Raw genomic sequence first — 60,948 nt, forward strand, 5'->3', positions numbered from 1 at the left:
TCAAGGAGAAAGGAGACTAAACAGTGATAAAAAGTAGAAAATCATGTTTATTGGTAAGTGGGTACAAAGATAGAAATTCTCAATAACCAGACACAGATAGGTATAAGTGATGCATTTTGTGTGCATGCTCATTTGCTCAGTCTTGTCCTACTCTTTGTGACCCCTTGGACTGTATAGCCTTCCAGGCTCCTCCATCCATGGAATTTTCCAGGCAAGAATACCAGAGCGAGTTGCCATTCCCTTCTCCAGGGGATCTTTCCAACCCAGTGATGGAACCAGCATCTCTTATGTCTCCTGCATTGGCAGGTGGGTTCTTTACCATTGGTACCACCTGGGAAGTGATGCATTAGAAAATAAGATACTAGAGATATTTGAGCAAGGGAGCGCCAGGCCAAAACCATAAAGCTATACGTTTTCTGGAATCAATAAAGCCGGTAAAGCTGCTGATGAAGTAACTGGGAGCGAGTTGTTGAAAGTACAAAGACAGTAACTGTGAAAAAGTTGAGAAAAAGACAAAAATGAGGATCATTTTGTAGTTTTTTTAAAAAGTGTTATACTACTAATTAGGGATGAAATAAAAAGATGAATCAGTGATTCCAGTCTTATTAGAATATTTGGAGGAAAAAATTTTATTCATAAAATATAGAAATGAAAGGAAGAACATTTCAGCAATTGGGGAAGAACACATATGACCCTCTCCGTTCTTCACTATTGATTAATTAATTTATTATTCATCTTGTGACAAACACTGTTTCATGGATGCTGACACTGGGGACACAAGGGAGAAGAAAACCAGATACAGTTTTTGTCTTAATGCACTATATGGCCCTGTGAAAGAGTCCAACACTAACTAAATATCTTAAATAAATATTGTAACAAAATAAATATGAACAACATTGTCCATATGACACCTTTAGCAATTCTATGAAGGTGCTACCTGTGGTAGCATATGAGAAGTAGGTTTGACTCAATCAAAGAGGTAAGGGAAATTTTTCCTAAGAAAGTCACTAATTGATCTGAGACTATGAAAGGATGAACAGGAGTTGACTCAGAATGAAGCAAAGGGACATAGTGCACAGGAAGAAATGCAAGGCAGCCAGAGTGGCTAGCGAGCAAAGAATGAGGGGACTGTAGTGTAAGGTGAAGCTGCTGAGACATCACGAGGTCAAGACAGATTGAGCTTTGTTAGATAGGGTGGGGATTTTTGTTCCTTCACAGGCCCAAAGGTTCTCCGGACATCTGATTTTAAGCAAATAACAGACATGATCAGAATTTCTTTTTTGAAAAGATCACTCTGGTGGCAGTGTGGAGAATATATTGAATGAGGCAAGAGTGGGACTATTCAAGCAGCTCAGAAGTTAGCAGGACTCAAGTCAGTAACAATAACTTAAACTAGAGTAGTGACTGTGTAGATGGGTAGGAGTGTTCACCAAGCTCCTATGATGTGCCAAGTACTAAGCTAAGTACTGAGATGCAGTCTTTGCCTTAGTAGCCTTATGTTCTTGTAATAAAAACGGATTCATAAACAAGTACCTATGCCATCCAATAATACGAAGACTAAGAGAACTCTTTCACCCTAAAAAGACTCCAGGAAGCTCCGGGTGTTCCCTTCATTCCCTCATCTTTGTGCCTCCTCACTTAGATCATCCTTCAGAAAGTGCAAATTCTGACCCTCTCATTGCTGATTGAGTTTCTTTTCTTCATTCCTCATATTTGTGGTATAAGGAAACCAACTGATAAGAGAACCATCGAGGTTAGCTACAATACATTTCAGTAGCTAACTGTAGTGAATCCTCTTCATGCTGATTCTTTTCCTGTAACCCATCAAGATCTGAAATGAACTGCAGCAAAAACCCTGACTTTGTCCTCTCAGGACTGTCCCGTGACCCAGACAAATCACAGCTCCTCTTTGGTCTCTTCCTGGCCCTCTACTTGCTGAGTCTCTTAGGAAACTCACTACTGCTGCTGGCTATTGGCGCTGACATCCACCTCCACAGCCCCATGTACTTCTTCCTCAGCCAGCTCTCCCTGGTCGACCTCTGCTCCACTACCACCACAGCCACCAAAATGCTGGAGACTTTGTGGACCAGTAATGGACTGATCTCTGAGTGCCTGGCCCAGTTATATTTCTTCCCAGTTTTGCTGATATGGACAACCTACTTTTGACGGCCACGGCTATCGACCATTACGCTGCCATCTGCCATCCCCTGCACTATGCACTCCTAATGACTCCTTGCAGATGTGCACTGCTGGTGGGTGGGTCATGGGGAGTGGCCCACTCTGTCTCTCTTGTCCATGCCCTGATGCTACCCCAGCTCTCATTCTATACTAATCAAGAAATTCCCCACTTTTTCTGTGATTTTGGACCACTCGTTAGACTTTCCTGCTCTGATATCCACCTCAATGAGGACCTGATGATGGTTCTGACAGGACTCTTAGGAATCAGCCCTCTCCTCTGCATCATAACCTCCTATGCCCATATTTTCCTTGCTGTATCTCAGGTCCCATCAGCACAAGGGAAAAACAAAGCCCTGGCCACATGCAGCTCCCACCTCTCCACGGTCATCCTCTTCTACAGCTCGGTCTTTGCCACCTACCTGAAGTCCCCGTCAGCTCCTCATGCCTCTGGGGAGCTGGGTGCTGCTGTCATGTATGCCCTAGTAACCCCCAGTCTCAATCCTTTCATTTATAGTCTAAGAAATAAGGAAGTGAAGAGATCCCTGAAAAGGATTCTAGGCATAGAGAGTTCATGGCATTAGGAATAATTCCAAAAAACAAGTGTTTGAGGAAAAAAAAAAAAATCACACTCTTCACCACCACACTGATAAAGTGAGTCAGTTAACACCAAGGATTTCACATGTCACACTGTATGATAAGGTATATTGGATATAACACTACATAGAAATTTGGAGAACTAACTTCCAGGTCCCAGTCTAGGCGCAAGCTTGTATATGTATTCCAGCTATAGGTATATATATTATCTATATTATTATCTCAAAACATTATATCAGTAATATGTCAAAGTGAAAGTGAAAGTGAAGTCATGTCCAACTCTTTGCGACCCCATGGACTGTAGCATACCAGGCTTCTCCGTCCATGGGATTTTCCAGGCAAAAATACTGGAGTGGGTTGCCATTTCCTTCTCCAGGAGATCTTCCTGACCCAGGGATTGAAACTGGATCTCCTGAATTGTAGGCAGACACTTTAACATCTGAGCCACCAGGGAAGTCAAAGGAAGTATAATACACATTACATTATATTATATAATTAAGTGTATTATATATATATAATATTCTTTAGAGTTGATTGGACGAGCTGCTCTTTAAGTTTCCTTGTAAAGATAATACTATTGAGACATGATCATCTATTCCCATCATTACCAACATTTTGATCACTACTGCCATTTCTATCACCAGTTTAATAATGAAGATCATCACCATCAGCTTTAGTCAATATCATCTTTTTGTCAGCAGAGTCACCTTACTAATTACCTTCTTCAGTTCTCTCCCCATCAGTAACACCAGTATCATCATCATAAGTAAGAGAATAGAAACTGGTCCTATGCACTTATTCCCCTTTTAATGCCTTATTTTTCAGAATGTTCTATTAATTTGTGTTTTTGTGCTATCTTGATAATTGTGGGAAATATCATCATGGCATGGTGGATAAAAATGTCTTCATAAATTTGAAAGCATAATAAATATTTGCCCTGGGAATACAAGATTACATAACTTACACAGCACAATATATATGGGCTCCCTAGGTGGTGCAGTAGTAAAGAATCTGGCTGCACAAAATATACACAATATCTAAAATTTTCTTTAAAATTTTCCAGGAAAAAAAAAAAGGAATGGCAGATAGTAGGCACAATACTGGCAAAACGTTGACGTCAAAGCTGGATGACAGGTACATAAGGGTCTATTACACTACCAACTCTACTTCTCTGAATGTTTGACATTTTCTACAATAAAAAGTTAAAATGACAATCCCAAGCTGCCCATCTATTCCCTTACTTTCCCCCTCTGATAACCATAAATTCATTCTCTAAGTCTGTGAGTTTCTTTCTGTTTTGTAAATAAGTTCATTAGCATCCTTTTTAGGCTGTATGTGATACTATATGATATTTGTCTTTGCTGACTTACTTCACTCAGGATGATAATCCCCAGATCCATCCATTTTGCTGCAAATGGCATTATTTCATTCTTTTGAATGGCTGCTAATATTCCATTGAATGTATGTTCCACTTCACCTTTATCCATTCACCAGTCAATGGACAGATGGGATTGACATTTACACACCGCTATATTTAAAATAGACAACCAACAAAGACCTACAGTAAAAAGATAAAACTAAAGCAAAAAGTTAAAATGAATAAGTGAAGTGCATTCAGCTTTAAATATTCTTAAAGTATCTGTATACTTAGACATTGCAATCAGACCATGAAGAGTACATTAAAGTAAATTCTGGAAATAAACAATGCTAGTGAAAGAATGGAATGCAGCTAGTGGAATACAACAGTGAAAGAATGAAATACAACTAAAAAACCCAATGGCAAAAGAATATTTAAGAATGTCATGTTTAGCCATATTATAAAGCCCCAAAGAATAAAACATTGAATTGGCCACAAAGTTCATTCAGTTTTTTCCTGCCAAACCAGTATGTATTTGTTGATCTTGAGAAAGAATTGTCCTAAAAGTTTTCACTGGAACATCGGATTATAAACTTAATGATCCAACTGCTGTTATTTATACATATGCATAGAATGCAATTCTGATGTCATAAAACAATGCTATAAATAAACAGTATTTCTAGGTTTCTTTTAGTGATACTATTTGTCATTGTTTTTCTATATAAAATATTCATGACCTATTTAATAGAGAAATAATAGAATTTAAAATAAAAAAATTTAATCTAACACAAAAATTACCATACTTGCCTCACTCTTAGAGGAACTATAGAAAGACTAGAGGGGAACAAGAAAATAGACAAAGATATGTTTTTTCAAACATTCTTGGAAGTCTTCTCAGTGGAAAAATCTTCACTCCCCCAAAAAAATATCAACACCCTCCTTTGTAAGTCAAGTGTGTGTGTTTCCTTATGAGAGCTGCCTCCTCAGTGCTCCAAATAGGGTAGATCAGAGGATTCAAGATGGTGGTGACCATCAAATAGAGCAGGGTAATACGGTTTTTCCAGTGGTCATGTGAGCTGGACTGTGAAGAAAGCTGAGCGCTGAAGAATTGACGCTTTTGAACTGTGGTGTTGGAGAAGACTCTTGAGAGTCCCTTGGACTGCAAGGAGATCCAACCAGTCCATTCTGAAGATCATCCCTGGGATTTCTTTGGAAGGAATGATGCTAAAGCTGAAACTCCAGTACTTTGGCCACCTCATGCAAAGAGTTGACTCATTGGAAAAGACTCTGATGCTAGGAGGGATTGGGGGCAGGAGGAGAAGGGGATGACCGAGGATGAGATGGCTGGATGGCATCACTGACTCGATGGACGTGAGTCTGAGTGAACTCTGGGAGTTGGTGATGGACAGGGAGGCCTGGCGTGCTGTGATTCATGTGGTCTCAAAGAGTCGGACACGACTGAGCCGCTGAACTGAACTGAACTGAAAAACTTGAATGGGGACTGAGCAGCAGAGACTGTAGTGTAAACAACCATGAGAATTTCACAGCATGTGAACATTATAGCCAGGTAGGAGGACCATGAAGGTGAGCCTTTCTCTTGCTGACCACAGCAAGAACTGCCAATACAATCACTACAATCCAGGCATAAGATATCAGAATCAGTCCAAAAGGAATAATGAGATAACCACACAATGAATGAATGAATGTTGTCACCTGGATCACTCACTCTAGGATCTGAGCAGGCCAGTCTTAACAAAGGCGTGAAGTCACAGTAAAATTGGCTAATGTGATTGGGCCACTGGACCTCTGCTAGGCCATCAGGCCCACAACCTAGCCATATACCATGAAGCCAAAGAGCCAGGCTATGCCCACCAGCCCCAAGTACTGTCTGGGAGTGAATGGCAGCAAGGGTAACAATTATTCAGTAGTGATTATATACCTTGACCACTAGTCAGGAGCATCCAGTTGTCCCTAGAGAGCCAAAGATAAAGAACTGGGTCAAGCAACCAATCATAGTGATGAATGCCTTCTGCAGGAAGTCCTCCAGCACTTTTGACATCACTTTACACATTTAGAAGGAAAGATGGAAATACAAATACATAGACTCAGAAACATCACTTACACAATGAGCACACAATCATTGCTATTCACTTGTATTATATTCATAGCATATACTAGAACAAGAAATTATTAATGTGATGAATATACAATGAACTTCTGCATAGCAAAAAAAAAATGTGATTTGCAATAGAAAGATGGACAAAGGACATGGCATTTACAATTGGAATTAAAGCTTGGATAGATGTCAGAACACATATAGATATCCTTTGGATGAGGCAGATAGAATATTTTTACCTAAAGGGTATAGCAAGAAGTAAAGATACACAATGAGAGACCAGCTTCATTCTCCTAGAGGGAAATGTGAGCTTGGGAATTCCAAAATTAAAGGAAATAATTTAGTGTTAATACCAACAGTGAAAAGTCAGATTGAAAAGAAGCAAAGCACTACTACTTTTCCTTATTCCTCTATTTTCCATAGAGCCACAGTAATAAATGAGGGGAATATTTAAAGATAATCATCTTTAAGTATGGATTAAAGAAATATGACTGACCCTCATGCCTTAAATGTCATAGCCCAATTTCCTTCCATTTTATAGTTTTTCCAAGGAAGGTCCCAAGATGAGAAAGTATATCCATACCTCTGTCCCAGGAAATGAAAGATAATTTAAGAAAATTTGAGGCCACTGAGAATTGTACTGCCTGTGGTTCTGAAACTAAGAAAGAAACAGGAAAGAAAAGAGGAAAAATGAGAAAAATGGAACTCGAGATAGGAATTCCCCAAGGAGAATTCTCTTAAATTGCAGGTATAGAAAGGTAACTTGTTTATTCTTACAACACTCCTCTCAAACCCAGGGGACACCCTCTCTCAGAGTTTATGTATCTAAAGAACCATGGATCAAAAACAAAAGGAAAAATTTCAGAGAGAAGAGGTTTTGGAATATGAAGAGCTTATACTATAATCCCAATATAAACCATCACTTCAACATTTTTATATTCTTTATTTTTCATAGCTTTCTAATGTTTATTTTTCAGAAGTGAACCTTCTGAAAAAGGTAAGAAGTAAAAAGGTAAGAAGTAAACCTGGTCAACTTTCTTAACTATAGTTTTGAACACTGAATCAGGTAGGAGAATGAAACAGGCTCAAAGTTGCCCATAGTCTCCGATTTCTTGTTAGGTTTAAATTTACATACCAAGGACTTAGAGTTGGTTTCTTATTTAATGATGGACATTGTATTGGTGGATTTGAAGGCAATCTACTGCCTACATTTTAGTGGCATACCTCTAAATATTCATCAAAGTAAATGAGTAATCTCTAAAAGATGCAGTGAAATAAATTACTTGGTACAGAAAGTCTGATTACTGTTTTGTTTAAAGGTTAGGAAAAGATTTTTTTCCCCCAAATGAATTTTTGATACAATTTTGTTTTGTGGGTAGAGAACCAAAAATAACCTTTGGCATATCATGTGTATCTTAAGCAGGAGTGATAACGTTTAACAATATACAAAATACACATGGTTATTAAGGAAAGCTACTCTGAATTCTTTGGTGCCAGCCTTCAGTAAAGGTGTAATAAAGGTGAGATAATTACTCAAAATAGTCTCTAACTATAAAGATGAATGTCCCATGGGATCCCTAGAAATGTTTCCTAGTTAATTCACTTTTTTACTGAGGTCACATCAAATCTTTTTCTTCTCCACTCATGGATTTCCCAGACTTTGTGTATGTGCTCAGTTATGTCCAACTCTTTGCAACCCCATAGACTGTAGCCCACTAGACTCCCCTGTTCACAGGATTTTCCAGGCAAGAATACTGGAGAGAGTTGCCATTTCCTCCTCCAGGGATTCTTCCTGACCCAGGAGTTGAATCCATGTCCCTTGCATTTATAGGTTGCTTCTTTACCATTGAGCCACCAGGTAAGCCCCAAAACAACAATGCTCTCCCTCAAAATATTGTTGTCTAGATGGGAAGTCCTCAGCTGCAGGATTCTGGGTCCCTTGAGAGATATCATTTCATGTCTTATTTTGTCTTTTCTTTCAAGTGATGCTGAATCAAACCTCAGTCACCGAATTTCTCCTCCTAGGAGTGACAGACATCCAAGTACTGCAGCCTGTTCTCTTTGGGGTTTTCCTTGCAATTTACATTGTCATTGTGGCTGGGAATGGAGTCATCCTGATGGTTGTCATCTCTGATTCAAGACTCCATTCTCCTATCTATTTTTTCCTGGGAAACCTGTCATGTCTAGATATCTGCTACTCCACGGTGACTCTGCCAAAGATGCTGGAGAACTTCCTCTCTACACACAAAGCAATTTCTTTCTTGGGATGCATAAGCCAGCTTCATTTCTTCCACTTCCTAGGCAGCACAGAGGCCATGTTGTTGGCCGTGATGGCATTTGACCGCTTTGTGGCTATCTGCAAACCACTTCATTACACTCTCATCATGAATCATCAGGTCTGTACCCAGATGGCTGTCACTATCTGGATCATTGGGTTTTTCCATGCCCTACTGCACTCAATAATGACCTCTCGCTTAAACTTCTGTGGTTCCAACCACATCCATCACTTCTTCTGTGATGTTAAGCCATTGCTGGAGTTGGCCTGTGGAAACACTGACCTCAATGAATGGCTACTTCATTCTGTGACAGGGACCATTGCCATGGGCCCATTCTCTCTAACCTTTCTCTCCTATTTCTATATCATTATCTATCTTTTCTTCAAGACCCATTCTTGCAGCATGCTCCATAAAGCACTGTCCACGTGTGCCTCCCACTTCATGGTAGTTGTTCTTTTCTATGCTTCTGTTATCTTCACTTACATTCCTCCTGCCACAGGTAGCTCCATGGACCAAGAACGGATCATTGCCATTATGTACAGTGTGGTCACTCCTGTACTAAATCCACTGATCTATACTTTGAGGAACAAGGAAGTAGAGGGGGCTTTAAGGAGGGCGATCAGAAGGAGACTCTGACCCTAAGAAATCTAAGAATTCTTCCAAGGCATCAGTAAAAAAGCTATGAGAGAGTTGGGATGTGAAATTATACTGCTTTTCTAATTATTTACTGTTTGTGAAGCAGAAGGCATTATATAAAGAAAAATAAACGGGAAAGTCCAGTCTGGTTGTGCCAACAGTGTGCGACTAGGTAATGTAAGGGAAACTTGAACAAATAGGACATTATCCACAAAACATTTTTTTCTTTTTTGGCTGTGCTGAGTCTTCATTGCTGTGGCAGCCTTTTCTCTGGTTTTGGCGAGTGGGGGCTTCTCTCTATTCACAGTGCTCAGCTGTCTCTGTGCAGTGGCTTCTCCTGTTGTGGCAAATGGGCTTAACCGCTCCATGGAATGTGGGATCTACCTGGATCAGGGATCAAACTGGTGTCTCCTGCATTGGCAGGCAGATTCTTTACCACTGGCCACTAGGGAATCCCCCTTGAAATTTTAATGTTGAATTTGTGTGGGGGATATAAGTTGATAAAACAATTTGTTTACATATTCTTGTATGTTCTTGAATAAAATCAGATACAGAAATTTGCCTCAAATATGCATAGTTGGATAATACTGAGGCTTGTTAATCTGCATGTTTCCTGTAAATTAACATATTATAAGGTGAAAATAAAGTTATTATGCTGTTTTATTTTAAGAATTTGAGGGTAGGGCTATGGTTACTCAACTAGAAAAACAAAAGTTAACTCATATATGAGTTAAGGGAAATTCTTAAGCAGTATATCATGATTTCTTTTTCTCCAAACAAGGAAGCAAGTAAGTAATTAAAACAATAATACTTTGAGTACAAATTAACAGAGATAAACTGTGAAGTCTGACTCCAAAGATACTTTATAATTCAAATGGACAACCTGTCAAAGATTACCATAAAATATTGCTAAAAATGGAGGCAGTGTGAAAAAAAATCTCAGGAATATCTTTCTTGCTCACTGATATGTTATTTTCCCCTCAATTTCTGGTCATAGAAAATTGAGCTTCAAAATTCTTCCTTATTATTTATTTTGTTTTTGATATCTATACTTATTTTCTCAGATTGTAATGTCATAGAATATGATATGATACCAGTGAAATATGAAGAATTCATCAAGTTTGTTTTCCTTACCTATCACCAAATTTATACTAAGTGAAAGCTATCAAATAGTAATTTAGTTCAATTCAATCGCTTAGTCATATCCAACTCTTTGCGACCCCATGGACTGCAGCAAGCTAGGCTTCCCTGTCCATCACCAGCTCCCGAAGCTTGCTCAAACTCATGTCCATTGAGTCAGTGATGCCATCCAATCATCTCATCCTCTGTTGTCCCCTTCTCCTCCTGCCCTCATTCTTTCCCAGCTTCAGGGTCTTTTCCAATGAGTCAGTTCTTCACATCGGGTAGCCAAAGTATTGGACTTTCAGCTTCAGCATCAGTCCTTCCGATGAATATTCAGGGCTGATTTCCTTTAGGATGGACTAGTTGGATCTCCTTGCAGTCCAAGGGACTCTCAAGAGTCCTCTCCAACACAACAGTTCAAAAGCATCAATTCTTCAGTGCCCAGCTTTCTTTGCTGAAGTATTTTTGGAGCTAATAGACAAGAATTACTATGTTCCTCACTTTCTATGTTCCATGAAGTGTCACTGGACCTGAAACTATAGTGGATACTGGCATTTCCAACTATTTAAAGATATAGGATTCCCAGGTGTCCAGTGGTTAGCATTCTGCACTTTCGCTGCCAAGGGCCTAGGTTCAACCCCTTGTTGAGGAACTAAGATCCCACAAGCCATGCAGTGCAACCAACAAATAAATAAATAAGACTACTAAATAAATAATAGAGGTACAGACTGAAAAGTTATAAAAGAAGATTTTGAGTTCATAAACAGACTATCCAAACTGTTTACATCCACTTTTGTAAAGCAAAGAATTTGATTCTAACTTGGCTCACATAGTTCTTCCATCTCCCTACTCTACTTTCTTTGGTCTCTCTTTTTTTTTTTAATATAAATTTATTTAATTGGAGGTTAATTACTTTACAATATTGTATTGGTTTTGCCACAGTTCCAGTTTTGTTTATAAAAAAATGTGTGGGGAGAAAGCATTTTATACCCTGAACTATCTCAGACTAGAATTACTATTGATCAGAATTTTTTATGTAATCCAACGTACATGGATATTGTCACCCTGCCTATTCAACTTATATGCAGAGTACATCATATGAAATGGTGGGCTGGATGAAGCACAAGCTGGAATCAAGATTTCCAGGAGAAATATCAATAACCTCAGATGTGTATATGACACCATCCTTATAGCAGAAAGTGAAGAAGAACTAAAGAGCCTCTTGATGAAAGTGAAAGAGGAGAGCGAGAAACTTGGTTTAAAACTCAACATTCAAAAAACTAAGATCATGGCATCCGGTCCCATTGCTTCATGGCAAATAGATGGGGAAACAATGGAAACAGTAAAAGATTTTATTTTGAGGGCCTCCAAAATCACTGCACATGGTGACTGCAACCATGAAATTAAAAGACAGTTGCTTCTTGCAAGAAAAGCTATGATCAACTTAGGCAGCATATTAAAAATCAGAGACATTACTTTGCCAACAAAGGTCTGTCTAGTCAAAGCTATGATTTTTCGAGTAATCATGTATGGATGTGAGAGTTGGACTATAAAGAAAGCTGAGCACCAAAGAATTGATGCTTTTAAACTGTGGCATTGAAGAAGACCCTTGAGAGTCCCTGTAACTGCAGGGAGATCAAGCTTGTCAATCCTAAAGGAAATCAGTCCTGAATATTCATTGGAAGGACTGATGCTGAAGCTGAAACTCCAATACTTTGGCCACCTGATGCAAAGAACTGAGTCATTGGAAAAGACCCTGATGCTGGGAAAGATTGAAGGCAGGAGGAGAAGGGGACAACAGAGGATGAGATGGCTGGATGGCATCACTGACTCATGTAATTGCTTTACAATGTGTTTTAATTAGAATATCATTGCTTTACAATGGACTTCCTTGGTGGCTCAGAGGGTAAAGCTATCCCAGCTCTTATTCTATACTAATCAAGAAATTCCCCACTTTTCCTGTGATTTTGGACCACTCTTTAGACTTTAACTATATCCAATATATACATGGCTATCAAGGAAAGTTACTCTTAATTCCTTTAAGCCAGCCTTCAATAAACGTGCCTTCAGTTCAGTTCAGTCGCTCAGTCATGTCCGACTCTTTGCGACCCATGAATTGCAGCACACCAGCCCTCCCTGTCCATCACCAACTCCCGGAGTTCACTCAGACTCACCTCCATCGAGTCAGTGATGCCATCCAGCCATCTCATCCTCTGTCGTCCCCTTCTCCTCCTGCCCCCAATCCCTCCCAGCATCAGTCTTTTCCAATGAGTCAACTCTTCGCATGAGGTGGCCAAAGTACTGGAGTTTCAGCTTTAGCATCATTCCTTCCAAAAAAATCCCAGGGCTGATCTCCTTCAGAATGAACTTGTTGGATCTCCTTGCAGTCCAAGGGACTCTCAAGAGTCTTCTCCAACACCATATTAACATTAAATAATTTCTCAAAATCCTCACTACATTTAAAGGTGATAATCTCATGGGATTTCTAGAAATGTTCCCTACTAAATTCACTTTTTTATTCTAGTCACATCATATCTTTGTCTTCTCCTTTCATGGCCTTCCCAAATATTGAATGATTCCTTTTAATAGAAAGCACTCTAATGTTTACATCTCCATTCAGAGTTCTTTATAGCTCTTATTATCCCCTCACAGTCAATTTTTCTTAGGTTAAAAACCCTTCAAATGCTTTTTTACTAAGTCAAGGGACAGTAGTGTGGTGCAGAGCTTAATAATTTACCCTCTGTTATATCTTAGGATGATAAAAGACAAGTCTTTACCAGATAAGATTGGTAAGCTGGCAATTTGCTCTGAATCCCTGGAAAAAAGAAAAAAATTTTCTCTTGAAAGGATGTATATATATATATATATATATATATATATATATATATATATATTTGAAAAGATATGTCAAATAAAAACAAAAGTGTTTGAGTAACAGTCCATAAATGGCATATAATGTTAATATTTAATAATCTAGTGGTCCAAATATTGTATAATCTGTGCTGCTGAGACTATTTAAAGCACCACTGGTCTACCTCAAAATATTATTATCTAGATGGGAAAATCCTCAGTTGTGGGACACTGGTTCCCATCAGAGATAGTATTCCATATGTTATTTTGTCTTTTCTTTCAAGTGATGCTGAAACAAACCTCGGTCACTGAATTTCTCCTGGGAGTGACAGACATGCAAGAACTGAAGCCTGTTCTTTTTGTGATTTTCCTTGCAACTTACATCGTCAGCTTGGCTGGAAAAGGAGCCATCCTGATGGTTGTCATCTCTGATCCAAGACTCCATTCTCCTATGTATTTTTGCCTGGGAAACCTGTCAAGTCTGGATGTCTGTATTCCAGCTGGAGAACTTTCTCTCTACACACAAAGCAATTTCTTTCTTGGTATGCATTAGCCAGCTTCATTTCTCCCATTTCCTGGGCAGCACAGAGTCCGTGTTGCTAGCCATGATGGGCTTTGACCACTTTGTGGCTATCTGCAAACCATTTCATTATATTCTTATCATAAATCATCAAGTCTGTATCCAGATGGCTGTCACTGTCTGGATCATTGGTTTTTTCCATGCCCTGCTGCACTCAGCAATGACCTCTCGCTTAAACTTCTGTGGTTCCAACCGTATTCACCACTTCTTCTGTGATGTTAAGCCATTGCTGGAGTTGGCCTGTGGGGACGTTGAGCTCAATGAGTGGCTGCTCAATACTGTCACAGGCACCATTGCCATGGGCTCATTCTTTCTAACATTCCTGTGCTATTTCTATATTATTATCTATCTTAGTTAAAGACCCATTCTTTTTTGTTGTTGTTGTTCATCACTACCATCTTTCTAGATTCCATATATATGTTAATATATGATATTTGTCTTTCTCTTTATGACTTACTTCACTCTGTATAATAGGCTCTAGGTTCATCCATCTCGTTAGAACTGACTCAAATATGTTCCTTTTTATGGCTGAGTAATATTCCATTGTGTATGTGTACCACAACTTCTTTCTCCATTCATCTGTCAATGGACATCTAGTTGGCTTCTGTGTCCTAGCTATTGTAAATAGTACTGCAATGACCATTGGGGTACATGTGTCTTTTTTTTTTTTAATTTCTAAGAATAGATTGTTTTTATTTTTTAATTTCATTTTATTTTTTTTTTAATTTTTATTTTTACTTTATTTTACTTTACAATACTGTATTGGTTTTGCCATACATTGACATGAATCCACCACAGGTGTACATGCGATCCCAAACATGAACCCCTCTTCCACCTCCCTCCCCATCACATCTCTCTGGTTCATCACCGTGCACCAGCCCCAAGCATGCTGTATCCTGCGTCGGACATAGACTGGCGATTCGATTCTTACATGATAGTATATATGTTACAATGCCATTCTCCCAAATCATCCCACCCTCTCCCTCTCCCTCTGAGTCCAAAAGTCTGTTATACACATCTGTGTCTTGTTTGCTGTCTTGCATACAGGGTCGTCATTGCCATCTTTCTAAATTCTGTATATATGTGTTAGTATACTGTATTGGTGTTTTTCTTTCTGGCTTACTTCACTCTGTATAATTGGCTCGTTTCATCCATCTCATCAGAACTGATTCAAATGAATTCTTTTTAATGGCTGAGTAATACTCCATTGTGTATATGTACCACCGCTTTCTTATCCATTCATCTGCTGATGGACATCTAGGTTGTTTCCATGTCCTGGCTATTATAAACAGCGCTGCGATGAACATTGGGGTACATGTGTCTCTTTCAATTCTGGTTTCCTCGGTGTGTATGCCCAGCAGTGGGACTGCTGGGTCATAAGGCAGTTCTATTTGCAATTTTTTAAGGAATCTCCACACTGTTCTCCATAGTGGCTGTACTAGTTTGCATTCCCACCAACAGTGTAGGAGGGTTCCCTTTTCTCCACACCCTCTCCAGCATTTATTGCTTGCAGATTTTTGGATCGCAGACATTCTGACTGGTGTGAAGTGGTACCTCATTGTGGTTTTGATTTGCATTTCTCTAATAATGAGTGATGTTGAGCATCTGTTCATGTGTTTGTTAGCCATCCGTATGTCTTCTTTGGAGAAATGTCTATTTAGTTCTTTGGCCCATTTTTTGATTGGGTCGTTTATTTTTCTGGAATTGAGCTGCATAAGTTGCTTGCATATTTTTGAGATTAGTTGTTTGTCAGTTGCTTCATTTGCTATTATTTTCTCCCATTCCGAAGGCTGTCTTTTCCCCTTGCTTATATTTTCCTTTGTTGTGCAGAAGCTTTTAATTTTAATTAGATCCCATTTGTTTATTTTTGCTTTTATTTCCAGAATTCTGGGAGGTGGATCATAGAGGATCCTGCTGTGATTTATGTCTGAGAGTGTTTTGCCTATGTTCTCCTCTAGGAGTTTTATAGTTTCTGGTCAAGACCCATTCTTGCAGCATGCTTCATAAAGCACTGTCTGCTTGTGCCTCCCATTTCTTGGTAGTTGTTCTTTTCTGTTGTTTTTGTTTACATTCATCCTGCCTCAAGTAGCTCCATGGACCAGGATCAGATCATTGCCATTATATCAATGTGATCACTCCTATGCTAAATCCACTGATCTATACTTTGAGGAACAAGGAAATAAAAGGGGCCTTGAGGAGGGTGATGTGAAGGAGGCTCTGACTTGAAGATATCTGAAGAACTCTTCAGAGGCATAAATAAATAGGTAATGAAAACTGGAGATAGCAAGTTTATACTGCTTCTCAAATTGTTTACTCTTTGTAAAACAGAGTCCACGTGTGCTAAGTTGCTTCAATCATGTCTGACTCTTTGCGACCCTTGGACTCTAGCTTATCGGGCTCCTTTGTCCATGGGATTCTCCAGGCAAGAATACTGGAGTGGGTAGCCATTTCCTCCTCCGGGGTTCTTCCCGACTCAGGGATTGAACCCACATCTCTTATGTCCCCTGCATTAGCAGGTGGGTTTACCACTAGTCCCACCTGAGAAGCTTATAAAACAGAGAGAATGGTATAAAGAAAAAATAAATGAAAAAGCCCAGAAAGTTGTGTTAAACAGTGCATTTCTAGGGAATATAAAGGAAATTTGAACAAATGTATACTATTCATGGATCTTAAAGTTGAATTTGTTTGGGAGATATTGGTTGATACAACTGATCTGTCATGTTTGTGCTCTTGAATAAAATCAGGTACAGAAATTTGGCTCAGTTACTCATATATTGTATAGCTGGAAAGTGCTTAGGCCAGTTTATCTGTGTGTTTCCTGCAAGTTAACATATTATAATGTGAACAATAAAATTATTATGCCATTATATTTTAAAGATTTGAACTTAGGATCATGGGCACAAATGGAAAAGTAAATATTAACTCACACATGAGTGAAAGGACATTTTTAATCAGTATGTCGTGATTTCTTTTTCTCTCAGCAGGGAGGCAAGAAATTAAAACAAATATTGCCATTAGTTCTAGTTAACAGAGGTACTGTAACCAATGGTTTATCTAAAGAGTTTTGTGAACTCTGACTGCAAAGATGTATTATAAGTCAACTGACAACCTGTTAAAGATTCCTGTAAAATATTGTCAAAAGGATAGTCAGTTTGAAAAAAATCTCAGGAATACATTTTTAGCTTTAGCATGTTATTTTGCCCTCAATTTTTGGTCATGGATATTGAGTTTCTAAACTTTCCCTATCATTTATTTTGTTCTTTGATTTCTATACTTATTTTCACAATTTGTAATGTGATATAATATGATGTAATTCCAGTGAAATATACAGAATTCCTCAAAAATTTGTCTTGCTTTCCTTACCTGTCACCAAGCTATACTAAGTGAAAGTTATTAAATAGTAATTGCTGAAGTATATTTGGAGGCTAACAGAGAAGAATTACTATGTTCTTCACTTTCTAAGTGCCACTGAATCTGAAACCATGGTGGGTGCCAATACTTACAACTATTTAGAGATACAGAATTCCCCGGGGTCCAGTATTTAGGACTCCATATTTTCCCTGCTGAAGGCACAGGTTCAATCCCTGGTTGGGGAACTAATATCCTACAAAACAGGTAACAGTCAATAAATAAAAAGTAGGAATAATAAATAAATAAAAGAGAGATACAGACAGATAAGACAAGACTATAAAAGGATATTTTGAGGTCACAGACGGACTCCTGAAATTTTTTACGTTCACTTTTGTAAACCCAAGAAATTTGGTTCTAACCTTACTCACATGGTTCTTCCATCTTCCAACTCTACCTTCTTTGGTCTCTTGATTCCAATTTTGTTTATAAAAGAATGTGGGTAGGAGAAGGCATCTTACATCCTGCACTATCTCAGACAGAATTTCTATTGAACAGAATTTTTGACATAATCCAAGCTTCGTAGAGGCTGTAAACTGTAGAGGAGCACATGGTTACCTATTGCTTTATGACATGCTGTCACCCTAAACACAGATGGTTAAATTCCTATTTAATTAAACTGCATGGATGCTGATGGCATTGGCGTTAGTAATAGAGGGTAGAGACAGTGAGCCTATTAAGCTGCTGATGAAATTAATAATTAAGAAATTATTAATGTGATGAATATATTATGAACTTCAGCAAAAATGAGACACAATTGAAAGGTGGACAAAGTACATTGCATTTGTAATGGTAATTAGAAAGCTTGGATAGATGTTGGACTGCATATAGATATTCCTTGGATGAAGTAGATACAATACTACTACTAAAGCAGAGAGCAAGAAGTGAAGAAGACACACATTGGAGATATCAGCCTGGGGGGAGAAGTGTGAGGTCTGAGATACCAAAATAAAAGAAAATATTTGAGTGTTAATACCAACAGTAGGAGAGTCCTGGTGGTCCAGTGGTTAAGAATCTGCCTGCCAATGCAGGGGAACACAGGTTTGATTACTGGTCCAGGAAGATCTTATACGCTGCTTAGCAGCTAATCCTGTGCATCACAACTCTTGATCCCAAGCTCTAGAGCCTTCGAACCACAACTACTGAAGCCCCCATCCTCTAGAATCCATGCTCTGCAACCCGAGACACCACCACAATGAGAAGCCCGTGCACCACAATTAGGGAGTAGCCTGGGCTCACCACAGCTGGAGAAAGGCCATGCATAGCAGTGAAGACTCACTGCGGCAAAACATAAACAAATAAAATTTTTTAAAAAAACACCAACAGTGAAGAGTCAGACTCAGAAGGAACAAAAGCAATACCGCTTCTCGTCATTCCTCTCTTTTGTATTCCATAGAACCACAGTAATAAACGAGTAGAATACCTAAATGACAATCATCTTTCTGTGCAGATCAATAGCATGTGACTTGCGCTCATTCCTTAACTGTCATTGCCCAATTTCCTTCCATTTTATACAGAATTTTCAGAGTGCAGTCCCCAAGGTGAGAACTTTGGTATCCATACCTCTGTCCCAGGAAGTGAAAGATAATTTTAGAGAGTACAATACTAAGTGAAGTCAGTCAGAGAAGGAGAAATATCACATGACATCCTTTGTATGTGGACTCTCAAAGGAAATGGTACAAATGAACTTACTTGTGGCACAGAAAAAAGCTCACAGACTTAGAAAAGGAACTTACAGGTGCCAGGGGAAGGGGTAGTTAGGGATTTTGGTATTGCCGTGTACACACTGCTATATTTAAAATGTATAACCAACAAGAACCCATTGTATAGCACATGGAACTCTCTCAGTGTTATGTGCTGGCCAGGATGCAAGGGGAATTTGGAAGGGAAGAATGGATACATTTCCATCTATGACCTGAGTCTCTTCACTCTTCTTGAGAAACTACCACAACATTGTTAATTGGCTATACTCCAATTAAAAATAGGAAGTTTAAAGTTTGGGGGAAAAATAAAAATGTAGGCCATTGAGACCTATACTGTCTGTGATTCTTAAACTAGGAAAGAAGTACAGTAAGGAAAGAAAATAGGAATGATGGGAAAAACAAAAATAGAACTCAAGATAGGACTTCCCCAAGGAGAATTCTGTCATACTGCAGGTATAGAAAGATCCTCCCAAACCCCAGGGACATTCTCTCTCAGGGTTTGTCTGAAGATCTGTGCAACATAAAAGACAGGCAGAATTTCAGAAAGAAGAGGTTTGGGAAGATGAAGAGCTTATATACTCAGTCTCAATATAAGTTGTCACTTCAAATACGTTTTTACTCTTTATTTCTCTTAATGTTTTTCTATTATTTACTTTACAGGAGTGTCAGCCTGGTAAGCTTTCTTAGCAGTGAATTTGAACACTCAAACAGGTATGAGAATGAGCCAGGAGACAAGCTCAAGAGTTGCACTTATTGTCTATCTTCTTGCTAGTATTAAAGTTGAATGCCCAGGATTCAGGGCTAGTTTCCTATCTTATGATAGGAAACACTCCCCATTGTGTTTGTGGATTATGAAGGCTCTTTACTATGTACATTTTTATTGCCTTTCTCTAAGTGTTCTCCAGAGTAAATATGTGATTTTTAAATATTCAGGATGCAGTGAAATAAATCATTTGGTACATAAAGTCTGTTTACTATTATCTTTAGATGTTAGGAAATGGTTCTCTTCCCCAAGGATTTTTTAAACAGTTTTGTTTTGAGGGTAGAGAACCAAAAATGATGTCTGGCATATCATGCCTCTCTTAAGCAGGAGTGATAAAGTTTAATAATATACAAAACATACATGGTTATCCAGGAAAGCTACTTGGAATACCTGGAAGCTAGCCTTCAATAAAGGTGAATTAATGGTTAGATATTTACTCAAAATTTTTTCTAGCTATAAGGGTGAGAATCCCAGGGGACTGCTAGAAATGTTCCCTACGCAATTCACTTTTGAATTCTAGTCACATCAAATCTTTTTCTTCTCCTTTCAAGGATTTCCCAAACTTAAAATGTTTCCTTATTATAGAAAGCATTCCACGGTTTGCATCTCTGTTTCAATTTCCTTAGAGCTCTTACTGTTCTCTCATTGTTGATTGCTCTTAAGTAAATCAAATGAGTTCTTATTTGCTAAGTTAAAGCAGCGAAGTGGAGTATTTAAAAATTTACCCTCTGTTAGATCTTAGGATGATAAAACACAAGTGTTATTAGAGAAGATGGTAGGCTGGCAACATGCTCTGAATTCGTGGAAGAAAGAAAAACATTGATTAATTTTTAAAAAGTGTTTGAGTAACGGTCCACAAACACCATGTAACTTTACTATTTAATAATCTAGTGGTCCAAATATCGTACAACCTGTGATGCTGGGACTATTTAAATAGCAATGCTCTCCCTCAAAATGTTATTGTCTCGGTGAGAAAATTCTCAGCAGGAGGACTCTGGTTCACATCAGAGATCACATTCCACGTTATTTTGTCTTTTCTTTCAAGTGATGCTGAATCGAACCTCAGTCACTGAATTTCTCCTCCTGCCAGTGACAGACATCCAAGTACTGCAGCCTGTTCTCTTTGTGGTTTTCCTTGCAATTTACATTGTCAATCTGACTGCGAATGGAGCCATCCTGAGGGTTGTCATCTCTGATCCAAGACTCCATTCTCCTATGTATTTTTTCCTGGGAAACCTGTCATGTGTGGATATCTGCTTCTCCACAGCGAGTCTGCCAAAGATGATGGAGAACGTCCTCTCTTCACACAGAGCAATTACTTTCTCGGGATGCATAAGCCAGCTTCATTTCTTCCACTTCATGGGCAGCACAGAGGCCATGTTGCTGGCCGTGATGGGCTTTGACCGCTTTGTGGCTATCTGCAAACCACTTCATTATACTCTGATCATGAATCCTCAAGTCTGTATCCAGATGGCTGTCACTGTCTGGATCATTGGTTTTTTCCATGCCCTGCTGCACTCAGTAATGACCTCTCGCTTAAACTTCTGTGGTTCCAACCATATCCATCACTTCATCTGTGATATGAAGCCATTGCTGGAGTTGGCCTGTGGGAACACTGAGCTCAACCAGCGGCTGCTCAATACTGTCACTGGCACCATTGCCACGGGTTCATGCTTTCTAACATTCCTGTCCTATTTCTATATTATTATCTATCTTTTCTTCAAGACCCATTCTTGCAGCACGCTACATAAAGCACTGTCTACGTGTGCCTCCCATTTCTTGGTAGTTGTTCTTTTCCACGTCCCTGGTGTCTTTGTTTACATTCATCCTGCCTCAAGTAGCTCCATGGACCAGGATCAGGTCAGTGCCATAATGTACAATGTGGTCACTCCTATGCTAAATCCACTGATCTATACTTTGAGGAACAAGGAAGTAAAGGGGGCCTTGAGGAGGGTGATTTCAAGGAGTCAGTGACTTGAAGAAGTCTAGCGAACTCTTCTCAGGCATAAATCAACAGGCAATGAGAAACGGGAGATGTGGTTTTATACTGCTTGTCAGAGTATTTACTATCTGTGAAACTAAAGGAACTGTATAAAAGAATAATAAATGGATAAGCCCAGTAAGTCATGTTAAACAATGCATTCTTACATAATATAAGGAAAACTTGAATAAATGGAACACTGTCCATTGAATTTTATTGTTCAATTTGTTTTGGAATATCAGTTGATAAAAATGACTTGTTATCTATTTTTTGTGTTCTTGAATAATATCAGATACAGAAATTTGCCTCAAGTACTCATACACTGTATAGTTGGATAGTACTTAAGTATGTTTACCTATGTGTTCCCTGCAAGTTAACATATCATAATGTGAATAATATAATTATACTGTTTTAGGGACTTCCCTAGTGGCCCAGTGGTTAAGACTCCAAGCTTCTAGTGCAGAAGATACAGGTTCAGTCCCTAGTCAGGAAAATATGATCCCACATGTTGCATGGCACAGCCAAAAAACAAATAATTTTTTAAAATTATTACACTTTAAATTAAACTGTTTTCTTAAACTGCTACCCTTTAAGGATTTTAATTTAGGGCATGAACTCCACAAGAAAGTCAATGTAAAGTCACATATGAGTTAAAGGACATTTTTAAGCAATATGTCATGATTTCTTTTTCTCTAAGCATAGAGGCAAGTAATTAAAATAAATAGTAGTCTGAGTTCTAATTTATACAGATAGTGTAACTAATGGTTTAGCTAAAGAGTTTATGAACTCTGACCCCAAAGATATTTAATAATTCAATTGAATAACCTGTCCAGGATTACTGTAAAATATTGTTCAAAGTAGAGTCAGCTTGAAAAAAATCTCAGGAATACCTTTCTAGTTCATTATTATGTTATTTTCCCTTTAATTTCTGATCATGGAAAATTGAGTTTCAAAATTCTTCCTTTTTATTTAGTTTTTTTATTTCTACACTTATTTTCACAGACTGTAACATGGTATATTATGATGTAATACCAATGAAATATGCTGCAGCTGCTGCTGCTAAGTCACTTGAGTCATGTCCGACTCTGTGTGACCCCATAGACAGTGACCCACCAGGATCCCCCATCCCTGGGATTCTCCAGGCAAGAACGCTGGAGTAGGTTGCCATTTCCTTCTCCAATGCATGAAAGTGAACAGGGAAAATGAAGCCACTCAGTCGTGTCCAACTCTTAGCGACCCCAAGGACTGCAGCCCACCAGGCTCCTCCATCCATTGGATTTTCGAGGCAGGAGTACCGGAGTGGGTTGCCATTGCCTCCTCTGATGAAATATGAAGAATTCATAAATATTTTTTGTCTTGTTTTTCTTATCTGTCACCAACCTTATACCAAGTGAAAACTATTAAATAGAAATTGCAGAAGTATTTTTGGAGCTAACTGACAAGAATTACTAAGTTCTTCCCTTTCTAAATTCCTAGCAATGCCACTGGACCTGAAACCATGGTGGGGCAGCGCCTAAAACTACTGAGAGACACAGAATGATGCAGCAGCTCAGCGGTGAGGAGCCTGTACTTTCCCTCTCGAGGGTCCGGGCTCAGTCACTGGTTGGGAAACTAAGATCCCACAAGCCAGGCAGCACAGCCAATAAGTAAATACCGTAAATAGAGTATAGACAAATAAGACTGGAAAAGAATCTTTTGAGCTGATAGACAGACTATTCAAATTGTTCACATTCACTTTTGTAAATCCAAAGGATTTGGTTCTGATCTTACTCACGTTTCTTTTGTCTTCCAACTCTACCTTCTTTGGCCTCTTTATTTCAGTTTTGTTAATAAAAGAATGTATGTAGGGGGAAGATATCTTACACTCTGGACTATCTCAGAATTTCTGTTGAACAAACTTTTTGACATTATCCAACCTACATAGAGGCTGTAAACTATAGAGGAGCACATGATTAGCTATGGCTGCATGACACACTGTCACCCTAAACACAGAAGGTTAAACACTTATTTAATTAAACTGCATTATTTTGTGATCCAGAAATCGGGAAGAGTACAGCAGGGAAGTACTGACTCTGTTTAATGATGTTACAGGTCTCAACTGAGATGACTTTGTGTATAGATGTATGAAAATAATTTAATCAACTGCAATATATTTTCATGACAGACATTCTCAGAACAATAAAAATAAAAGGACATATATAACAGTTTATGCCTGTATGTCAGTCTCTTTCAACTATTCTTACTTAAGGAGATAGGGCAGTAATGAGGCAGAAATTGTGAAGTTTTAAGTAATCTTTCTAATTTTATTTCCAGATCAATATTCAGCTTCTGCTTAATTGTTGATTTTATTCATCAACCCTATCTATAGGAAATTATCTCAAGAAAAATTTGCTCAGGTTTTTCTCTAATGAGTAACTGTGGGAACAATTGAGGTCTAGTTTCTTAGCAAGTTTAATAACTTTTTTCTTTTTTAAATTGAATTATGGTTTATTTACAATATTATCCTACTATCAAGTGTACAGCATAGTCATTCATTATTTTTACAGACCATGCTCCATTAAAAGTTATTACAGGATAATGGCTATAATTCTATCTGCTATACAGTGTATCCTTGTTGCTTATCTCTTTTCTTTTTTAATGGATAAGCAACAAGGATACATTGTATAGCACAGAGAATTATATTATTGTATACCTTTCCTTTTTCTTTTTATTTATTTCTATTTATTGATTATTTTTTTAAGCCTTCCTTCATAGCTCAGTTGGTAAAGAATGCGCCTGCAATGCAGGAGACCCTGGTTTTACCCCTGGGTTGGGAAGATCTGCTGGAGAAGGGATAGGCTACCCACTCCAATATTCTCAGGCTTTGCTTGTAGCTCAGCTGGTAAACAATCTGCCCACAGTGCAGGAAATCAGGGTTCAATCTCTGGGTTGGGGAAGATCCCCTGGAGAAGGGAAAGGCTACCCACTCCAGTATTCTGGCCTGGAGAATTCCATGGACTATATAGTCCATGGGGTCGCAAAGAGTCCGACACGACTGAGCAACTTTCACTTTTTCTTTTTTAAGTTTTACTATTATTGGAGTATAGCCGACTAACAATGTCATGTAGGTTTCAGGTAGACAGCAAAGGGACTCAGCCATACATATATCTGTGTTCATTCTTCCTCAAACTCTCCTCCCATTCAGGCTACCACATAGCACTGAGCAGCGATCCATGTGGTAGAGATCAGTCTCTCTCTCTGTCTGGCCCGGTTATATTTCTTTGCAGTTTGCTGACATGGACAACCTGCTTTTGACTGCCATGGCTATCGACTGCTATGCTGCCATCTGCCATCCCCTGCACTATGCACTCCTAATGACTCTTTGCAGATGTGGACTGCTGGTGGGTGGGTCATGGGGAGAGGCCCACTCTGACTCGTTGACCCAAAGCTTGATGCTAACTTATCATTCTATAATAATCTAGAGATGCCTCACTTTTTGTGTGATTTTAAACCTCTCTTAAGGCTTTCCTGCTTTGATGCCTCACCTCAGTGAGGACCTGATGATGGTTCTGACAGGACTCTGAGGAATCAGCCCTCTCTTCTGCATCATAAGCTCTTATGCCCATACTTCCCTTGCTGTAGCTTGGTCCCATCAGCACAGGGGAAAAAGAAAGCCCTGGCCACATGCACCTCCCACCTCTCCATGGTCATCCTCTTCTATAGCTCGGTCTTTGCCACGTACCTGAAGTCCCCATGCCACTGGGAAGTGGAAGAAATGAAGCTGGCTTATGCATCTGAAGAAACTTTGTGAGTAGAGAGGGAGTCTTCCAGCAATTTTGGCATCCCTTTAAAAAAGCAGAGTTTGTCAAGGAAGGACAGAAATACGAACATGTGAAATCAGGACAATAACTTAAACAATGAGTACACAATAATTATTTATTTATATTATATTCATGGCATACTATAACAAGCAATTATTGTGATGAATATATAATGAACTGCAATGCAACAAAAATGAACTGTGATAGATGGACAAAGTACATGGCATTTACAACAATAATTAGAATGCTTGGATCCATGTCAGATTGCATATAGGTATTCCTTGGATGAAGCAGAAAGAATATTGTTACCTAAAGGGTACAGCAATAAGTGAAGACACACATTGGAGAGACCAGCCTCAGTCTCCTAGAGATAAATGTGAGCATTGGGGATCCCAAAATTAAAGAAAATATTTAAATGTTACTACCAGCGGTGAATAGTCAGATTTAGAAGGCACCAAAGCAATACTACTTCTTCCTAGTCCTCTTTTTTGTTTTCCATAGAATCACAGTAATAAATGAGTATAATATTTTAATGATGATCAATTTTCAGTATGGATCAATGGGATATGACTGGCCCTCATTCCTTAACTGTCATTGCCCGATTTCCTTCCATTTTTCCATGCAAGTCCTCAACATGAGGAAGTGCATCCAAATCTCTGTCCCAGGAAATGAAAGGTAATTAAAGATATCCTGAGGCCCTTGAGAACTGTACTGTCTGTGGTTATGAAACTAAGAAAGAAACAGAGTAAGGAAGGAAAATAAAGGGAAACCTGGAACTCAAGATGGAAATTCCCCAAGGAGAATTCTCTTATATTGCAGGTATAGAAAGGTAACTTCTTTATTCTTTCAGTAATCCTCCCAAACCCCAAGGACACTCTCTCTAAGGCTTTGAATATCTAAAGATCTGTGGATCATAAAAGACAGGCAGAATTTCAGAAAGAAGAGGTTTCAGAAGATGAAGAGCTTATGCTGTGAGTCCAGTATAAACTATCACATCAAATATTCTTCTACCCCTTATTTTTCAAAAATTTTTCTGTTGGTTTTAATTATTTATTTATTTTTCCTTCCTGTTATGTTGCCCTCTGTGCTTCCAAGGCGCGGCACAGACTTAGCAGCGAGAATGTTTCCTGGTGTTTGGAAACCTCTCTTCTTATGAGTCTCTTCCCGGGACGGGACTCCCTTCCCAGGATGGAGCTCCCTCCCTGCCTCCTTTGTCTCTTTTTTTGTCTTTTGTATTTTTTCCTACCTGTTTTTGAAGCCAATGATCTGCTTACACTGTTGGTGGGAATGCAAACTAGTACAACCACTATGGAGAACAGTGTGGAGATTCCTTTAAAAATTGCAAATAGAATTGCCTTATGACCCAGCAATCCCACTACTGGGCATACACACTGAGGAAACCAGAATTGAAAGAGACACATGTACCCCAATGTTCATTGTAGCACTGTTTATAATAGCCAGGACATGGAAACAACCTAGATGTCCATCAGCAGATGAATGGATAAGAAAGCGGTGGTACATATACACAATGGAGTATTACTCAGCCATTAAAAAGAATACATTTAAATCAGTTCTAATGAGATGGATGAAACTGGAGAAGATTATATAGAGTGAAGTAAGCCAGAAAGAAAAACACCAGTACAGTATACTGACACATATATACGGAATTTAGAAAGATGATAATGATGACCCTGTTTGCGAGACAGCAAAAGAGACACAGATTTATAGAACGGACTTTTGGACTCTGAAGGAGAGGGAGAGGGAGGGATGATTTGGGAGAATGGCATTGAAATAAGTATACTATCATGTAAGAAACGAAGCGCCAGTCTATGTTCGATACAGGATACAGGATGCTTGGGGCTGGTGCATGGGGATGATCCAGAGAGAGGGATGGGGTGGGAGGTGGGAGGGGGGTTCAGAATTGGGAGCTTGTATACACCCGTGGCAGATTCATGTCAATGTATGGCAAAACAAATACAGTATTGTAAAGTAAAATAAAATAAAAATAAAATTTAAAAAATTTTTTTCTACTATTTACTTTTCAGAAGTGTTGATCTGATAAGCCTTCTTAGCTGTGAATTTGAACACTCAATCAGGTAGGAGAATGAACCAGGAGACAGGCTGGGGAGTTGCCCATATCCTCTGTCTTCTTGCCTGTATTTAATTCACAAGTCAAGGATTGAGACCTGTTTCCTATCTTACCATGAACCTTGTCTTTGTGGATTATGAAGACTCTGTTGCCTACATTTTTATTGCCATATCTCTAGATAGTCTCCAAATAAATATGTAATCGATAAATATTCAAGATGAAATAAAATAAATATTTGGTACAGAAAATCTCATTGTTATTTTCTTTAAATGTTAAGGAAAGATATTGCCCCCAAATGAATTGTTTAATATAATTTTGTTTTGCAAGTAGAGAACCAAAGACGATGTTTGACATATGCTATCTTGATCAGGAGTGATTAAGTTTGACAGTATACAAAATATACATGGCTATCAAGGAAGGCTACTCAGAATTCCTGAAGCCATCTTTACAAAAGAGATGTGCAGCGTCCAGCACAGCGGGCGAGAAAGACCTGAAACCAGGGGGTGGGGGCCCGTGTAATGAAAAGACAGATACATATGATTGGGTAAGCGGGGAGTCAGGGGGCCTTCCTGCTCTCCATGGAAGGAAGACAAAATGGCTCCTTTCAGCCCGCACTTCTATTGGCAGAAGTCACATGAGATCATTAAGAAATAGCTATACTGGGGGGTTTGATCAGCGCACCATCAAGAGGGGGTAAAATTAAGGCTCTGCTGTTAATCGGGAAATCTGGACTTGTTTCCATGAGGACGGACACAGGGGCAGCCAGTGAAGCGCAGCAGAGAGCACGTCCAGCTCCACATTGCCCACTGGGCATGCTTACTAGGGCAATCTCGGGGGGGGGGGGGCGGTGTGCCGCACACTCCTGTCATGGGGCAGGTTCTGATCCCTGCCCTGCCAGGCTGCAACAAAGATGTAATAAAGGTTAGATAATGTCTCAAAATTTTCTCTAGCTACCAAAGTGATAATCCCATGGGATCTCTGGAAATGTTCCCTACTTGATACACTTTTTTATTCTAGTCAAATCAAATCTTTCTCCTTTCATAGATTTCCCAGACTTTCAATGATTCCTTTTTATAGGAAGTGCTCCAATGTCTGCATCTCGATTCAGATTTCCTTATAGCTCTTATTATTTTCTCATTATCTATTTTTCCTAAGTAAAAACTTCAGATGGTTTCTTCCTAGGTCAAGAGATAGCACTGTGGTGGAGTGCTTTAAGATTTCCCTGCTTTTGGAGTTGATTTAGGATGATAAAGGGCAAGTTGTATCAGAGAAGATGATAATCTGGCTAAATCCTAGATGAAAGACAAATATTAATGATAAATCTAATTCTTAAAATGTTTCAGTAACAGTCCATAACCAACACGTGACCTTATTTAAACAGCAATGTTCCTCAAAATATTATTGTCTAGATGGGAAAATCCTCAGCTGTGGGACTCTGTTCCCATCAGAGATTGCATTCCATATGTTATTTTGTCTTTTCTTTCAAGTGATGCTGAATCAAACCTCAGTCACTGAATTTCTCCTCCTGGCAGTGATAGACATCCAAGTACTGCAGCCTGTTCTCTTTGTGGTTTTCCTTGCAACTTACATTGTCAGTGTGGCTGGGAATGCAGCCACCCTGATGGTTGTCATCTCTGATTCAAGACTCCATTCTCCTATGTATTTTTTCCTGGGAAACCTGTCATGTCTACATATCTGCTACTCCATGGTGACTCTGCCAAAGATGCTGGAGAACTTCCTCCCTACACACAAAGCAATTTCTTTCTTGGGATGCATAAGCCAGCTTCATTTCTTCCACTTCCTTGGCAGCACAGAGTCCATGTTGCTGGCCGTGATGGGCTTTGACCGCTTTGTGGCTATCTGCAAACTACTTCATTACCCTTTTATCATGAGTCATCAGGTCTGTGTCCAGATGGCTATCTTTGTCTGGATTATTGGGTTTTTCCATGCCCTGTTGTACTCAGTAATGACCTCTCGCTTAAACTTCTGTGGTTCCAACTATATCCATTACTTCTTTTGTGATATTAAGCCATTGTTGGAGTTGGCCTGCAGGAGCACTGACCTCAATGAGTGGCTGCTCATACTGTCATGGGGACCTTTGCCATTGGCCCATTTTTTCCTAACACTTCTATCCTATGCCTACATTATTATCTATCTTTATTTCAAGACCCACTCTTGCAGCATGCTCCATAAAGCACTGTCTACTTTTGTCTCCCACTTCATGGTAGTTGTTCTTTTCTATGTTCCCATAGTTTTCACTTCTATTCGTCCTGCCACAGGTAGCTCTGTGGAGCAGGAACGGATCATTGCCATTATGTACAGCGTGGTCACTCCTGTACTAAATCCACTGATCTATACTTTGAGGAACAAGGAAGTGAAGGGGGCCTTGAGGAGAGGGATCAGGAGAAGACTCTGACCTGAAGTCTAGAGAATTCTTCTGAGGCATAAAGGGGCAAAGAGAAAACTGACATGTGCAGTCATACTGCTTTTCTAATTGTTTACCATTTGTAAAAACAGAAGGAAGTGTATAAAGGAAATGTAAGTGGGTAAGTCCAGTATATTTTGTTAAATAATGCATTTCTAGATAATATAATGGAAACTTGAACAAACTATATGGAATCTTAATGCTGAATCTGTTTGGGGGATATCAATTGATGAAACTGATTTGTTATGTATTCTTTCGTGTTCTTGAATAAAATTAGATACAGAAATTTGTCTTAGTTACCCATGAACTCTGTAATTGAATAGTATTTAGGTCTGTTTACCTGTGTGTTCCCTGTAAGTTTATATATCAAAATGTGAACAATAAAGTCTTATGCTGTAATATTTTAAGGTATTGAATTAATGACCCTGATTACTTAATTGGAAAAATAAATGGTAACTCACATATGAGCTAAAGGATATTTTTAAGTGACAAATCAATATGTCATGATTTGTTTTTCTCCAATCTGGAAGCAAGTAAGTAATTAAAGCAAAAAATATTTTGAGTATTAATTAAGAGATAAAATAACCATGGTTTATCTAAAGAATTTTGAGAACTCTGACTCTAAATATGTTTTATAAGTCAATTGGACCACCTGTCAAAGATAGTTGTAAAATATTGTTATAAGTGGCTGCTGCTAAGTCACTTCAGTCATGTCCAACTCTGTGTGACCCCATAGACGGCAGCCCACCAGGCTCCCCCATCCCTGAGATTCTCCAGTGGCAAGAACACTGGAGTGGGTTGCCATTTCCTTCTCCAATGCATGCAAGTGAAAAGTGAAAGTGAAGTCGCTCAGTCGTGTCCAACCCTTAGCATGGACTGCAGCCTACCAGGCTCCTCCATCCATGGGATTTTCCAGGCAAGAGTCCTGGATTGGGGTGCCAATCCTTAAAAAAAAAATCTCAGGAATACCTTTCTTGCCCATTGGTATACTTTCCCCTCAATTATTGGGATCTTGAAAATTGAGTTTCATGACTTTTCCTTTTAATATATTTTCTTTTTTATTTCTATATTTACTTTCACAGATTACAGTGTGATATAATATCATGTAATATCAGTGAAATATGAAGAACTCATCCAAAATTTCTCTTGTTTTCCTTACCTGTCATCAAGCTTATACTAAGTAAAAACTATTACACAGTAACTGCTGAAGTATTTTTGGAGGTAATAGGCAAGAATTACTATGTTCCTCACTTTCTAAGTTCTTAGAAGTGTCGCTGGACCTGAAACCATGGGGAGTGCCAGCACGTACAACTATTAGAGATACAGGATGCCCTGGTGTCCCTGGAGTGCTTAGGACTATGCACTTCCACTGCCAAGGGCTGGGGTTCAATCCCTGCTTAGGGAACTAAGATTCCACAAGCTGGGCAGCACAACCACAGATAAATAATAATAATAAATAAGTAAACTAGAGATATATACAGGTAAGAATATAGGAGGATATTTTGAGGTTATGGACTGATCATTCACACTATTTACATTCACTTTTGTAGATCCAAAGAATTTGGTCCTAATCTTACTCACATGGTTCTCCAACTCTACCTTCTTTGGTCCAGTTTTGTTCTAGTGACAAAACAGTGACAACTCCAGTTTTGTTTATAAAAGAAAGTGTATGGGGAGAAGGCATCTTAACCCTGAACTATCTCAGACCAGAATTTCTATGGATCAGAATTTTTTACATAATCTAACCTTCATGGAGACTAAACTATAGAGGAGCACATGGTTACCTACCACTGCATGACACACTCTTACCCAAAACACAGACGTTTAGACACATTCAATTAAGCTGCATTATTCTGTGGTTCAGAAATTGGGAAGAGTACAGTAGGGAGGCATTAACTCCATTTAATATATTTCAGATCTCAACTGAGATGACTTTATCAATAGATGTATGAAAATAATTTTATAAACTTCAATATATTTTATGACAAAAGTTCAGAGCACTGAAAATAAAAGGACACATATGATATATTGTAGCTGTATATCAGCCTCTTCAAGTTATTCTTACATCAGGAGACAGAGTAGTGAATAGTAGAAGTTTTGCGTTTTAAGTAATTTTTCTAAGTTACTTCCAAATCAATGTTAGGCTTCTGTTTAATTGTTAATTTTCATCCTCAACCCTGTCTATAGGAAACTTTCTCAACAGAAAATTCCTCGAGGTTTTTCACTAATGAGTAACTTTGGGAACTGAGCCTCCAAGGCCAGAAAGATTTATTTTGAGGCAAACTCTTTCTGGTCCCAGGAGAAATGAAGATTGATAATGCTCAGCTCCTAAATGCATTGTCTTTAGCTGGTACATCAGAATATTCCAAGGCCCTCAAATTCTTTGTTCTTTCCCATCCACCTACCAATAACATTGGATAGAACGAATATTTCTAAGGTCATCACTTACAGAGTAAAGATTAGAGAAACCAGAGGCAGGGGTTGAAGATGTCATGTGGCAAATGGAGTAATGGGATCAGCTTTCAAAGTGGACCATAGAGAGGTCAAGTTCTGTACTTGGTGGGCTATATAACATAGAAAGTCTCTTTTGATTTGTGTATCTGTTTCCAGGACAGTATATAAATCAAACCAGCTGAAAGAGCATATCTTAAATGGTAAAACTGCTATGGTAGAAATGTTTAGTTGGAAATTAAATATATATGTCTAGAGTTAGAAATATAAGTTGAAATTAAAGGTATAATTTGAGAGCTATGTGTTTATAGATATGTGAGGCATAAAAGACCGAAAGAGGAGAGGTACAAAAGTGAATAAGAAGAAGGAGGAGCAGCAAGCAGCCAATGAGGCTGAAAACAAGTCTGCACTGGAAAGTGAGAGCTGGGTGGGTATTCTGAAAGCCAGGTTTTTTTGTTTTGGGTTTTTTTTTTTTTTTTTTAATGTTTGAGGTAAGAAAAAAGCATCAAGTCTGTTAAGTGTTACCGAGAGGTCAAGTAATTTAAAGACAGAGAATTGAACTTTGACATTGATAAGAATGAATTCAGTGGAATGGTGAGACCAAAAGTTTCATTGAACTCAGTTCAAGAGAAGATTAAAGGCAAACGGTTTGAAAAGTAATTGGCAGCAAGTAGTGGAGACACTGAGCTTTTTGAAGACTTTGCTTTAAAATCAGAGGAGTGGGCCATCATCTGGAGAAGGCTACAGGAACTCACCAGGTTGAGGGTATGCTCTATCTGAGGCCAAAATTTTAAAGATGGTTAGAAAACCCTCATTACTTTGAGGTGTTAAAACAGTATTTAGGTAAGTTCAATATTGAGCCACACTTGTCTTGAGACCTAAGGTAAACCATATATTCTCTAGAATTTTAAATATATATACATACATATAATAGTATAATTCTCTTATTTATACTATAATTGAGAGATGGATACAATATAAACCTACAGGTGGGTATAATAACAGTGAGACTATTCAGTAATAGTCAAGAAGGCATAACCTGAGAGATTTGGAATGTGAGAATTACAGCTCTGTCTGAGCTGAAGAAGTAATATTCTAAAGCGGTAAGTGGAGAAGGAAATGGCAACCCACTCCTGTATTCTTGCCTGGAAAATGCCATGGACAGAGGAACCTGGTGGGCTAGAGTCCATGGGGTCCCAAAGAGTGGGACACAACTGAGTGACTGAACTGAAAGAGATAAAGGAGTATAGAAAGACTTAATCTTGTAAAAAGTGGGAAATCTTTCAGTTCTCAATAAAAATGATAAGAGACAATGAAAGCAAAAAAGAGCAATACAGATGACAAAAGAATATATTTTGCTATATTTGAATTCTACACAGCACATTAATGACATCCGCATCATCTGATGTTGGAGAATGATAGAAAAGCAAATTCTCATGTCCCGCTTCAGAACTCTTAAATCAGAACCTCTGATCCTTAAGCATGCTAAGGTTTCAGAATCTCTGGTGTTACGTATTTAAAAATGCTTGGCTTGAAGAAGGAAAGTGTTAAGTCTCTTTATCCTGAGTCAGTTAACATTGGAACATTTAAAGTTTACATTTAAAGTAACACGGGAGAAATGATATATCAGTGGAAAAGTCGCTCAGTAGTGTCTGAATCTTTGTGATCCCATGGACTGTAGTCTACCAGGCTCCTCAGCCCATGGAATTTTCCAGACAAGAGTACTAGACTGGGTTGCCATTTTCTTCTCCAGGGGATCATCCCAACCCAGGGATCTAACCCAGGTCTCCTGCACTGCAAGCGACGCTTTACCGTCTGAGCCACGAGGGAAGCCCCCATTTAAAAATGCTTGGCTTGAAGAAGAAAAGTGTTAAGTCTCTTTATCCTGAGTCAGTTAACATTGGAACATTTAAAGTTTACATTTAAAGAAACAAGGGAGAAATGATATATCAGTGGAAAAGAAAATGTAACTGTGCCTATCACAAGATTCCTTATAAGGCTTTGATTATAGATGCCACAGACTGCAAAAATGTTGAAGAGCATCTGCCTTACACAACTCATTATTAACAGACACAAATAAAACTTTTATTCAGGTGTAATTGATTATTTCCAAGAAGCAGAATATAGTTCATCTCTTCACAGTAGTTGACACAAAGGGCATTTTCTCCTCTACTCATACATGAGAAAGACATAGATGTCCTCATGTTTTGAGAGCAACTACTGAACAATAATCCTTGGAAACAACCATATACTCATGACCTAGGTGGTGCTTAAAATAGTTTAAAGAACCCTCATCCCTACTGGGCTTCCCAGGGGACACTAGTAGTAAAGAACCTGCCTGCAAGTGCAGAAGATATAATGTATCTTCAATCCCTAGGTCAGGAAGACCTCCTGGAGGGCATGACAACCCACTCTGGTATTCCTGCCTGGAGAATCCCATGGACAGAGGCGTCTGGCAGGCTACAATCCATATGATTGCAAAAGAGTCAGACACGACTGAGCGACTTAGAATGCATGCACGCACTCATGCATGGTCTCTACTCCCAGGAATTTATACTATAATTGAGAAAAGGAGAATGAATGCTGCTGAGTAATGGAAAATCCTATCTTACTGATAGGAGGATGAAGATGCAGAAGTTCTTGATAAAGAGAGGCACCAGTGGATATGTGATGCAACACAAAAAAAGATATTAGAAAGATGTAAACCAGGGAGAATCAAGCCCAAAGAAGAAAGCCCTAAAATTTATGGCAGATGCTGACAGCTTGGATCTTAGCAACTAGAGGTAGAGACAGTGAAGCCTGTTAGCTGCTGGTGAAACTAACTGGGAATGAGTTGACTAGAGAAAGCTCAAAAAGAATGACAATTTAAAAAGTGAGAAACAGTCTGAAATGAAGGACGTTTCATAGGAAATAAAACTTATTGTACTTGGTCTCAACTTGATGAAGGAATTAGATGAATCTATGTTGCCACCCCATGTTACCAGGACAGTTTTTGTAGGAAAGAAATTTTATTCTCGAAATGAAGAAATACTTTCAGGGGAAGACAACCCATCGTCCTCTCCTACCTTCACTTACCATTTATTTCATTTTCTGACATACACCATACTTCGATCTCCAAGCTTTGGAAAGGAAAATCTGATTCAATCTCAGACATAATGATCCTATCATTTTGTTAGAGAGACCAACATTAACTAAATAACCTAAATATTTAAATAAATGTGATTACATCCTCCATATTACAATTGCAGTAAACTACCATGACACCACCCTTATGGCAGAAAGTGAACAGGAACTAAAGAGCCTCTTGATGAAAGTGAAAGAGGAGAGTGAAAAAGTTGGCTTAAAGCTCAACATTCAGAAAACAAAGATCATGGCATCTGGTCCCATCACTTCATGGGAAATAGATGGGGAAACAGTGGAAACAGTGGCAGACTGTATTTTTCTGGGCTCCAAAATTACTGCAGATGGTGATTGCAGCCATGAAATTAAAAGATGCTTGCTCCTGGAAGGAAAGGGATGACCAACCTAGATAGCATATTCAAAAGCAGAGACATTACTTTGCCGACTAAGGTCCGTCTAGTCAAGGCTATGGTTTTCCCAGTGGTCATGTATGGATGTGAGAGTTGGACTGTAAAGAAACCTGAGCACTGAAGAATTGATGCTTCTGAACTGTGGTGTTGGAGAAGACTCTTGAGAGTCCCTCGGACTGCAAGGAGATCCAACCACTCTATTCTAAAGGAGATCAGTCCTGGGTGTTCTGGAAGGACCGATGCTAAAGCTGAAACTCCAATACTTTGGCCACCTCATGTGGAGAGTTGACTCATTGGAAGGGAGGCCTGGAGTGTTACGATTCATGGGGTCACAAAGAGTCACGCACAACTGAGCGACTGAACTGGATTGAACTAAATATTCCATTGTGTTCCATGTTTACAACATCTTTCTCCATTCATCTGTCACTAGGTATTTAGGTTTTTCCATGGCTTTGTTATTGTAGATAGTGTTTCTGTGAACATAGGGGTACATGTGACTTTTTTCATCATAGTTTTGTCTGGGTATATGCCCAGAAGTGAAACTGCTGGGTCATATGGCAACTCTACTTTTAGTTTTTGGAGGAACCTCCATACTGTTTTCCACAGTGGATGCAACAATTTACATTCCCACCAACAGTGTAAGAGGGTTGCTTTTGCTCCATGTTCTACCCAGCATTTATTATTTTGTATACTTTTTAATGGTGGGCATTCTTACTCATGTAAGGTGGTACCTCATTGTAGTTTTGATTTGCATTTCTCTAATAATTAGCAATCCTGAGCATCTTTTCATGCACCTACTGGCCATTTGTATGTAGAGACCCATTTTTTAAACAATTAAGTGACATGATGAGATCTTCTTTTTTGAAAAGATCATAGTATGGAGAATGTATGGGATGGGGGCATGATCCTTGTGAAAACAGTTAGGAGGACACTGACTGTGTAGGTGGGTAGGTATTTATCGAGCCCCTTCTATGTGCCAGGCTTTAAGCTAAGTACTGAAACACAGCCTGTGCCTTGAAAGACTCACGGTCTTGTGAAGAAAACAGATTAACAAGCAAGTAGTTAAATCACCAATTATACAAAGTATCATTAAGAAAACTCTTTACACTTTAATACCTCCAGGAAATCTCTGTTTCTCTCATTCTCTTCCCTTGATATTTCCTTAATTTGACCATCTTTTGTGAGGTACACCTCTTGTCTTCCCCACTGGTATTTTGTTTATCCATTCTTCCCATTGGTGGTATAAGTAAAACTCATTGCCAAGAGAAAGAAAGGATCCAAGGTTTTATCCATCTGTAGCTAACTAAGTGAATCCTATTCATGCTGCTTCTTTTCCTGTACCCATCAAGACCTGAAATGAACTGCAGCAAGAACCCTGACTTTGTCCTCTCAGGACTGTCCAGTGACCCAGACAAGCCACAGCTCCTCTTTGGTCTCTTCCTGGCCCTCTACTTGCTGAGTCTCTTAGGAAACTCCCTACTGTTGCTGGCTATGGCGCTGACATCCACCTCCACACCCCCATGTACTTCTTCCTCAGCCAGCTCTCCCTGGTCGACCTCTGCTTCACTACCACCACAGCCCCCCAAATGCTGGAGACTTTGTGGACCAGCAACGTATTGATCTCCTTCTCTGAGTGTCTAGCCCAATTATATTTCTTTGCAGTTTTTGCTAACATGGACAGTCTGCTTTTGACTGCCATGGCTAACGACTGCTACGCTACCATCTGCCATCCCCTGCACTATGCACTCCTAATGACTCCTTGCAGATGTGCACTGCTGGTGGGTGGGTCATGGGGAGTGGCCCATTCTATCTCTCTTGTCCTTGCCCTGTTGCTATGCCAGCTCTCATTCTATACTAATCAAAAAATTCCCCACTTTTTCTGTGATTTCGGACCACTCTTTGGCCTTTCTGCTCTGATACCCACCTCAATGAGGACCTGATGATGGTTCTGACAAGACTCTTAGGAATCAGCCCTCTCCTCTGCATCATAAACTCCTATGCCCATATTTTCCTTGCTGTAGCTCAGGATCCAGCAGCACAGGGGAAAAAACAAAGCCCTGGCTACATGCAGCTCCCACCTCTCCACGGTCATCCTCTTCTACAGCTCGGTCTTTGCCACCTACCTGAAGTCCCTGTCAGCTCCTGATGCCTCTGGGGTTGGGTGCTGCTGTCATGTATGCCCTGGTAACCCCCACTCTCAATCCTTTCATGTATAGTCTAAGAAATAAGGATGTGGAGGGTTCCCTGAACAGGATTCTGGGCATAGAGAGTTCATGGCTGCTGCTACTGCTAAGTTGCTTCAGTCGTGTCCGACTCTGTGTGACCGCATAGACGGCAGCCCACCAGGCTCTGCTGTCCCTAGGATTCTCCAGGCAAGAACACTGGAGTGGGTTGCCATCTCCCTCTCCAATGCATGAAAGTAAAAAGTGAAAGTGAAGTCACTGAGTCGTGTCCAACTCTCAGCGATCCCATGGACTGCAGCCTACCAGGCTCCTCCGTCCATGGGATTTTCCAGGCAAGAGTACTGGAGTGGGGTGCCATTGCCTTCCTCAAGAGAGTTCATGATATTAGGAATAATTCCAAGAAACAAGTGTTTTAGGGAAAAGAAAAATCACACTCTTCACCACCACACTGATAAAATGAGTCAGTTAACACCAAGGCTTTCACATGGCACACTGTATGATAAGGTATATTGGATATAACATTACATAGAAATTTGGAGAACTAGCTTCCAGGTCCCACTCTAGGTGCAAGCTTGTATATGTATTCCAGCTATAAGTATCTATATTATTTGTTATCTATATTATTATCTCAAAACATTATATCAATAATATGTCAAAGTGAAAGTGAAGTCATGTCTGACTCTTTGCGACCCCATGGACTATAGCCTACCAGGCTTCTTCATCCATGGGATTTTCCAGGCAAGAATAATGTAGTGGGTTGCAATTTCCTTCACCAGGACATCTTCCTGACCCAGGGATTGAAGCCGGGTCTCCCAAATTGTAGGCAGACGCTTTAACATCTGAGCCACCAGGGAAGTCAAAGGAAGTATAATATACATTACATTATGTTATATAATTAAGTATATTATATATATATATAATATTCTTTAGAGTTGATTGGATGAGCTGCTCTTTAAATTGCTTTGTAAATATAATACTATTGAGACGTCATCATCTATTCCCATCATTACCAACATTTTGATCACTATTGCCATTTCTATCACCAGTTTAATAATGAAGATCATCACCATCAGCTTTAGTCAATATCATCTTTTTGTCAGCAGAGTCACCTTACTAATTACCTTCTTCAGTTCTCTCCCCATCAGTAACACCAGTATCATCATCATAAGTAAGAGAATAGAAACTGGTCCTATGCACTTATTCCCCTTTTAATGCCTTATTTTTCAGAATGTTCTATTAATTTGTGTTTTTGTGCTATCTTGATAATTGTAGGAAATATCATCATGGCATGGTGGATAAAAATGTCTTCATAAATTTGAAAGCATAATAAATAGTTGCCCTGGGAATACAAGATTACATAACCTATACAGCACAATATATATGGGTTCCCTAGGTGGTGCAGTAGTAAAGAATCTGCCTGCACAATATATACACAATGTCTAAAATTTTCTTTAAAATTTTCCAGGAAAAAAAAAAAGGAATGGCAGATAGTAGGCACAATACTGGCAAAACGTTGACGTCAAAGCTGGATGACAGGTACATAAGGGTCTATTACACTACCAACTCTACTTCTCTGAATGTTTGACATTTTCTACAATAAAAAGTTAAAATGACAATCCCAAGCTCCTCATCTATTCCTCCCCCTTACTTGCCCCCTCTGATAACCATAAATTCATTCTCTAAGTCTGTGAGTTTCTTTCTGTTTTGTAAATAAGTTCATTAGCATCCTTTTTAGGCTGTATGTGATATTATATGATATTTGTCTTTGCCGACTTACTTCACTCAGTATGATAATCCCCAGATCCATCCACTTTGCTGCAAATGGCATTATTTTATTCTTTTGAATGACTGGGTAATATTCCACTGAATGTATGTTCCACTTCACCTTTATCCATTCATCAGTCAATGGACAGATGGGATTGACATGTACATACTGCTATATTTAAAATAGATAACCAACAAAGACCTACAGTAAAAAGATAAAAAATAAAGCAAAAAGTTAAAATGAATAAGTGAAGTGCATTCAGCTTTAAATATTTTTAAAATATCCGTATACTTAGACATTGCAATCAAACCACAAAGAACACATTAAAGTAAATTCAAGAAATAGACAATGCTTGTGAAAGAATGGAATACAACAGTGAAAGAATGGAATACAACAGTGAAAGAATGGAATACAACTAAAAATTCCCAGTGACAAAAGAATATTTAAGAATGTCATGTTTAGCCATATTATAAAGCCCCAAAGAATAAAACATTGAATTGGCCACAAAGTTCATTCAGTTTTTTTTCTGCCAAGCCAGTATGTATTTGTTGATCTTGAAAAAGAATTGTCCTAAAAGATTTCACTGGAAAATCGGATTATAAACTTAATGATCCAACTTCTGTTATTTATACATATGCATAAAATGCAATTCTGATGTCATAAAACATTGCTATAAATAAACAGTATTTCTAGGTTTCTTTTAGTGATGCTATTTGTGTTTGTTTTTTATATAAAATATTCATGACCTATTTAATAGAGAAATAATAGAATTTAAAATAAAAAAATTTAATCTAACACTTAAAATTACCATACTTGCCTCACTTTTAGAGGAACCATAGAAAGATTAGAGGGGAACAAGAGAATAGACAAAGATATGCTTTTTCAAACATTCTTGGAAGACTTCTCACCATGTGGGTGAGCCTTTCTCTTGCTGACCACAGCAAGATCTGCCAATACAATCACTACAATCCAGGCATAGGATATCAGAATCAGTCCAAAAGGAATAATGAGATAACCACACAATGAATGAATGAGTGTTGTCATCTGGACCACTCACTCCAGGATCTGAGCAGGCCACTCATAACAAAGGCTCTAAAGTCACAGTAAAATTGGTTAATGTGGTTGTGCCGCTGGACCTCTGCTGGGCCATCAGGGCCACAACCTAGCCATGTACCATGAAGCCAAAGAGCCAGGCTATGCCCACCAGCCCCAAGTACTGTCTGGGAGTGCGTGGCAGCAAGAGTAACAATTTTTCAGTAGTGATTATATTCCTTGACCGCTAGCCAGGAGCATCCAGTTGTCCCTAGAGAGCCAAAGATAAAGAACTGGGTCAAGCAACCAATCATAGAGTTGAATGCCTTCTCCAGGAAGTCCTCCAGCACTTTTGGCATCACTTTAAACATACAGAAGAAAGGATGGAATTACAAATACATAGACTCAGAAACATCACTTACACAATGAGCACAAAATAATTGCTATTCACTTGTATTATATTCATAGCATATACTAGAACAAGAAATTGTTAATGTGATGAATATACAATGAACTGCTGCATAGCAAAAAAAAAAAGTGATTTGCAATAGAAAGATGGACAAAGGACATGGCATTTACATTGGAATTAAAGCTTGGATAGATGTCAGAACACATATAAATATCCTTTGGATGAGGCAGATAGTATATTTGTACCTAAAGGGTATAGCAAGAAGTAAAGATACACAATGAGAGACCAGCTTCATTCTCCTAGAGGGAAATGTGAGCTTGGGAATTCCAAAATTAAAGGAAATAATTTAGTGTTAACACCAACATTGAAAAGTCAGACTGAAAAGAAACAAAGCACGAATATTTTTCCCTAGTCCTCTATTTTCCACAAAGCCACAGTAATAAAGGAGGGGAATATTGAAAGATAATCATGCTTCTGTATGGATTAAAGAAATATGACTGACCCTCATGCCTTAAATGTCATAGCCCAATTTCCTTCCATTTTATAGTTTTTCCAAGGAAGGTTCCAAGATGAGAAAGTATATCCATACCTCTGTCCCAGGAAATGAAAGATAATTTAAGAAAATTTGAGGCCACTGAGAATTGTACTGCCTGTGGTTCTGAAACTAAGAAAGAAACAGGAAAGAAAAGAGGAAAAATGAGAAAAATGGAACTCAAGATAGGAATTCCCCAAGAATTCTCTTAAATTGCAGGTATAGAAAGGTATCTTGTTTATTCTTGCAATACCGCTCTCAAACCCAGGGGACACCCTCTCTCAGAGTTTATATATCTAGAGAACCATTGATCATAAACAAAAGGAAGAATTTCAGAAAGAAGAGGTTTTGGAATATGAAGAGCTTATACTATAATCCGAATATAAACTATCACTTCAAACATTTTTCTACTCTTTATTTTTCATAGTTTTCTACTGTTTATTTTTCTTCTGAAAAAGGTAAGAAGTAAATCTGGTCAACTTTCTTTTTTTTTTCAAGGTACACTAATGCTTCTTTTAATGGCGGCGCAATAAGGAAGTACAAGATGTTACTAGCTTGAGCTAAAAGAGGTTTTAAAATATGCCCACTGACACTATCACGTAGCCTGACGGCAGAAATGACTCTCAGGCTGCCACGGTTGCAGAAAATGTGCAGGACGGAGCGAGACTATAGCTTGTGTTTAAGATTAAGGGGGTAGAAGAGTTAACTGCTAACCCAGCACTACGACTGTACTTATTTGGGGGGGAAAAAAAAAAAAAACGGCTCTGTTTCAGCGATGGTTTCGTCTCTCATTTCTCTTAGGCGGGTAGGGAGTCTGCTTCCTCGAGTTTCACCTGTTCTTGTTGATAGACCTTGTGTCTCAGTAGGCTGCCATCTGCTGGGATAGCTGCGGGAGTCCTCCGGGAGTCTCTGAAGTGCGTTGTGTACAAGTGTGTCTGAGAGCTCACACAACTCCTTTCCTTCCAGCGTGTAGTCCTCATTTGCTCTCTGGTTGAATAAAAGTACTCGCAATGTCTCCTTTCCATATTCCCTGCCATCAAACCCAGTCAGGTCCAAAATCTTCAATCAACACCGGGTTTTAAAACTTGGGAGATGGGAATAAGGGGGGGACAAAAAGGTTTGTGCACAAGCCTCCCGCTCCTGAGCCCAGACCTGTGCTCTGAGATTTCCCCACAGCTGTCCACTTTCCTTCTGGTAGCTGACCGTTCAGCTCTGCCCCCGAGGGGAACACGCCACAGGGAGGAGGCACACGCTCCTCTTCCTCCAGTCCTCGCTTCCGGTGTCAGCTGTCCCGCCACAGCCCCTCAGTCGGCCACGTGTCCTTTTCCATCTGGACTAAGCAGTGCCCTTCGGGAGCTGGCCGTGCTGCTCAGACCCGCCATGTGCCTGCCGCGTGGACCCCCGAGTGGAGTCGGGGGCGGGCGGCCGGGGTCCGGGTGGACACTAAGGCACTTTCCTCTCCACACAGCGGCAGGAACCCCCACCCCACCCCCGCCCACCCCCGCCCCCGCGCTCTCCCGAGCAGACGACCCCAGGCAGGCCGGCTCCCTGTTCAGGCAGCTGGTCGATGACGAGAAAGACTGGGCCGCACCCTCGTTGTTCAAACTCGGGTGGCTCTCCAGCATGACCAAGTGAGGAGGACGCTCCGTCTCTCTAAATACTCCTGCGTTATTTCTGCTAGAAGTGATTCTGCCCCTTTGTTTCTGAGCCACACCAGTCTCTGCCGTGGCCACGGTGGCATGTGGCCCCCTCCTTCAGTTGGGGTGGAGAAGACTTTAAGCCTAGAGCCAGTGAAGATTGTGCCCCAGAGTTCACAGCACTCAGGACTCCAGACCTCAGTTCCTATAGCTTAGACCGCATCAGCCTTCACTGGTGCCTTCACTTGCGCCTTCTCACACCGCAAGGCGGAATTAACCAGGGAGCTCACACCAGCTGCTGGGGGACAAGGTGGTGCCTTAGACCGGAAGTCACTTACATATTCCGTAACTGTCCGAGCTGAGCAGGGTTTCCTAAGTCTGAGATGCAAGCTCTGGAGGAGTAACAGTTAAGAAGCTATCTGGGGTCCATGAATCAGAAAGCCCCTTCTCTCTGGAGATACAAATATATAGCAGAGAGAAGACAGCTACCAGCTACGGGGAGGGAGCTGACTCACTCACAGTCTATCCGGAGTCTGATCGTCCTGTCCCAGAGGACAGCACTTTCAACAGGACGTCCATGTGCTAAGAGGTAGCATGGCAGTCGCTTCAGTGCAAGACTGGTCCAGCTTTCTATGTTCTGGAAAATGGAAAGTAGATCCTCTTTACTAGTATATTAAAAAAATTGAAGATCCTGCAGTTTTAAAAGGCCTTTTTATATAAAGTAGAATTTCTAACTGACAGACCGGGAAAGCAGTCTAAACTGGACAGACTATGGGTTCAACACACAGATGGTGTGTCCTCCTATGGCTCCCTTGAGACCCACCCTTAGAAGAATCCTATAAAAACTGCTTCAAAGCCCCTTGGAAATCGCAATAGTGCAGCAAACCACAAGTAAACAACAGCCTGTTAACCTATTATCTCAAATATAGACGGAAAAGCCAACAGGCATTTTTTTGTGCAATTTTTTTTAAAACATCGTTAACTTGAAATATCAAATCTGCACAGCACTGTCCCTTCACAGAAGGCAAGAGTTTCCTGGCTACACATGGATATTAAGGAAAGCTACTCTGAATTCTTTGGTGCCAGCCTTCAGTAAAGGTGTAATAAAGGTTAGATAATTACTCAAAATATTCTCTAGCTATAAAGATGAATGTCCCATGGGATCCCTAGAAATGTTTCCTAGTTAATTCACTTTTTTATTGAGGTCACATCAAATCTTTTCCTTCACTCATGGGTTTCCCAAACTTTGTGTATGTGCTCAGTTATGTCCAACTCTTTGCAACCCCATAGACAGTAGCCCTCTAGACTCCCCTGTTCACAGAATTTTCCAAGCAAGAATATTGGAGAGAGTTGCCATTTCCTCCTCCAGGGATTCTTCCTGACCCAGGAGTTGAATCCATGTCTCTTACATTTATAGGTTGCTTCTTTACTATTGAGCCACCAGGTAAGCCCCAAAACAACAATGCTCTCCCTCAAAATATTATTGTCTAGATGGGAAATCCTCAGCTGCAGGATTCTGGTTCCCATGAGAGATATCATTTCATATCTTATTTTGTCTTTTCTTTCAAGTGATGCTGAATCAAACCTCAGTCACTGAATTTCTCCTCCTAGGAGTGACAGACATCCAAGTACTGCAGCCTGTTCTCTTTGTGGTTTTCCTTGCAATTTACATTGTCAATGTGGCTGGGAATGGAGCCATCCTGATGGTTGTCCTCTCTGATTCAAGACTCCATTCTCCTATGTATTTTTTCCTGGGAAACCTGTCATGTCTAGATATCTGCTACTCCACGGTGACTCTGCCAAAGATGCTAGAGAACTTCTTGTCTACCCACAAAACAATTTCTTTCTTGGGATGCATAAGCCAGCTTCATTTCTTCCACTTCCTAGGCAGTACAGAGGCCATGTTGTTGGCCATGATGGGCTTTGACCGCTTTGTGGCTATCTGCAAACCACTTCGTTACACTCTCATCATGAATCATCAGGTCTGTACCCAGATGGCTATCACTATCTGGATCACTGGGTTTTTCCATGCCCTACTGCACTCAGTAATGACCTCTCGCTTAAACTTCTGTGGTTCCAACCATATCCATCACTTGTTCTGTGATGTTAAGCCATTGCTGGAGTTGGCCTGTGGAAACATTGAGCTCAATGAATGGCTACTTCATTCTGTGACAGGGACCATTGCCATGGGCTCATTCTCTCTAACCCTTCTCTCCTATTTCTATATCATTATGTATCTTTTCTTCAAGACCCATTCTTGCAGCGTGCTCCATAAAGCACTGTCTACATGTGCCTCCCACTTCATGGTAGTTGTTCTTTTCTATGCTCCTGTTATCTTCACTTACATTCCTCCTGCCACAGGTAGCTCCATGGACCAGGAACGGATCATTGCCATTATGTACAGTGTGATCACTCCTGTACTAAATCCACTGATCTACACTTTGAGGAACAAGGAAGTAGAGGGGGCTTTGAGGAGGGCGATCAGAAGGAGACTCTGACCCTAAGAAATCTAGAAAATTCTTCCAAGGCATCAGTAAAAAGGCTATGAGAAAGTTGAGATGTGAAATTATACTGCCTTTCTAATTGTTTACTGTTTGTGAAGCAGAAGGCATTATATAAAGAAAAATAAATGGGAAACTCCAGTCTGGTTGTGCTAACAGTGTGCGACTAGGTAATGTAAGGGAAACTTGAACAAATAGGACATTATCCACAAAACCTTTTTTTTTTTTTTTTTGGCTGTGCTGAGTCTTCATTGCTGTGGCAGCCTTTTCTCTGGTTTCGGCGACTGGGAGCTTTCATTCATGGTGCTCAGGTGTCTCCGTGCAGTGGCTTCTCCTGTTGTGACAAGTGGGCTTAACTGCTGCATGGAATGTGGGATCTTCCCGGATCAGGGATCAAACTGGTGTCTCCTGCATTGGCAGGCAGATTCTTTACCACTGAGGCACTAGGGAAGCCCCCTTGGAATTCTAATGTTGAATTTGTGTGGGGGATATAAGTTGATAAAACTATTTGTTTACATATTCTTGCATGTTCTTGAATAAAATCAGATACAAAAATTTGCCTCAAATATGCATATATTGTATAGTTGGATAATACTAAGGCTTGTTAATCTGCATGTTTCCTGTAAATTAATATATCATAATGTGAACAATGAAGTTATTATGTTGTTTTATTTTAAGAATTTGAGTGTAGGGCTATGGTTACTCAACTAGAAAAACAAATGTTAACTCATACATGAGTTAAGGGAAGTTTTTAAGCAGTATATCATGATTTCTTTTTCTCCAAGCAAGGAAGCAAGTAAGTAATTAAAGCAAATAATGCCTTGAGTACTAATTAACAGAGATAAATTGTGAACCCTGATTCCAAAGATACTTCATAATTCAAATGGACAACCTGTCAAACATTACCTTAAAATATTGCTAAAAATGGAGGCAGAGTGAAAAAAAAAAATCTCAGGAATATCTCTCTTGCTCGATATGTTATTTTCCCTTCAATTTCTGGTCATAGAAAATTGAGCTTCAAAATTCTTCCTTATTATTTATTTTGTTTTTTATTTCTATACTTATTTTCACAGATTGTACTGTGATATAATATGATATAATACCAGTGAAATATGAAGAATTCATCAAGTTTGTTTTCCTTACCTATCACCAAATTTATACTAAGTGAAAGCTATCAAATAGTAATTCAGTTCAGTTCAGTCATTCACTCTTATCCGATTCTTTGCAACCTCATGAACTTCAGCACACCAGGCTTCCCTGTCCATCACCAATTCCCAAAGCCTGCCTAAACTCATGTACGTGGATTCAGTGATGCCATCCAATCATCTCATCCACTGTCGTCCCATCCTACTGGCTTCAATCTTTCCCAGCATCAGTAGGTTTTCCAGTGAGTTAGTTCTTTGCATCAGGTGGCCAAAGTATCGGACTTTCCGCTTTAACATCATTCCTTCCAATGAATATGCAGGACTGATTTCCTTTAGGATTGACTGGTTGGATTTCCTTGCATTCCAAGGGACTCTCAAGATTCTTCTCCAACATCACAGTTCAAAAGCATCAATTCTTCAGCACTCAGCTTTCTTTGCGGAAGTATTTTTGGAGCTAATAGACAAGAATTACTATGTTCCTCACTTTCTATGTTCTATGAAGTGTCACTGACCTGAAACAGCATTTCCAACTATTTAGAGATATAGGATTCCCAGGTGTCCAGTGGTTAGCATTCTGCACTTTTGCTGCCAAGGGCCTAGGTTCAACCCCTGCTTGGAGAACTAAGATCCCACAAGCCAGGCAGTGCAACCAATACATAAATAAATAAATAAGACTACTAAATAAATAATACAGATACAGACTGAAAAGTTATAAAAGGATACTTTGAGTTCATGAACAAACTATTCAAACTGTTTACGTCCACTTTTGTAAAGCAAAGAATTTGGTTTTAAACTAGCTCACATAGTTCTTCCATCTTCCTACTCTATCTTCTTTGGTCTCTTAATTCCAGTTTTGTTTATAAAAGAATGTATGGGGAGATGGCATTTTATACCCTGAATTATCTCAGACTAGAATTTCTATTGATCAGAATTTTTCCTGTAATCCAACATACATGGATATTGTCACCGTGCTTATTCAAATTATATGCAGAGTACATCATGCAAAATGCTGGGATGGATGAAGCACGAGCTGGAATCAAGATTTCTGGGAGAAATATCAATAACCTCAGATGCGTATATGACACCACCCTTATAGCAGAAAGTGAAGAAGAACTAAAGAGCCTCTTGATGAAAGTGAAAGTGGAGAGTGGGAAACTTGGCTTAAAACTCAACATTCAAAAAACTAAGATCATGGCATCTGGTCCCATCGCTTCATGGCAAATAGATGGGGAAACAATGGAAACAGTAAAAGATTTTATTTTGAGGGCCTCCAAAATCACTGCACATGGTGACTGCAGCCATGAAGTTAAAAGACACTTGCTTCTTGGAAGAAAATCTATTACCAATCTAGGCAGCATATTAAAAATCAGAGACACTACTTTGCCAACAAAGGTCTGTCTAGTCAAAGCTATGGTTTTTCCAGTAGTCATGTATGGATGTGAGAGTTGGACTATAAAGAAAGCTGAGTGTCAAAGAATTGATGCTTTTAAACTGTGGTGTTGAAGAAGACCCTTGAGAGTCCCTGTGACTGCAGGGAGATCAAGCCTGTCAATACTAGCGGAAATCAGTCCTGAATATTCATTGGAAGAACTGATGCTGAAACTGAAATTCTGATACTTTGGCCACCTGATGCAAAGAATTGACTGATTGGGAAAGACCCTGATGGTGAGAAAGATTGAAGGCAGGAGGAGAACGGGATGACAGAGGATGAAATGGTTGGATGGCATCACAGACTGGATGGACATGAGTTTGAGTAAGCTCTGGGAGCTGGTGATGGACAGGGAAGCCTGGCATCCTGCAGTGCATGGGGTTGCAAACAGTCAGACATGATGGAGCAACTGAACTGACTGACTGAACATACTTGGAGGCTGTAAATTATAGAAGAGCACACGGTTACCTATTGCTGCATGACACACTATAGATGGTTACACATTTATTTAATTAAATTGCATTATTCAGTGATTCAGAAATTGGCAAGAGTACAGCAGAGAAACACTGACGCTGTTTAATGTTTCAAGTCTCAACTGAGATGACTTTATCAACAGATGTATGAAACAATTCGTTAAATTTCAGTATATTTGTATGACAAAAGTTCTCAGAAAAATAAAAGCAAAAGGACACACATAACATATTATGGATGGCTGTATGTTAGTCTTTGCAAACTATTCTCATATAAGGAGAGAGGGCAGTGACTAGATAAAATTGTGAGTTTGAAGTCATCTTTCTAATTCCACGTCCAAATCAATGTTAGACTTCTGTTTGATTGTTGATTTCATTCCTCAACCCTATCTATAGGAAATTTTCTCAACAGAAAATTCCTACAGTTTTTTTTCTAATGAGTAACTTTGGGCACTGTCTCTAAGGCCAAAATGATTTCTTCTGCTGCTAAAATCTTTCTGATCCCAAAAGAGATAAATATTGATAATGCTCAGCTTCTAAACTACATTTTCTTTGCCTGGTTTCATCAGTGTATGCCAAGGCCCTGGATTCTTTGTTCTTTCCCATCTACTCAGCAATATCACTGGATAGAATGAATATTTCTAAGGTCACCGTTTATAGAGATTAGGGAAGCCAGAGGCAGGAGCTGAAGACATCATTTGGCAAGTGGAGTAATGGGATCAGCCTTCCAAGTGGACCATAGAGAGTTCAAGTTCTGCACTTGATGAACTGCATAACGTTTTGTGTATCTGTTTCCAATGTGGTACATAAATCAAGCCATCTGTAAAATATATTAAAACGTTAAATTGCTACTGTATAACTGTGTAGTTGGGAGTTAAATATGTAAGTCTAGAGTTAGGAAAATAAGTTGAAATTAAAGGTATAATTGGAGAATTATATCTTTATATATCTATAAAAAAAAGAAGAACTAGAAGACAGAGAAGAGGAGATGCACAAAAGTGGATAATAAGGAGGAAGAGCAGTAACCAGCCAAGGAGATTGGAAAGGAGTCAACATGGTGGGTCTCCTGAATGCAGATTTTTTAAAATTAAAATATAATTGCTTTAAATGTGTTTTAATTAGAATATAATTGCTTTACAATGGACTTCCCTGGTGGCTCAGAGAGTAAAGCGTCTGCCTGCAATGTAGCAGACCCGGGTTCAATCCCTGGGTTGGGAAGATCCCCTGGAGAAGGAAATGGCAACCCACTCCAGTATTCTTGCCTGGAACTCCGATGGATGGAGGAGCCTGGTAGGCTACAGTCCACAGGGTCCCAAAGAGTCGGACATGACTGAGCAACTCCACTTTCACTTTCTTTCACAATGTTGTGTTAGTTTCTGCTGTACACAAATGTGGATAAGCTATATGTATGCACATATCCCCTCAAAACTTGTTTCAGATGCTGATGGCATGGATGACAATGGCGTGGATTTTAGTTACTAGAGAATAGGAACAATGAAGCATGTTAAGCTGCTGATGAAACGTGAAACTAACCAGAAGTGAGTTGATTAGAGAAATCTCAAAAAGGATAACAATTTAAAAGGTGAGAAAGGGTCTGAAATGAAGGACATTTTATAGGAAATAAAATTTCTAGCCGTGGGTCTAAAGTTGATGGATGAAGGAATTAGATGGATCAATGTTTCCAACCCATGTTGCTAGGACAATATTTTGTTGGTAAAAACGTTTATTCTTAAAATGGAGAGGACTTCTAGGGGAAGACAATGTATCATCCTCTCCTGCCTTCACTTTTCAATAACCAGTTTATTCATTTTCTGACAAATACCGTATTTAGCATTCCAAGTACTAGAGATACATAAGAGAGGAAAACATTGTTAGGGAGACCAACATTAACTAAATAACTTAAATATTTAAACAAAATAAATGTGATTACATCCTCCATATTACAACTTCAGCAATTGACCAAGGTGCCATGAGAGCCTAGAAAGGAAGGGTTGTCTTTGTCAAAGAGGCCATGGAAGACTTTCCTAAGAAAGTCACCAATAGAGCCAAGGTTAGAAGGATGAGCAAGAGCTGACTCAGTGATGAGAAGGAACATGGTCCATAAGAGGCAATGCACTGCAGACAGTGTTGCTGGGAGCAGATGATAACGGACTGTGGTGTGAGATGAAGCTGGTGACATGAAGCTCAAAACCAAATGAGCTTTGTCAGATATGGTAGGGTTTTTCATATATAAGCGATATGATATGGTATTTATCTCTTTCTGATTTACTTCACCTTTTTTGCTGTTTAGTCACTCAGTCGTGTCTGACTCTTTGCAACCCCATGAACTGCAGCATGCCAGGCTTCCCTGTCCTTCACTATGTCCCAGAGTTCACTCATACTTATGTCCATTGTGTCGGTGATGCCATCCAACCATCTCATCCTTACTTCACCTAGTATGATAATATATATAAGTTTATATAACACATCTTCTTTATCCATTCATCGGTCCGTGGACTTTTAGGTTGTGTCTATATTTTGACTGTTGTAAATAGTGCTGCTGCTATGAACATAGGGGTGCATGTATCTTTTTGAATCAGAGTTTTGTCTGAGTATATGCCCAGGAGTGGAAATGCTGAATCATACATGCTATAGCAGCTCTATTTTTAGTTTTTTGAGAAACCTTCATATGGTTTTTCATAGTGGTTATACCAGTTTACGTTCCCATCTACAATGTAGGACAATTCTCTTTTCCCCATACCCTCCTCAGAATTTGTTATTTGTCGATTTTTTAACAATGGCCATTCTGACCAGTGTGAGGTGATACCTCATTGTAGTTTTAATCTACATTCCTCTAATAATTATAGTGGTTTCAGGTGTACAGCATAGTAATTCAGTATTTTTACAGATTATGCTTCATTAAAAGTTATTTCAGGATAATGTAATTCTTTGTGCTACACAATATATCCTTGTTGCTTATCTATTTTATTTTCTTCATTTTCTTTTTTAAACTTTTTATTTTATGTTGCACTAAGAAATGGCAACCCACTCCAGTATTCTTGCCTGGAGAATCCCATGGACGGAGGAGCTTGGTGGGCTACAGTTCACGGGTTGCAAAGAGTCAGACACCACTGAGCGACTTCACTTTATAGCCTATTAACAATGTTGTAATAGTAAAAACGGACAGTAAACAGACTCAGCCATAAATACCCTTGTGTCCATTCTCCCCCAAACTCTCATCACATCCAGGCTGCCACATATTGAACAGAGTTCCATGGGTAGAAACCATTTTTTAAATAAAGAAGTGACATGATGAGATTTTATTTATTATAAAAAAAAGATCACTCTGACCACAGTATGGAGAACGTATTGGATGGGGCAAGATCCATGTTAAAATAGTTAGGAGGATAACATTTCTCCAGCCAATCACAAACCTTGAACTAGAATAGTCACTGTGATGGTGGGTGGGAGTATTTATTGAGCCCCTTTTTTGTGCCAGGCACTGAGCTAAGTACTGAAATGTTGTTTCTGCCTTGAAAGACTCGTGGTCTTGAGAAGAAAACAGATTCACAAGCAAGTAGTTAAGTACCAATCACACAAAATTTTATTAAGGAAACTTTTATGCCTCATAACTACAGGACGTCTCTGTTGTTTCTTTCGTTCTCTTACCTAGATGTCTCCTTAATTGGACCATCTTTGTGAGGTACAACCCTTGTCCTCCCCATTGCTATTTTAGTTGTTTATCCATCCCTCACATAGGTAGTATAAGCAAAGCCCATTGCCAAGAGAAAGGATGCAAGGTTCTAGCTAACTGTAGTGAATCCTCTTCATGCTAATTCTTTCTCTGTAGCCCATCAAGACCTGAAATGAACTGCAGCAAAAACCCTGCCTTTGTCCTCTCAGGACTTTCCAGTGACCCAGACAAGCCACAGCTCCTTTTTGGTCTCTTCCTGGCCCTCTACTTGCTGCATCTCTTAGGAAACTTGCTACTGCTGCTGGCTATTGGTGCTGACATCCACCTCCACACCCCCATGTACTTCTTCCTCAGCCAGCTCTCCCTGGTCAATCTCTGCTTCACTACCACCACAGCCCCCAAAATGCTGGAGACTTTGTGGACCAGCAACAGATCGACCTCCTTCTCTGAGTGTCTGGCCCAATTAAATTTCTTTGCAGTTTTTGCTGATATGGACAATTACCGGGGTTCAGCCCCGGTGGATCCAGGGTGATTTGAAGGTGGGGGGACGGAGTCGGCATCTTTGGAAAAATACATATTTAATCACAGATATAGAGAGATTAGAAATGGATAGTGTAGTGGGAAGATTAGTGGAGAAAAAGAGGCTGAATAACTTGGATTACATGGAATAGCATCCATGCTCCAGATGGGAATTCAGCCAGAAAAACGGGAGCAAGAAAGAAGCGACATGGGGGAATCAGTCTTTCCGGAAACTGATCCGATTTCTTTAGTTTTGGGTTTGCTTATATACCTTTTGTTACACGTAGGGATGAATACAGAGTCACGCGGGGGTCAGCAGTCCTGACCTTTATCAAAATCAGGTGCTTCACATAAATGTATAAAAAAAGGTCTTAGGGATATTACATCGTCTTCTGGCCATGAGTGAGACCTGCTGACATTTTATGATCCTTTCTTTCTGATAACCAAAAAACTTATCTCTTCCAAGGGTGTTTTTTCTCAAACCAGGCACCACCCTCCAAATAAAGCTGCATTCCTATAGGGTGAGGGTGTAGTGAGTTACAATCAAGAAAGGAATTTATTTAACCCAAGGTTAACATGATTAGTCTTAAAGGTTAATACTTATTTCTCCTATATGCTTAAAGGTTAATACTTATTTCTTCCTATATGCTAGTTATATTCATTATAAGTGTAGGGAACATGGAGATTTAGCAGCAAACATCAGCCCAACAAATGAAAATCCTTTCACCAATGCTCCCCTTAAGATCTATTTAGTATTAAGATATGATAAAGTTACATTTTTACATAGCAAGGACACAGTGATTTATAACAAAGCACAGTGATCTATTACAAAAGAGAAAATCCGTTAACTCAAAAAGTCTAGTATTGCTAACATTAAAAACTACTATATTTCCTTTGCTATATTCCAAATACATTGATTAATATATTCCCAAGTGCCTAAGGATATGGAGGCCTGGCGGCAATCATTGACTCAACAAGAAGAAAAAGCCCTATGCTAATTAAGACTCTCCAAATACTCCAAAACTCTCTGTGCAGTTTATGGTTGAGAGGTAGTAAACAATCATGCGGCAGGAGTATGGATAATCCTGTCACACAAGCTAGTCTGTCAGCAGAGAGGTTTGACCTGAGACATCCTTGTCCCACCCAGAGCAGGGAATTAGCAGCAATTATTGACACAACAAATGAAAAACCCTTCACCAATATAATTCCTAACCAACCCATTATACTAATAATTTCTAACTCCACAAGAGAAATTGCCTTTAGTAAGTCTAAAACATCTCGTGCCTTTCAGATTGGGAGGCTATAAACAATCACATGTGGCCGGACGAACCTATACAGGTGGGCTAGATAACCTTCAAAGGAATCCGTAAGCTGAAACACTCTTGTCACGCCCAAGAATTTTTATTGCCTTGGAGCTGCACGTTTACTCCTTCTCCGAGAGAAACGGTTATGGGGGAGAGCCCCCCGTAAAGTCAGAGGTGTAGGTGAGAGCATAAAACAGACTCTGGTTTTGGGGTTAGCTGCTCGGGAACAGGGGGTTTCCTGAGGCTTGATCACGCCTTTGCATATGCCAAGCCTCCTTCCTCATGACCTTTGCCATGGGCGGAGTTCCTCACGCTGGCCCCCGGCAGACAATCTGCTTTTGACAGCCACAACTATCAGCCGCTATGCTGCCATGTGCCATCCCCTGCACTACCCACTCCTAATGATTCCTTGCAGATGTGCACTGCTGGTGGGTGGGTCATGGGGAGTGGCCCACTCTGTTTCTCTTGTCCATGCCCTGTTGCTATCCCAGTTCTCATTCTATAATAATCAAGAAATTCCCCACTTTTTCTGTGCTTTTGGACCACTCTTTAGACTTTCCTGCTCTGATACCCACCTCAGTGAGGACCTGATGATGGTTCTGACAGGACTCTTAGGAATTGTTCCTCTCCTCTGCATCATAAGCTCCTATGCCCATATTTTCCTTGCTGTAGCTCAGGATCCATCAGCACAGGGCAAACAGAAATTCCTGGCCACATGCAGCTCCCACCTCTCCACTGTCATCCTCTTCTACAGCTCAGTCTTTGCCACCTACCTGAAGTCCCCGTCAGCTTCTCATGCCTCTGGGGAGCTGGTGCTGCTATCATGTATGCCCTGGTAACCCCCACTCTCAATCCTTTCATTTATAGTCTAAGAAATAAGGATGTGGAGAGTTCCCCAGAAAAGGTTCTGGGCATAGAGTTCATAGCATTAGGAATAATCCCAAGAAACAAGTGTTTTGGGGAAAAAAAATCACACTCTTCACCACCACACTGATAAAGTGAGTCAATTAACACCAAGGCTATTGCACAGTACAGATATGCTATAGCATAAAGAATACTAAATAGAAATAGGAGAACTACTTTTTAGAACCCACTTTAACTGCTAGCTCTATGTTTATATATTATGTATTATCTATATTATTATATCAAAATGTATCAGTAATATCTCAAAGTGAAATTGTTAGTCACTCAGTCATGGCCAACTCTTTGTGACCCATGGACTGTAGCCCATCAAGCTTCTCTTGTTCATGGAATTCTCCAGGCAAGAATACTAGAGTGAGTTGCCATTCCCTTCTCCAGAGGATCTTTCTGACTCAAGAATCGAATCTGGGTCTCCTGCATTTGCAGGCAGTCTGATCCACTAGGGAAGCCCACTTCAGGTTGTGGTGGTTTAGTCACTAAGTCATGCAGGACTGTTGCAACCCCATGGACTGTAGCCCTCCAGGCTCCTCTGTCTGTGGTATTCTTCAGGCAAGAATACTGGACTGGTTTGCCATTTCCTTCTCATATATACAAATATATACATATATATATGAATACCATAAATATTATATATAACTAGGTATATTAGCTAAAAATAGTATACTTAAGAGTGGATTGGATGAGCTGTTCTTTAAAGTTGACTTATAACACTAATAGTATTGAAACTTAGTCATCTGTTCTCATCACTACCACCATTTTGACCATCATTTCCATGGCTATCACTGGTTTAATAATGAAGATTCTCACCATCAGCTTTACTATAGTCAGTATCATCTTTTTGTCATTAGAATTATGTTACAAATTTCTATCCTCAGCTCTTTCCCCATCAATACTGCCAGTATCATCACCATGAATAAGAGAGTGGAAACTGATTCTATGCATTTTTTCATTTTTAATGCCTCATTTTTCAGAATCTTCTATTTATTTGTGTTTTTGTGCTATGTTGATAATTGTGGGAAGTATCATAATAGCATGGTGGATATGTTTTATAAAAATGTCTTCATAAATTTGAGAGCATAATAAATATTTACATTTGAAATAAATGATTGCATAGTTTATATAACACAATACATACACAATGTCTAAAACTTTCTTTAAATTATTCCAGAAAAAAAGGAATTATAGATATTTGGCACAATATTGGCAAAATGTTGATGTCAAAGCAGGATGATAGCTACAAGAGGGTTTTTACACCACTGTCTGCATTTTTCTGAATGTTTAAAAATTTTCTACATTAAACATTAAAATAAAAAAATAAAGTGTGTTCAGCTTTAAATAGTTTTTAAAATATCAATGTCTTTAGGCACAGCAATCAATCCATAAAGAATGTATCAAGGTAAATTCTGAATATAAATAATGCTTTTATAGAAAAAAATTAAATACAACTAAAAATTCCCAATGATAAATGTTTATTTATTTGTAATTCTCCAGACCAGACTACTGGAGTGGGTAAGCTTTCCCTTCTCCAGGGTATCTTCCCAACCCAAGGATCAAACCCAGGTCTCCCACATTGCAGGTGGATTCTTTACCAGCTGAGGACACTAATTTAATAATACATTACAATATCAAACAACAATGCAAAAACCACAATTATTTTGGCACCAAAGACAGCAGAGTTTCCCCAATGGCCCAGCAGGTAAGAAAACTGCCTGCAAAGCAGGAAATGCAGGTTTGATCCCTAGGTCGGAAAGACCCCTGGAGGAGGGCATGACAACGCACTCTAGTGTTCTTGCTGGGAAAATCCCATGGACAGAGGAGACTGCTGGGTCCATTGGGGCCTAAAGGGCCAGACGTGACTTGAGCAACTGAACACAAATGATACAGCAAGAAGCGAAGATACTTTGGAGAGACAAGTCTCATTTTCTTCAAGAGAAGTATGAATTTTTGGGACCCCAAAATTAAAGAAAATATTTTAACGTTATTACTAACTGTGAAGAGTCAGATTTAGAAAGAACAAAAGCAATACTACTTCTCCCTCTTCCTTTTTTTTTTTGTTTTCCATAGAACCACAGTAATAAATCAGTAGAATATTTAAAAGATGATCATCTTTCTGTATGGATCCATGGGATATGACTGGCCCTCATTCCTTAACTGTCATTGCCCAATTTCCTAGCATTTTATACAAAGTTTTTCCTGGGAATTCCCCAAGTTGAGAAAGTATATCCATATCTCTGTCCCAGGAAATGAAAGGTAATTTAAGAATTCCTGAGGCCCTTGAAACTGTACTGTCTATGGTTCTGAAACTGAGAAAGAAACAAAATAAGGAAAGAAATAGGACCAATGAAAAAAATAGAACTCAAGATAGGAATTCTCCAAGGAGAATTATCTTATATTGCAAGTATAGAAAGGTAACTTGTTTATTCTTTCAATAATCCTCCCAAACCCCAGGGACACTCTCTCACAGGGTTTGAGTATCTAAAGACCTGTGAATCATGAAAGACGGGCAAAATTTTAGAAAGAAGAGGTTTCAGCAGATGAAGGCCTTATACTGTAATTCCAATATAAACTATCATGTCAAATACTTTTCTACTCTATTTATTCAAAGTTTTTTCTACTATTTACTTTTCAGAAATGTCAACCTGAGAAGCCTTCTTAACTGTGGATTTGAACAATCAGGCAGAATAAACCTGGAGACAGGCTGGAGAGTTGCCCATATTTTCCGTTTTCCTGCCTATATTAAATTTACATGCCAAGGATTTAGAGCTGAATTCCTATCTTATGATGGACATTGTGTTTGTGGATTATGAAGACTTTTTTCTAGCTACATTTTTATTGCCATATCTCTAGATATTTTTCAAAGTAAATATATAGTTGATAAATATTCAGAATGCAGTGGGATAAGTATTTAGTACAGAAAGTCTCATTGCTCTTTTCTTTAAATGTTAGGAAAAAGTTTTTTACCCCAAGTGAATTTTTGATACAATTTTGTTTTGTAAGTAGAGAACCAAAAGCAGTGCTTGTCATATGTGTATCATAAGCAAGAATGATTAAGTTTAACTATATACAATATATACATGGCTATCAAGGAAAGTTACTCTTAATTCCTTAAAGCCAGCCTTCAATAAACATGCATTAACATTAAATAATTGGGATTTCTAGAAATGTTCCCTACTAAATTCACTTTTTAATTCTAGTCACAGCATATCTTTGTCTTCTCCTTTCATGAGTTTCCCAAATATTGAATGATTCCTTTTAATAGAAAGCACTCTAATGTTAACATCTCCATTCAGAGTTCTTTATAGCTCTTATTATTCCCTCACTGTCCATTTTTCTTAGGTTAAAAACCCTTCAAATGATTTTGTACTAACTCAAGAGACAGTAGTGTGGTGGAGAGCTTAATAATTTACCCTCTGTTACATCTTAGGATGATAAAAGACAAGTCTTTATCAGAGAAGGTGGTAGGCTGGCAATTTGTTCTGAATCCCTGGAAAAAAGAAAAGATTTTCTCTTGAAAAGATGTATATATATATGTATATATATACATATATATACATTTGAAAAGATATGTCAAATAAAAAACAAAAGCGTTTGAGTAACAGTCCATAAATAGCATACAATGTTAATATTTAATAATCTAGTGGTCCAAATATTGTATAAACTGCGCTTCTGAGACTACTTAAAACGTGACTGCTCTACCTCTAAATTGTCTAGATGGGAAATCCTCAGCTGCAGGACACTGGTTCCCATCAGAGATAGCATTCCATATGTTATTTTTTCTCTTTCAAGTGATGCTGAATCAAACATCAGTCACAGAATTTCTCCTCCTGGGAGTGATAGACATCCAAGAACTGCAGCCTGTTGTCTTTGTGGTTTTCCTTGCAACTTACATTGTCAGCTTGGCTGGAAATGGAGCCATCCTCATGGTTGTCATCTCTGATTCAAGACTCCATTCTCCTATGTATTTTTTCCTGGGAAATCTGTCATGTCTAGATATCTGCTACTCCACAGTGACTCTGCCAAAGATGCTGAAGACTTCCTCTCTACCCACAAAGCAATTTCTTTCTCGGGATGCATAAGCCAGCTTCATTTCTTCCACTTCATGGGCAGCACAGAGGCCATGTTACTGGCCATGATGGGCTTTGACCGCTTTGTGGCTATCTGCAAACCACTTCATTATACTCTTATCATGAATCCTCAAGTCTGTATCCAGATGGCTGTCACTGTCTGGATCATTGGTTTTTACCATGCTCTGCTGCATTCAGTAATAACCTCTTGGTTAAACTTCTGTGGTTCCAACCGTGTCCATCACTTCCTCTGTGATGTTTAGCCATTGCTGGAGTTGGCCTGTGAGAACATTCAGCTCAACCAGTGGCTGGTCAATACTGTCACAGGCACCATTGCCATGGGTTCATGCTTTCTAACATTCCTGTCCTATTTCTATATTATTATCTATCTTTTCTTCAAGACCCACTCTTGCAGCATGCTTCATAAAGCACTGTCTATGTGTGCCTCCCATTTCTTGGTAGTTGTTCTTTTCCATGTCCCTGGTGTTTTTGTTTACATTCATCCTGCCTCAAGGAGCTCCATGGACCAGGATCAGATCAGTGCCATTATGTACAATGTGGTCACTCCTATGCTAAATCCACTGATCTATACTTTGAGGAACAAGGAAGTAAAGAGGGCCTTGAGGAGGGTGATGTGAAGGAGGCTCTGATTTGAAGATATCTGAAGAACTCTTCAGAGGCATAAACAAATAGGTAAAGAGAAACTGGAGATAGTGAGTTTATACTTCTCAAATTGTTTACTGTTTGCGAAACAGAGTGCACGTGTGCTAAGTTGCTTCAGTTGTGTCTGACTCTTTGCGACCCTTGGACTGTAGCTTATCAGGCTCCTTTGGGAGCCTTCTCAATTCAGGGATTGAACCCACGTCTCTTATGTCTCCTGCATTAGCAGGTGGGTTCTTTACCACTAGTCCCACCTGAGAAGCCTATAAAACAGAAGGAATAGTATAAGGAAAAGGTACACGAAAAAGCCCAGTAAGTTGTGTTCAACAGTGCATTCCTAGGGAATATAAGGGAAATTTGAATAAATGTACAGTATTCATGGAACCTTAAATTTGAATTTGTTTGGTACATATTGGTGATACAACTGATCTGTCATGTTTGTGCTCTTCAAAAAAATCAGGTACAGAAATTTGGCTCAGTTACTCATACATTGTACAGCTGGAAAGTGCTTAGGCCAGTTTATTTGTGTGTTTCCTGCAAGTTAACATATTATAATGTGAACAATAAAATTATTATGCCATTATATTTTAAGGATTTGAATTTAGGATCATGAGCACGAATGGAAAAGTAAATATTAACTCACACATGAGTGAAAGGACATTTTTAATCAGTATGTCGTGATTTCTTTTTCTTTAAGCAGGGAGGCAAGTAATTAAAACAAATATTGCTGTTAGTTCTAGTTAACAGAGGTACAGTAACCAATGGTTTATCTAAAGAGTTTTGTGAACTCTACTGCAAAGATGTATTATAAGTCAACTGACAACCTGTCAAAGATTCCTGTAAAA

The 60,948-nt window shown here is 39.2% G+C and overlaps 6 protein-coding genes and 3 pseudogenes across 6 annotated transcripts; all 9 read left to right on the top strand.

The window, feature by feature from the left end:
• The first annotated feature begins 1,836 nt into the window (after positions 1–1,836).
• Positions 1,837–2,759, top strand: LOC128056606 (olfactory receptor 1N1-like). Its single transcript, XM_052649400.1, is given in 2 exon segments — positions 1,837–2,134; positions 2,137–2,759. Coding segments are annotated over 2 exon segments (921 nt in total).
• A 5,450-nt stretch (positions 2,760–8,209) lies between these two features.
• On the top strand, positions 8,210–9,157 carry LOC128056283 (olfactory receptor 12D1-like). The gene has a single exon (XM_052648993.1). The coding sequence runs from the start codon at positions 8,231–8,233 to the stop codon at positions 9,155–9,157; it is 927 nt and encodes a 308-aa protein (XP_052504953.1). The 5' UTR covers positions 8,210–8,230.
• Positions 9,158–13,415: 4,258 nt separating this feature from the next.
• LOC128056174 (olfactory receptor 12D1-like) lies at positions 13,416–15,930 on the top strand (annotated as a pseudogene).
• Positions 15,931–20,612: 4,682 nt separating this feature from the next.
• Positions 20,613–21,557, top strand: LOC128056271 (olfactory receptor 12D1-like). The gene has a single exon (XM_052648983.1). The coding sequence runs from the start codon at positions 20,631–20,633 to the stop codon at positions 21,555–21,557; it is 927 nt and encodes a 308-aa protein (XP_052504943.1). The 5' UTR covers positions 20,613–20,630.
• A 7,358-nt stretch (positions 21,558–28,915) lies between these two features.
• Positions 28,916–29,869, top strand: LOC128056277 (olfactory receptor 12D2-like). Its single transcript, XM_052648988.1, has one exon. It carries the CDS (start codon positions 28,916–28,918, stop codon positions 29,867–29,869), a length of 954 nt encoding a protein of 317 aa, XP_052504948.1.
• A 7,346-nt stretch (positions 29,870–37,215) lies between these two features.
• Positions 37,216–42,339, top strand: LOC128055575 (olfactory receptor 1361-like; annotated as a pseudogene).
• Positions 42,340–44,967: 2,628 nt separating this feature from the next.
• Positions 44,968–45,915, top strand: LOC128056275 (olfactory receptor 12D1-like). Its single transcript, XM_052648986.1, has one exon. It carries the CDS (start codon positions 44,989–44,991, stop codon positions 45,913–45,915), a length of 927 nt encoding a protein of 308 aa, XP_052504946.1. The 5' UTR covers positions 44,968–44,988.
• Positions 45,916–52,807: 6,892 nt separating this feature from the next.
• LOC128056561 (olfactory receptor 1361-like) lies at positions 52,808–55,297 on the top strand. Its single transcript, XM_052649352.1, has 2 exons — positions 52,808–53,141; positions 54,786–55,297. The coding sequence occupies exons 1-2, from the start codon at positions 52,808–52,810 to the stop codon at positions 55,295–55,297; spliced, it is 846 nt and encodes a 281-aa protein (XP_052505312.1).
• A 3,870-nt stretch (positions 55,298–59,167) lies between these two features.
• LOC128055576 (olfactory receptor 12D1-like) lies at positions 59,168–60,081 on the top strand (annotated as a pseudogene).
• Positions 60,082–60,948: the final 867 nt, after the last annotated feature.

Source organism: Budorcas taxicolor, chromosome 11 (genome assembly GCF_023091745.1).
Source record: "Budorcas taxicolor isolate Tak-1 chromosome 11, Takin1.1, whole genome shotgun sequence".
Lineage (NCBI taxonomy): Eukaryota > Metazoa > Chordata > Mammalia > Artiodactyla > Bovidae > Budorcas > Budorcas taxicolor.

Excerpts from the sequence above, each read along its gene's own strand:
- LOC128056277 (XM_052648988.1), top strand. The coding sequence starts at position 28,916 with ATGTTATTTTGTCTTTTCTTTCAAGTGATGCTGAATCAAACCTCAGTC.
- LOC128056283 (XM_052648993.1), top strand. The coding sequence starts at position 8,231 with ATGCTGAATCAAACCTCAGTCACCGAATTTCTCCTCCTAGGAGTGACA.
- LOC128056275 (XM_052648986.1), top strand. The coding sequence starts at position 44,989 with ATGCTGAATCAAACCTCAGTCACTGAATTTCTCCTCCTAGGAGTGACA.
- LOC128056561 (XM_052649352.1), top strand. The coding sequence starts at position 52,808 with ATGAACTGCAGCAAAAACCCTGCCTTTGTCCTCTCAGGACTTTCCAGT. Across the intron at positions 53,142-54,785 it reads TGATATGGACAATTACCGGG|ACAATCTGCTTTTGACAGCC; the intron begins GTTCAGCCCCGG and ends GGCCCCCGGCAG.
- LOC128056271 (XM_052648983.1), top strand. The coding sequence starts at position 20,631 with ATGCTGAATCGAACCTCAGTCACTGAATTTCTCCTCCTGCCAGTGACA.